Raw genomic sequence first — 72,089 nt, 5'->3', positions numbered from 1 at the left:
AAGAGTTCACTCTCGTTCAAGGATTACACCTTTCGTGCGATTTTATTTCGGAAGTGTAATGTAAAATACTTTAGGAATCTTTGAATCTTGTTATCCTCTTGGAAGGGGACTGCTTAAACATCTACGATACTAGTGTGGTTACTCTACACATTCCTTCCTTCGTTGGTTGCAACTATATGTTGTTCTAGTTAATGTTAACCCTAACTTAAACATGTAACTGAAAGGATAAAGTTACATTATGGAACTGTGCTTTCATTCCATTCAAGGATAAGATCACATGCATCATGGAAAACTGGGTGATATCTTTCATTGTTCGTTCAGACCGCCCTGAAGACACTATAAATAATTAAGGCTTACATTGCATATAAGTCTGACTAGTCACTTTCAGCAAAAAAAATTTAATTCATTTAGTCAAATGAAACGTTCTTAAATATCGGGTTCTTTATACCTATGGTCTCCTTCCGAAATTAAGGGATTAGTAGAATCCATGGCTAACACTATCCAGATATCAAATCACATGGTTGTGATCACCATGCTCTCCATTCTATCTGTCGGCTTTATATTGCGATATAAGTGCCCAATGTTTTAGATAAGTTTGGTAACATTCATGACGCATTTCATGCATCCAGCTTACTGAAGATGCCTGTAAGGCTAAAAACATCATATTTCTTTTTGTGGGTATATATTCGGATGACATATTCATGTTAGCAAGAAATGAAATAAATTTGTTGATCTCTTAGGACAAGAGACATAATTAATGGCATATACCTATTCTTACTTTTATACGTCCAAGTACCTTTCAAGGTAAATAACTCACTTCTGAGCCCATGTATCTCACGGAACTTTGATACGCTCCTTCTTATTCAAAAACGGTAGCATTGTTGGTCACTCCTCAAAATTTCAGGATGAAATTTTCTTTAACAGGTGGGTAATGTAACGACCTGGCTTTTTCAACTTGCTTTTGTGCTTTGTACTTTCACGAAACTGCGTATACGTGCGTACTGAGCTAGTTTATGCTCTGGGATCTTATTTAATAATTAATTACTTTCATTAATACCTTACAACGTGCTATTAAGTGTGTAATCACTTAACTTGATCCCCGAAATCTTTTACGACCGTTGGTGTCACTTGACGTTTGAAACGAGCTATGTATTTCGGTACACGTTTAACTTTGGTCATAATTGGAATATTATGACTACGAAACACTAATTGTTATTTTATAATAACAATTACTTGGGTTTTTGGATGCTTAATTACGCTTAGTAATTTACTAGAGCACACTAGTTAGTCTTGTTGGACTTTAGCCCACCCTACACTAGCTAGTGGAGTATTTAATTAGCCCAATTATAATAAGTTAGTGACCCATAATAATGAAAGACAAATGCCCATTTATTATAGGGAACATACTAGCATTTTTGTTAAGCATTATCCTTAATGTTGCATGAGATCGTAACATAAGCACCAACTTTAGACAACCATTAACTAAAAAGCAAAAAGGTGTCCCCCTTATCCCCCACCAAAATCCACGGCGACCTTACCCTCCCCACACCCTCACCTCCTATAAATACCAAGCTTATTCCATTCATTTCACACTTGATTTCATTTACAAATTACACACACTTACTCTCTAATTCTCTCTCTAGTCTTTCTTACTCTAAAAAGTGTAAGTTTTAAATTTTCTTCTTCTTCTTTTCTTCTTCATAAAGTCGACATCATCGTCATCATTTAATGGATCTAGCTTTTAGCTTTTGATCTTGTTATATCTTGTAGATTCAAACTTGGGTTTGAATCCTTCAAGAACATGAAAGATTCAAGCTTTCTAGCTTTGAATCTTCATTTACTTGTTAGATCTAGCTTGTGATTTCTTTGTTTTGTTATAAAGATCAAAACTTGTGTTTATGATCTTCATGTATCTTAATGATCCAAGCTTTATGCTTCAAGATCTTCAAGAACACTAAAGATCCAAGCTTTCTAGCTTAGGGTTTCATTATTTTGTTAAAGATCTTAGCTTTTTAGCTTATGGTCTCATTACTTTCATTATTTTGTTAAATATCTTAGCTTTTTAGCTTATGGTCTCATTACTTTCATTATTTTGTTAAAGATCTTTGCTTTCTAGCTTATGGTCTCATTAATCTTGTAAAGATCCAAGCTTTCTAGCTTTGGGTTTTCTTAATACTTGAGATCTAAGTTATTATTGTAGATCTCACTTACTTGGAACCTTTTTGTGTTTGTTGTGATGATAAAGATCAAGTCTTCATCATCATATATGATGGAGATGCATAAACTTGTGTAAAATGGACAAAGGTTGAAGCTTTATTGGATCTATGCAATAAAGAGGCAATCTTGATGTTCAAAACTTGTAGAATGATAGATTTTACTCTTAGTTTTGTATTGATGGTTGAACCTTGGTCAAAGTGATGCTAAAACATCAAAGAGTTGTACACTTGAAGCTTACAAGCATCAAGGATGAGAACTGTGATGAGCATCAAGCACCAAGAACCTCACCGGAGCACTTGTTTGCTGTTTTCGGGGTCTGATCAGACTCCTGTTCTTCTGTAAAATCGATTTTCAGATAGTTCGTTTCGAGTAGATGACTTTTCATTTAGGCCTTGACTTAATCCGATATACGGTTTAGGATTTATAGCCTTCCGAAAGTCACTACGCCTTTGTAACGTTGTGCTGAAATTTCTGACCTACTCGCACTTAAACCGTCGTCACGGTCAAACGAAGATGAGTTAGGTTCTGAAAATTGGTCAGCAGTTAGAGGACTCACATACGGAGCCATAGCCATTGACTACGCATCTTTTCGATTTGTATAGAGGTCGTAATAGTTGTCTGAAGTCAACCTTTTTGTTTCGATCTCTATTTTTGTTAAACTTACCTTAGTGTTGATGAATGATGATGATAATGATGATGTTGATGATGACACTTAAACTTAATTTATTCACTTTTAAACTTATTGGGATAACATATTGACCTACTGACCTTTGACTTAGGTTGACGACCTTTCGGACCGACTTACTACCTGCATACGTTTCATAACGACTTTTACTGCTTATTCACTGTGAGTTATAGCTTCCCTTTTTACTTATACTATTTTTGGGACTGAGAATACATGCGCTTTTTATGTTTTACATACTAGACAGGAGTACTTAAACTTTACATATGTGTGGGTTATATAACGGCATAAACTTTCCCCTTAGCACGGTAACGTTTAATCATGGGTTTTTGAACCGGTGAACGTGAATATTAGATATGGATCCATAGGGTTTGACATCCCCACTCGGGCTAGTCGCGCTAGCATTTAACGGGTGTTTGATACTTCGAGGACATACGCACTCGCCAAGTGTACTTTTAGGGGGTATTATTATTACGTTAAGTCTAGTTACCGGGTGCCCACGGATAAGCATATACTTTTCATACTGATTTAAACTGCTTGTTGAAGCACCGAAATCTCGTGGTCTATATTACTTTACTGATTACAAACTATAGCTCACCAACATTCGTGTTGACTTTTAAGCGTGTATTTCTCAGGTGTTTAGACGATGTTGCTGTTAGACTTGCTATCTTGGTGTTATAGACTTGCTGTTATGGACCTGCTATGTTAGATTTCCGCTGCATTACTTAGAGATGTCTCAATCATGGAACTTTTCTTTTGCATTCGTAACTTATGTTATTTTCAAATAATGACTTTGTAACGACATTTGTGTCACGTTATCTTTTGTAAAACGTTATCTTTTATGAATGCAAACTGGTTTTCAAACAGCATGTAGTATTTGACCGTGTAAAGATCCTGTTGTTGACGAATCGTACACGATGATTTTGTACGGGCCATCACAAATGATTTATAACCTAAGAACCCGACCACGACGGGAACAGGGGAATTTGAGGGATTAAGATGCAAGTATGAAAGAAATAAGAGATAACGTTCGCAATCAGTTAGAGACAGATTTAACTGAGCACGTTTGGAACTTATTATCAGTCATTTCGTACCGTTAATGAGTAATTTATGTATTATTTAGGAATTAAATTAACAAACTTTTTATTTTATTTTTTAGGCACTAAAATTACGTATTTTTTTTTATTTTTAGGAAATCTAAGTTATGTACTTTTTTATTTCAATAGTATGACTTTTTAGTAAAAGTAAATAAACTTTTGATCATATAGTAAGCGATGAGGTAATGTACAAATGATTCGTTTAAGCTCCTTTTGAACCTTTTGGATAGGGATTTTGATTAAGTTTTTAGTTATTATTATTGATTAATAATTAACTTATTGTAAGAGCTAGTGAATGATAACAAATCGTTTTCTGATAATATAATAAACTATATTAAAATATAACTTATAATTATTATATTATAAATGCATAAATATTGGGCAAATTTCCTTTAAAGTATCATCATGTTAGTAGTTTATTTGTAATTAATTTGTATGTATTTTCAAAATTTTGTGTTATGATAACCTATGTCTCTATTAACACTACAAGAAATATTAGAAACAACAAATGATTCGTTTAAGCTCCTTTTGAACCTTTTGGATAGGGATTTTGATTAAGTTTTTAATTGTTATTATTGATTAATAATTAACTTATTGTAAGAGTTAGTGGATGGTAACGAATCGTTTTATGATAATATAATAAACTATATTAAAATATAACTTATAATTATGATATTATAAATGCACAAATGTTGGCAATTTTCCTTTAAAGTATCATCATGGTAGTAGTTTATTTGTAATTAATTTGTATGCGACTCTAGTTATTGAGTCGATAGGAAACGTCGATTTATTGACGACTTAACTGACTCTTAGAGCCTAAAGTAAATTTCAGGCAGGATTTAAAACTCATGGAAATTTTGATTTTACCATTTTCATGGCGTCTCAATTTTATTTTTAATTTTAATTTTTTTATTAAATTTTTTTTCCTACTTATTGACCGGAGGTCCACTCGAAAGCAATCTCTCTATCCATCGAATAGAGAGAGAGATAGAGAGATGATTTTCTCCACTTTTAAGAGTGTTTACACTCTGGGTGGAGAAATGACTTGTTTTTATTCTCGAATATAGGGGAAGGATTGTCTACATCTCACCTCCCCCATACACCACTTATGTGGCATTGGGTTTTGTTGTTGTTGTTGTTGTTGTTGTTGTTGTTGTGTGGTGTATTTTCAAAATTTTGTGTTATAATAACCTATGTCTCTATTAACACTATAAGAAATATTAGAAAGCTGGTCAACATAATGTCGCCCGCAAAAGTCTCACTAAAAAATAAAAAGTTACTGTACTTTTTAGTAAGCTTTTCTAAAAAGTTTGACTGGATCTCTTTTCGGACGACATCAATTGACCGTGAATTTTATTTTCATTTTTAATTTTTCTTTTGTGAAAATATTTTTTGATCCAAAAATAGCAATTTTTCCGAACAACTTTTTCCGAAGTCATATCGTCTGGATAGTGCACACCATAGTTTTATTTAAAAATTTCACTCGTGAAAATAATTTTGGCTCCAAAAGGTACAGTTATTTACCAGTTACCTTTCCTGAACGACATGCCGTCCGAAAAGGGATACATTTTAATTTTTAGCTAATTTCTTTTCTTACCATTTCCATTTATTTAACCACCGTCATTAACTTTTTGCAACATCAACCTCATCATTATCAATTTCGCATTGAATTCGAATGACATAATGTGAATGTAGTGAAGTTGTTTGATCGAAATCTAGATCGAAGATTTTATGTTATCCTAATAATCAGGTTTAGTTAAATTTATTTGCTTAAAATTTGTACTTTGTAACGAAATATTATATAATAACCTAATTTATTTTTTGTTTGTTCGTAGTTCATTCGGAAAAACTTTCACTCATGAGTCTTTCGGGACGACATGTCCCGGATAGCATGTTGTTTGAAAAGGCATATGGACAAAAAAAATTTTCCCAAAAGGAGTCATATTGTCACCCAGGAAATGACATGTTTTATGTAGTGTAAAGACTTCGAGAAACGGTGGCGATTTTAGGATTATAACTCAATTGGGTTCTAAATTTTTTTTTCCAGTGCTACTTATTTTCAAAAAACTATTTTAATAGTTATTTACCTTTAAAAACTACAAATTCATAAAATATATGGAGTCCAAATAGTTAAATTTAATGTTTCCTATAGAATTTAAAGGAAAAACTAAAAAATTCTAAAATATATGGGGTGATGTAGTTAAATTTATTGGTGTCCTGTATAATTTAAATGGAATTTTCTATGAAAAAATTTCGAACTAGCGGTTTTCCGTAATCCCACGAAGTAAAGAGTAGTGTGACAACCCGGAAATTTTTGACCAAATTTAAACTTTATCTTTAAATGATTTAACGTTTCCGACACGATAAGCAAAGTCTATGAAGTTGAATCTCAAAATTTTAGAACTGTTTCATTACATTTGACTGCTCTCGACGATTCATGAACAATTATATGTATGTATATATATATATATATATATATATATATATATATATATACAAGTAAAAACGACTTTCCTACAGTAAAACACTATTTGCTACAGTAAAATGACTTTGCTACAGTAAAACACTATTTGCTACAGTAAAACACTATTTGCTACAGTGAAACCGTATTTTGCAGCAGTGCTACAGTGAAAACGACTTGCTACATTGATTTGCTAAACACTATTTGCTACAGTAAAATACTATTTGCTACAGTGAACACTATTGCTATAGTAAAACACTATTTGATGTCGAGGAACTAGCAAACAAAAACGGATAAGGCGGCCATGCGATCGCATGGCAAAAATACTGAAAACTCATGCGATCGCATGAGGTACTGTAGCAGACCACATACTATAAAAGCTCGGTTCATTCCTCCGAATTATTATTATTATTATTATTATTATTATTATTATTATTATTATTATTATTATTATTATTATTATTATTATTATTATTATTATTATTAAGATTAATATTATTATTATTATTATTAATCTTATTATAATATTATTATTATTAGTCGTATATATACCTAAAATACTACGACGAGGCTATGAGCGTGTCACCTTTAAAATGGGTTTTTGAGCGGGATAGAGCTAAGGAAATTATGGGTTATTGCCAAGGAGGTTATGGGTAATGTTCGGGGGTATATTTGTGAATCAAATCTAGTATTTATCATCTCCGTTACGTCTACGTACTTTCCTACAATATTGAATCTCAATATTTATACGTAAGCACTCATATTTTATCTTTTATATATTAATTGTGTATCCATGTCTAGTGCTCGAGTATATATATATTTATATATGCTTGTATGCTAAATTTCGTCGTTAAACAGTTATAATGAATCACGAATTAAATACATATAGTACTGGTAAAAAGTATATGATATACATGTTTTTGGAAAGCTGGCGAAAAATCAATAACTTTTCATTTAGATATCGAATAATTTCGATGAACGGATAAAAAGATATGATCAACTGAATTATGATTGACGTTAATTGAAATTGCTTTTGAATCTACAATTAAGATTTAAACAACTCGTTTACGAGATTGATAATTTGGATTTTTGAATATTACCAACCGAGTAAATAAATCCTTATATAAGGTACGTCTCGTTTTGTTAAACAACTGTCAAAATTGACTTTTTAAAACGACATTGGATAACTTTTGTATGTATATCTCGAGGATTAGGATTGTGATACACTATGACCTGACCTAGCTTGATAGACGTTTATTGACCAACATATGTTGTCTAGGTTGAGATCTAGGATTATTTGGTAATCCGAGTTTCGATCACATTTTGGTGAACGACTTTATATGCTGCTAAGGTGAGTTTCATTGATCCCCTTTTAATTGCTTTTGCAATCTATATTTTTAGGCTGAGAATACATGCACTTTATTTTAAACGCAATGGATACAAGTACATACTAAATTCTACACTGAGTTTGAACCGAAAATCCCTTAGCTTTGGTAACTAGTAACTGTCAGTTATAAGAACTGGTGGGCGCGAGTAGTAGTATATGGATCCATAGGGCTTGATATCCCCGTCCGAGCTAGAGCACTAGCCTTTTAACGGATGTATGCTATTTGAGAAGCGTACACGTTGGTTTGCGTGTATTATTAAGACGATTATACAAAGGGTACAAATTATATATACGTTAAAGTTTAGTTACCAGGGTGCTCAATTTCGTAGAATATTTTGATAAACGTTTCTGGATGAAACAACTGAAATCTTGTGATCCACCTTTATATACAGATTATACGAAACATTAAAACTATGAACTCACTAACCTTTGTGTTGACACTTGTTAGCATGTTTATTCTCAGGTTCCCTATAAGTCTTCCGCTTTTTGATTATATGTTACACAAGCTATGTGCATGGAGTCTTACATGGCATATTTTTTTAAGGAAACGTTGCATTCACCAAATCATCACCATGTATCTTATTTTGACTGCATTGTCAACGGAAGTACTATTGTAAACTATTATTTATAGTGATTGTCTATATGTAGAAATCATCAGATGTCGAAAACCTTTGATTTAAATATTCATTTATGTTGTGCCTTTTCAAAAGAATGCAATGTTTACAAAATGTATCATATAGAGGTCAAATACCTCGCAATGAAATCGATGAATGACGTGTTCGTCCATATGAATTTGGAGCGATCGTCACAAGTAGAGTCGCCACTGTCGAGAAACAATTATATAAACATCGAAGAAGAAAATATGGGATGAATTTGATTTGCTGAGAGTGATCGACATTTACCGAGTATGTTGACAAAACTAGCTTGTAGTTTATAGCTTATAACTGGTAGCTTTTTATATGTAGTTAAGTATGTGGTAAAGTATTTTAAGCTGTTTAAATAAATAGTAAAATGACAAAAGTTATAAGCTTTTTTTTAACGCCAGTTGTAATAGCTTTAATGTCTTCTCTCTGTCTAAAAGTTTTATGTTCTTTTAACCGAACGAAGTTTTTTTTATCCTATACGTGTTATTTTATAAAAACAAGAAGCTACAAGCTTCTTTAACCTCAAAAATACTCGCATCTAAACATACCCTCAGTAGACTTGGAGTATTTAAGTAATTTGCATTTTAATTTTCCTTTTTTAATGAAAAAATGCACTTTTTTTTGGGTTAAAAATAGAATGTGCTATATATATTACAAAGGAAATAATAGAGTAGTAGGTTTTTTTTTTTTTTTTTTTTTTTTTTTAGTAGTAGTCTGTTCCTAATGCAGCAGACCTAGGTTTGAGTTCCGGGGCATTTTTTTTACAGCGATTAACCTTTTATTTTATTTTTAGTTTGCCCCTTCCTATTTGTTTTTGCATTTTCAATCCTTTTAACTCTCCCACCTCATTTGATTTTTCATTTCAAACATTCTCACTTTTTTATATAATTCAGTTTTGATATTTTTCTCTACAACCTTTTTTAACAAAGTTTTTCCCCTTTAAAAACATTTTTTTTGTATTTCTTTTTCTACACTCAACTAACTATAGTTTCTATTAAAATGATATAATGATGATGTCATTATTAGGCTAATTCATTTGTTAAGAAAAAAAAAGGAAAAAAAATTCAAGCCCTTAAAGTGATGTCATTTATCTAATTAATGACTAATTAAATTAAATATACTTATTTATTTATTTCATGTTTTTTGAGGAAAAATTCACTCTCATTAATTATTATTATATTATTATTCAAATTCAAATATGAGTTCTCTTTACGAGATTAATTACGTTATATATGTTGTGAAATACACGTCTCAATAAAAAGGTTCTATTGTAGACTTTTATGACAAAGAAAATAGTAATTGTGATGAAAATTGGAAGATGATGGTGAGAGAATAAATGTAGTTCATTTATTCCGATCAAGTTAAGTACATCAATGTGTTTGTAAAAACAACGAGAAGTTTCTTAGTCGAAATCCGTCGGGTCATTAAACTAAATGACTTTAGCGTTAAAATTCACTTAATACTTAAAATATATCATTAAACTGTTTCATTTAAATAAACCCGTGGTTCCACGGATCATTTCACTAGTTAATTAACAAAGGTGTCAAATAATATTGATCTTATATGGTTTTATTATTTCATATCAAATTAGATGGGTTTGGTCTGTTGAATCTTGAAACAGATTATTATCTTTCTGGTTATATTAAACTCCTTGTGTAAAATATTATACTACTAACTGAAAACACATAGTTGTGTTCAACCAAAACCTTGTCATCCATAGTAAAGCGCGTTTGACCCAGGGGCGGTTTTATTTACGGGCAAGCGGGGGCAGCCGCTCCTAGTGGATTTGCAATTTTCAGTGTAAAAATTTTAGATTTTTCGACTTTGTCCCTGGTGGATTTTTTTTTTCGCCATAAAACCTTCAGATTTTGCCCCAAAACCTTCAGATTTTCTCCAAAAATTTCCAAATTTTACCTCAAAATCTTCAAATTTTGCCCCAAAACCTCCATAATTTGCCTAAAAACCTCCATTTTTTTGCCCCAAAACCTCCATTTTTTGCCCAAAAAATTGCTACGGTTTTAATTTTTTTTTGCCCCCAGTAAAAAAAAATTCTGGTACCGCCACTGATTTGAGCCTACTTGTTTGAATCATTGTTGAAGGATGTTATTGTGCCATGAGCGGGCGAATTTCTGTAGATTGAATATCAAGTGTATTTATTAGTGACAAATTTTGAAGTGATTAATGACAATTTTGAGCAAATCATACTTCCTCCTTCTCACATAAAGTGTCTCATAAATTATTATTAGATTTAAGATAGATATTATTTATATTAGATTTTTCTTTATATTCAATGTAATTTTAATTAAATTATTGTGTTAAATTAGAGAATTTAATGTTATTCATTAGGTACTTTTTGAAAGTGTATTTATTTTAAAATATATATTTATTTATATTTATATAGTAATATGAACAATCATTTTTTAGACGAAGTAAGTAAAAACAGTTATTATTGGGGGTTAATATATTAAAGTTTAATATTCAAATAAATTTAACAATTTACTTGAAATTTATGGGATCAATGAGAATGCGACAATCACTTGTTCTCACATAGTCAAAACTACTCAATCACATATGATTGACTTCCTTAGCCCTTAACCATAAGCCTTAAACTCTAAATCTTGAACCAACCCTAAACTCTAAACCTTAAACCTTATATCCAGGGTTTATGGTTTAGCAATTAGGGTTTATAAATAAGGGTAATTGGGGTTTAGAAATTAGGGTTTAGAAATTGAAGTTTAGGGTTTTGTTTTAGGGTTTAAATTGAGTTTTTAACACGAACAGTTTAAAGTTTAGGGTTTACAGTTTTGAAGACTAAACTCAAAACAAAACCCAAAACTCTAAATCGGGTTAAATTTAAAATAAATAAAAAGGTTTTGGAAAAAAAAGAATTTTTTTTTTTAAAAGTTATTTTTTTGAATTTTTTTCTTTTCACTCACAAGTGATTGTCGCGATCTGATTGGTAATTTAGATTTCGAGCAAATTGTTTGATACAAGAGATTACAACTCTTTTGTTAGAATAGATTTTGAAAACCTCGATATTCCTTTTACTAACTCTTTTGTTAGAATGGTGAATAATGGCGAAGACACACTTTTTTGGAAAGACATTTGGCTAGGTAATCAACCATTATGCACCAGGTTTCCAAGGTTATTCAGAATCGAAACGGATAAAGACGCTCGTGTTGCGGATAAAATTGTTGGGGATGGTGTAACTCGTGGGGTATCTTGGAGCTGGATTAGAAACATTACAGGTAGATTGCAAGCTGATGCGGTACAGAATGAAGAAGAGATCGATGTTTTTTTCGTTAACGTCGATGGGTGGAAATGGTCCGGTCAAAGTAACGGGTTATTTTCTACAAGTGTGCTCATTGATCTCATTAATGAAAAGGTCTCGGCTTTACAGTCTTCAGCAGCCCCTGCGCTTAGAAACAATCTAGTTCTGAAAAAAATTGAAGTGTTCGTTTGGCGGGTTCGAAAAAATAGGTTACCGGTTAGGGTCGAGTTAGACAAAAGAGGTATCGATCTTGGTTCAACTTGGTGCCCGGTGTGCGATAACGACATTGAAACTGTGGTACATTCTCTTTTCCATTGCTCTTTTGCTAACCAAATTTGGGCTCGTTTATTTTGATGGTGGGGTTTTTCGGCTCAACCGCAAATCTCACTTAACGATCTATTGGAAGGGTCTTCAGGTAACAATCCCATAGGTTCGAATCCAAAGATTTGGCAAACTTGTGTTTGGATAAGTGTTTATGCTATTTGGCAAAATAGAAACATTCTTCATTTTAAAAATTCAAAATGGACGGTGCCTATTGCCTTTCAAGATATACAAACACGGAGCTTCGAGTGGATCAATAATCGCCCAAGGAAGAAAAACATCGATTGGCTTAGTTGGATTTCCAAACCGAACTCTGTTGATGATCCGGGATAGCCGTGTTTTTCATTTTTTAGTTTAGTCGCTTTTGTAGCCTCTGTTGTAGTTAAAGCCTTCTCTCATAGGCGTAGCTAGTCCGTTTGTTTTCGTTTTGTTGTACAGTCGTCTAAGTTGTATTGATTTCGTTGATTGAATGAAAATTTTGCTTGCTTAAAAAAAAAAAAAAAAAAAAAAAAAAAAAAAAAGATTACAACTTGTATATTAAAATGCAAGTTGCAAAATTATAGGTAAAAATTATCAGTGGGAACATGAAAATAGTTCAGACGTTGTCTCATACTCTCGTTAGTCGTATGATCATTTTATGACATCGAGGAAAACAGAGATTTTCCTACTTAAAATACATGTTGTCTAACATGACTTTTTGAAAAATGTAATTTGCTACTTGGCAACAATCAAATGTCTTGTTATAATATTTACAACTTTATACTTATAATATATATATTAATGAAATGAAATCTTTATATTTACATATTTTTATATTTATTATTAATTATTAAAAGGAATGTGATATCAGGAAAGTCAAAAGGTGATATGTATATTGTGAATTAAAATGCATATAACATGATGTAGATATATTATTTGCACATGGATTTAAACAAGTGTTTCCAAGTTGCACCTGGTTGACGATCTGATTTCGATTCAACAGGCTTCATCCGATACTGTTGCTAGATCACCTTGATCGTGGTCCTCGTGGCACTAAGAGGCTTATCACGACTAGTTTGCTAGTCATCAAGCCCTTCATGACTTCAAACACGCATTGTTTTATCTTCTTTTATATAATTTTAGTTAAATAAAAAATGCAAGATCAAATATAATTAGCGGTAATCAGTTATCACTGATGGTTGGTAATTGGTATGGTAGTCATTAATCAGTTGCACTGATTTATAAAAAAAAAAAAAAAAAAAAAAAAACACAAAGTAGTATTATTCATTCATAAAACAGAAAAGGAGGAATAAAGTCTACATACTCCAAATGATGAATAGTTTCATACCTATAAATTATTGCATGATTGCTATCGACCTCGATGTTATTATATCCACGCCTGCTTTAGGTAATATGAAAAATATTTCTAGCAAATTATACCTAACATACAAATATTATACTCTATCCGTCTTATAATAAGTGACATATTTTGACTTTTCAAAGTCTTTCATTTTCAACTTTGACTTTAAATATATATGTTTGTGTTATATACTATTTGATGAAAATTATATGAGTGAATTAGATTTTAAATGTACTCTTATTGGTATGAGTTTTATCAACTATTATACAATACAAGTAAAGATATTCGTGGTCAAAGTTGCGCAAAATGACTTTAAAAAGTTAAAACAGGACATTTATTATTGGACGGAGGGAGTATATATATATATATATATATATATATATATATATATATATATATATATATATATATATATATATATATATATATATATATATATATATATATATATATATATATATATACTAGTTTTTAAGAGCCCGTGCGTTGCACTGTGACTCTTAATCAAACAAACTGAAAACGAAATGTATATGCAAATAAACTAAAATCTGTACATACAAAAAGAAATATGACTATAAACCCTAAACCATATTACAAAATAGTATTTAGAGTATATTAATGACACACAACAATAGTAGATTTTGCGTTAGTGAGCACTACAGTTCTCGTTTGAACACCAAGTACCTGTTTATCCATCATATATGTCAACTTTAATTGTCAATTAGTATCAACTCAAAGTGAAATTAATATTACAATCCCAAAGTTCATTCATACCTTGATGAGCCAATTTTTATGATAAACATTGAATACATAAAAATGAATATGATCTTCTTTAACAAAGCTAATAAATGTCCAATGTATACATAAACCAAAAATAAGTAAACACTAAATGGATGATTAGTAATTTCAAGTGCTCAAATCCTTGTTATAAACAACAAAGTTACACCACAATATAGAAAATACCTTCAATAATAGGCGATATCGAATATGAATGTGCCGAAGAGCAATGAGATTGTGCAGTACTGATATGAGCCCGCAAAGAGTCAACTGAAGAAACACCACCTTGTATATACACAAACATAAACAACGTCCAAAACACACAAATAAATCCCTTAAATAGTGAAACACATATAACAAAATACAGTTAACTATAAATAACACAAAAAAACTCACTTGCAAGACTTGGAAGTCCCACACAAAGAAAAATTATTCATAGTAGAAAGACAACTTACGTGTATATTTATTTCAATCAAACAAACTTGAAACGTACAATGGTATGTCAATTGACGAAATGATAAAGATAGTATCACAAGTATTTTGTTGGGTGAACTGCTTACTTAATTTGTTTTGTGTTGCACAAAACACATAGATTATGGATACTAAATCCGACAGTACCAGAACACCAAACACATCACTATTGACTATTCCCATATAGGTAACGTAGATAAACCGGATCGACTTGGTCGAATAATGATTTAGAATCCTAAATATAAATAGTCATGTGGTTAAATTTCTCAGTATTATCATACATCACATTATAATAACATAAAAAAATAATGCATTAGTCTCTTGCTTACATGAATGACAAGAACATGGCACTTCACAAGGTGAATTTTATCAATGTGGTGTACATGGCACTAATAACAAATCATATCATACGTGTAGACCAATAACATGCAGATTAGCATATCAGCAAAATGGATGAGACTAATGAGTTGCAAAACATATCTTAATATAGGTAATCGAGTTGCAAGATTTACGATGGGTCAACGACAAACATATTAAACATATAGAATTACGGTATCCCAAGGCTCATACTCTTTGAATCATAACATCAAAATTAAGTGAACACAGTGTCAGTTGATTTATAAATTAAAACACATAAGGTGCAACTCAAATAAACAGCATCCTAAAAAGATAGGTTACTTAAAATTCAAAGATTACATTAAGTTGGTAGGATACTAATTTTAACTAAACCAAAAACAAAATCCAAATAGAATCCTCACGTAACTTTAATTAAGCCAAATGAAACGAATAATGTTACCTTGCTCATCATTTCAGTAAGTTGTGTGACTGCCACTTCATTGTGAGCGTTACAAACATTAAACATATGGCCATTAGCTCTAGCATGTTTTCCTTGCAAATAGAACCAGCAAATGTTTGTATTAGATTAGTATAGTTAGATTCAAAGGTTGTAAAAGTTGCTAGTCGGGCATTAACTAACGTTGAATTTTAGTAATGAATAATTTAAACATATATATATATATATATATATATATATATATATATATATATATATATATATATATATATATATATATATTGAATATTTTGTATATATATATATATATATATATATATATATATATATATATATATATATATATTGAATATTTTGTATATAAAGTGTTTTCATAAAAATATATAAAACATTTATTTATTTTTTTGCAAAATTAATGATAACATAAAACCAATCATTTTCATCAATAGACGAACAAAGATACAAACGAGACAAAAGCGCTGCAAGGTTCAGAGGCAATAAACTAATCCTATCACTAAACAAAGAGTAAAACTAAACGTGTCTTGAGCAAACCGAATCGCTAAACCCATCCTGACCATAGAGAAATACTTACATTAATACAAAGTCAAATCTAACAAAAGATATACGAAATAAAACCAAGACAAAAACGAATACAATCTACCCGACAACATTTTTACCTTTCCGAATTTTCTATGATCGATTTCATAACCACTTCGTCGACCTTCGGACAGTTAAACATCTACTTAGGACTTATTTACTTTTGGATTAATGGAGTTTAAAGAGATACATCAAGATACAAACACGGTCAACGAAGTCAACTCTATTGCTACACAGTATCTTCAAAGGCACAAGCATCTTCAGCATTGCAATTAGATTTAAATTATATCTCTGTTATGGTAGTTAGTTAGTTAGATCAAGTGGTTAGTTTGTTAATCATAGTCTTTGTCATTTAGCTGGTAGTATATATATTCATTCATCTGTACAGTTACAATTGAGTTTTCACTTCATCAATGAAATCCATTTGAGATTCTTCATCTCTTTCATTTTATGGTATCAGAGCAATTTCATTCGACAATTGATAGATCCTATGTCCATCTAGTTGAGAGTAATGCTCATGCAATTCTCTCCAAAGTTCACAAGCAGTATTAACAAAATTTATTGAATTACTGATTTGATCAGTAATAATGTTCAAGATTTATGAGATTATCATGTCATTTGTTCTTTCCCAAAGTGCCCTAGTTTCTGAGTTTACAGCTGGTTCAATGAACTCACCAGTAACTATTTTGAGTTTGTTCTTCACATTCAATGCAATCATCATCGAGCGTTTCCAGGAGCTGTAATTGTTAGATCCTGTAAGCTTCTTTGAAATTAGAATGAGACCTGGATGATCATTCTGATGTAAAAAAAGAGGATGATTTGGTGAGTTGTAATCTTCTCCAATTGGTGTTCCGCCAGATAAGTTTGTTTGTGAAATGTCCCGTTCATATCGATTATAAACGTTTCATATTAATTGGTTTCGTTGCGAGGTTTTGACCTCTATATGAGACGTTTTTCAAAGAATGCATTCGTTTTTAAAACAAACCATAACCTTTATTGTATCGACAAGGTTTAGAAATCATATCGTAGATTATCAAGTGATGATAATCTAAATATACCGTTTACACACGACCATTACATAATTCGTCAGAAATAAGACTTGGCCACAGGTCGATTCACGAACCTATAACAAATATATATATATATATATATATATATATATATATATATATATATATATATATATATATATATATATATATATATATATATATATATATATATATATATATATATATCAAAGTATGATCGAAATATATTCACAACATTTTTATTACGTGTTGACGATTTAAGTTGTTAAGTTAGCAGTCCAACGTTAGTAGTCCACAATTAGTAGTCCACAGTTAGTAGTACATAAATAAATCGATATAGTATATTGTCTTAATATTTTCAAGATCCGTATTATACATATTATCTCGAATCAATCCACGACCCATTGTATACATGTCTCAGACTCGATCATAACCAATGGTATATATATTATTTTAGAATCAACCTCGACCCATTATATGCTAACTCGAGCATTACCGCATATAGTGTCTTATTGGTTATTCAAAATAATATATATAGATGATGTCAATATGATATGTCAAAATATTGTATACGTGTCTATGGTCTATCAAGACATGTATAATACAAGAAAGTTAGCTAAGATAATGTTAGTATAGATTTGTTAGGAAAATTCACGTAGCTAAAACAAGTAATTTTAACCAATTTTGTTTTACCCATAATTTCTTTATTAAAAATCCATTTTGAGTGAATCAAATTGCTATGGTTTCGTATCGAACCAAAATTTATTAATCTAAACAGAAAAAGTATATGTTTATAGTCAAAAATACAGGTTACAAGTTATTTTTGAAAGAGATAGTCATTTTCGTCGAAAGAACGACATCTTGATGACCATTTTGAAAAACATACTTCCACTTTGAGTTTAACCATGATTTTTGGATATAGTTTCATGTTCATAAGAAATATCATTTTCCAAGAAGAATAACTTTTAAATAAAAGATTATCATAGTTTTTAATTATCCAACCCAAAACAGCCTCCAGTTTTACTACGACGGCGTATGTCCATTTTTACGGTGTTCTTCGTGTTTCCAAGTTTTAAATCATTAAGTTAGCATATCATATAGATATAAAACATGTGTTTAGTTGATTTTAAAAAGTTAAGTTAGAAGGATTAACTTTGTTTGCGAACAAGTTTAGAATTCACTAAACTATGTTCTAGTGATTACGAGTTATATTCTTCGAATAAGATATATATATATATATATATATATATATATATATATATATATATATATATATATATATATATATATATATATATATATATATATATATATATATATATATATATATATATATATATATATATATATATATATATATATATATATATATAAATTGAATGATGTTATGAACATCGTTACTACCTCAAGTATAGTAGGTAAACCTACTGAAATGATGAAAAATAAACTTGAGCTTCAAAGGATCTTTGATGGCTTGGAAGTTCTTGAAGTAGAATCATGACACGAAAACAAGTTCAAGTAAGAATTCTATCTTGATTTAAGATAGTTATGTTTATAAGAATTGAACCAAAGCTTGAATAAGTTTATTACCTTGATTATGAGATGAAAAGTTACTGAGATTAGATGAAAATTCTTGATCTTTGATGAGTTGTTGGATTGGATTAAAAGGATTGAAAGAAATCTTGAAGTCTTCTTGATTTTATGAAACTAGAACTTATAGAATTTATGAAGAACACTTAGAACTTGAAGATACAACTTGAGAGAGATTAATTAGATGAAGAAAATTGAAGAATGAAGGTGTTTGTATGTGTTTTGGGTCGTGGTATATGGATTTGATATAAAAGATGTGTAAGTTTGTTTTCTTGTAAATAATTCATGAATGATTAATAATATTTTTGTATTCTTGCTAAATAATTCATACTAGATTACAAAGAATGGTTCCCACATGTTTGATGGCTGATCTAGGGCTACTAAGGTGATAATTTTATATGTATATACCAATAGTAAATACATCTAGAAGCTGCGTACAATACGAGTACAACTGCTGTATGAATACGAGTAGAATTGTTGATGAAAACGAATGGGAATGTAAATGTAATCATTTTTGTTAAGTATAAGTATTTTGTTATATGTCATTAAGCCTTTCAAAAGTGTATTAATACATCTTAATACAATACATACATATACATTTTAATTAAGTCGTTAACTCATCGTTAGTCGTTAAATGTATGTGTTGTTTCGAAGCTTATAAGTTAACGATCTTGTTTAATGTAATCAACCCATTATTATTATATCCAATGAGATGTTAAATTGTTATATTATCATGATAACATGGTGTATGAATATATCTTAATACGATATATTAAAACGTCATTACAACGATAATCGTTACATATATAACTCGTTTCGAAATCCTTAAGTTAGTAGTCTTGTTTTACATATGTAGTTCATTGTTAATATACTTAATGATATATTCAATTATCATTTTATCATGTTAAACATAGTGTATTAATATCTTAATATGATACATATGTATTTATTTTAATTAAGACGTTGTTATAACGATAATCGTTATATATATCGTTTCGAGTTTCTTAATTCAGTAGTCTCATTTTATGTATATAACTCATTGTTAATATACTTATGAGATACTTACTTATCATAATATCATGTTATATATATATATATATATATATATATATATATATATATATATATATATATATATATATATATATATATATATATATATATATATATATATCCATATATATCATCATGTCGTTTTTACAAGTTTTAACGTTCGTGAATCGCCGATCAATTTGGGTGGTCAATTGTCTACATAAACTCATTTCAATTAATCAAGTCTTAACAAGTTTGATTGCTTAACATGTTGGAAACATTTAATCATGTAAATATGAATCTCATATAATATATAATCATGGAAAAATCCGGGTCATGACAGTTTGATTGACCGCCATTTTTATTGAATTAGGTCAGAAATTGAGTTGATGAATAGAATTTGTTGAATTAGGTCAAAATTGGATCGAATTAAGTCAGAAATTGAGTCGATGAACAAAATTTGTTGAATTAGGTCAAAAATTGGATTGATATGTGGAGTTTGTGAGATGTAGATGATGAGTGATTGATTTGTGAGTTAAATCGAATCACATATTGTGATTCTGCTATGATACCACTCATCAAAATCTTTCGTGCTTATGTTAAAAATCATTTTAATACATTCATTAAAACAATTAGAACAGACAATGGTTCAGAGTTCATCAACAACACTCTAATCAACTTATTTCAAACAAATGGCATCATACATCAAACAAGCTGCCCCTACACACCTCAACAAAATGCTAGGGTTGAAAGAAAACATAAACAACTTTTGGAGATAGCAAAAGCCATTAGGTTTCAATCTCACTTACCTATACACATCTGAGGTTATTGCATCACTGCATCAACTTATCTCATAAATAGACTTCGCACAAAACCTCTCAACAACAAAAGTCCATATGAAATAATATACAAAACCAATCCTGACATATCACACTTGAGGATTATTGGATGTCAAGCCTTTGCTCACAATCACACATCTGATAAACTTCAACCCAGATCCATTCCATCTGTCCTACTAGGCTATCCAACAACACAAAAGGGATACTTACTCTGTAACCTTGAAACACACAAAGTATTCACCAGTAGACATGTTCTCTTCAATGAAACAATCTTTCCTTTCCAGTCACATAACAACACACAACCATCCAACTCAACAACACACACAATCCATGTAGAAACCTATCAAGCTCCTACTCCTACCACATTATCTGATCCTTCAACAAACATAACAAACAACCCTACCTCCAACATACTAATGCACTCACCCACAAATAATAACCATTCCACTGCAGTCAACTCTTTTCAATCAACCACTAGTCCATTAGATACTAATCCTCATCTTACTGAAGTCATCTATAGTCAACCAACCACTAGTCAACCAACTTCTAATCCACCAATCATTAACCCATCACATGCCTCCACCTCAATACCTGTCTTCACATCTCAAAACTCTAGAAGAACATCTTCAAGAACACACTATTTTCCTTCCAAATATAAAGATTTCCAATGTACACTTCCAAAGTCACACATAAATAACATTTCCAAATTCCACCATTCAAGATACATCAACTATTCAAATATTAAATCACCCAAAACCAGACACCTCATATGCACAGTAAACAATCTAGTGGAACCACAATCTTATATCTAAGCATCTAAGCATGTGAAATGGGTTGAAGCAATAGAAAAAGAGTTACAATTGGATGTAAATGGGTTTTTAGAATCAAACTTATGCATGATGGCTCTGTTGAAAGGTTAAGGCCAGATTAGTGGCCAAGGGTTTCACACAAATGGAAGGTACAGATTATAAGGAAACATTTACACCTGTGGCCAAAATGGTCACAGTCAGGACACTTTTTGGAACTGCAGTACACCACAATTGGGAGATAGAACAACTTGATGTGAACAATGCATTTGTACATGGAGATCTTCATGAAAAAGTCTACATGCAAATACCACAAGGCTACAACAAAGCTCTTCCACCCAACTCAGTATGCAGATTGAAGAAATCCTTATATGGATTAAAGCAAGCAAATAGACAATGGTTCACTAAATTGACATTAAGTTTCTACTCAACTATGGATTTAAACAAAGTTATGCGGACACTTCACTGTTAACCTACACTAAAGGTCCAAACTTTGTGGCACTAGTCATTTATGTAGATGACTTGATTCTCACTGGAAACAACATCACACTCATTCAAAATGTCAAGTCACAACTTGACAAAGCATTCAACATCAAGGATTTAGGTCCATTGCACTATTACTTGGGTATTGAGTTCTTAAGAAATTCTGATGGTATCACCATGACATAGAGAAAAGTATGCTCTTGAACTCATCAATCTTGCAGGTATCTTAGATCAAAAGCCATCAAACATTCTATTAGACCCAAATGCCAACCTATCAGCAGATATAGGAGAGCCTCTGCCTGATGCATCTTTATACAGGACCTTGGTTGGCAAGCTTATATATCTAATAATAACCAGGCCTGATCTATCATATGCAGCTCAAGCCTTAAGTCAATACAGCCAGAATCCAAGAACATGTCATTTACAAGCTCTTTACAAGGTATTAAAATATATCAAGCTATGTCCTGGACAAGGCTTACACTTTCTAAAATCAACCTCTTTGCAATTACAAGCTTACTGTGATAGTGACTGGGCAAAATGCATCACCTCTAGAAGATCACTCACTGGCTATTGCATCTACCTTGGTTCATGTCTCATCTCTTGGCAATCTAAAAAGCAAACTGTTGTGTCCAGATCCTCCACAGAAGCAGAGTACGGGGCACTGGCAGACACAACATGTGAGATAACTTGGTTGCAAAGCTTACTGCATGACTTACATATACCCAAAACAACCCCAGTTCCTATCTTTTGTGACAACACCTCCTCAATTGCATTGGATGCAAATCCTGTTCAACATGCCAGAACCAAGCATATTGAAATTGACTGTCACTTTGTTAGGGACAAGATTAAAGGTGGTCAAATTTCAACTCACTTCATTCCCTCTCCAACTCAAGTAGCAGATGTCCTCACCAAATCTCTCAGTAATCACCATTCCATCATTGCATATCCAAGTTTGGCATATGTGATCCATACACACTGCCAACTTGTAGGGGGATATAGAGATACATCAAGATACAAACACGTTAAACGAAGTTAACTCTATTGCTACACAGTATCTACAAAGGCACAAGCATCTTCAGCATTGCAATTACATTTAAATTATATCTCTATTATGGTAGTTAGTTAATTAGATCAAGTGGTTAGTTTGTTAATCATAGTCTTTGTCATTTAGCTGGTAGTATATATATTCATTCATCTGTACAGTTACATTTGAGTTTTCACTTCATCAATGGAATCCATTTGAGATTCTTCATCTCTTTCGTTTTAGAGTTAGTAGTCCATATGACTTATTCGAGCATTTTGTGTTGTTTACACTTGACTTATTCATTTTGATTAACTAACTGAAGAGATTAGTGATTCACCTCCATAACAAGTGTCCTCCCCATCTTGCCATCTTATTCTCCATATTATCCTTTTTTAATTTAACCCACCGGTAAAAAAAAGTACGATGACAAATAAGATATAACAATCAATGAACCGTGAGCTGCCTTCAACATCATCATTATTTCACCTTAACTCTCACCAGCAGACGATTGCGTTATGGCATTGAGAATTAACGTTTTGTTGATTCGGAAGCATATGATCAATATGTCATCTTTAATTGGTGGCTGAGAATCGCTTGATTTTCACTTTCACAACTACAAGTAAAAAATTTCATGAATTCATACAATATCGCATCTTTGCGATATGATGTTACTATGGTTTATAAGTGCGTAATTTTAAGGGATAAATAGGACAAAATTACTGAAATGGTCCCTGTGGTTTGTACTAAAATGCTGGTTTCGTCCCTATGCTTTTCTTTTTGATGGATCTGGTTTGTCAAGGTTGCTGATTTAGTCCCTATTTCCGACTGCCGTCAAAAAATTCTGTTAACTCCAGTCAAGTACCAGACATGTGAGGGTATTTTCGTCAGTTTCTTCTTTTATTAACAAAATTGCTGAAACCGTCCCTCTGATTTGTAATAAATTTGCTAAAATCATCCCTATGGTTTGTAAAAAAAATTCAGTCTTTTTTGTTGTTTCATCATTAGCTTCTCCATATCTTTCATATCTGAATACTCCGTAAAACAGTTGTTATAACACATATCTAACACAACACAGTTGTTATAACATGGCTTCCTCCATTTTTACAAATTTGGAAAATAAAAGGAATATAAACCACAAATTAAAATTGTCTGTGTTGTCTATTTCATCACCTTCATCTTTATTATCTTTATCCCTTTCCTAAATGATAAACACACCCTAGTTTTTATTTTTTTAAAACATATTAATTAACAAACATAAACTACATTTAATCAACTTTCAACCCATTCAGAAAACTGAAACAACTTAAAACCAATTTAAAAAATGGGTTTATTGAAAATGGGTTTGAGGAGCAGGAACTCAAAATCAAATTTACAATATCCAATTACAAAATCCAAATTACAAAATCTAATTCCATCCTACAAAATTAATTCCACATGAAAAGCTAACAAACTCTTTATGTTCTCAAATTTTAGATCTGTTGCACAAGATACACACTTTCAGCTCTGTTCCAAAAGAATTAACATACACACACTTTCATATTACACATGATATCGAAGAAAGAAATAAACAAAAACACACCCTTCAGCAACGGAATCAACCCTCAATCGTGACCTTAGTTCGTCGCCGCAGCCGCCGCCAACCTTTTTCCTTCAACCTCCGGCGATCTCGTCGGAAACGACAATTCAACAGCCGGTTCTCGCAGAAAACGACGTGTTTTACAGGTGCGAATTAGCATCCTATATATGAAAAATAGATCTGGTGTTGAAATTTAGATTGATATGAATTTGTGATTTTGAATGGGTTTTGTGTTTTTGAATAAGATGAATCAATAATCAGGGCTTTAATTGAATTTAGGGTAAAGAAATAGATGAAGTTGTGTTTTTGTGTTTATGGAAGAGATGGGTTTTATGTTTTTGAAATTAGGTTGAAGAAAGTGTTCATGTGGTTGCAAGGACCCTCATACGGTCAACCAGTAGCATGTGAGGGTTTAAAAAGACAGATTAACCCATCACGTGTTTGTCACATGTGTCCACTTAACGGCTAAATTAGACGTCCGTCAGAAATAGGGACTAAATCAACAACATTGACATACCACGAGGATGAAATCAGTAAAAAAAATACAGGGACTAAATCAGCATTTTGATACAAACCACATGGACCATTTCATTGATTTTGTCAGAAAAATAGCCACACACACACACACATATATATATATATATATATATATGTATATGTATATGTATATGTATATATATATATATATGTATATATAAATATATATGTATATATATGTGTATATATATGTATATATGTATATATGTGTATATATATATATATATATATATTAAAATGAAAAAATAAAATCAAATATGTGTTGTGATGTTATTTGTTGATACTTCAGATGTCTTTTACATGGTGTGATGATCTTATACGTGTATATCACGAGGATGAGGCAATTTTATTTATCGATGGTAAATGGTAATTAATTTGAAGCAGATACCGTGATTTAATTTATAAATGTTTTAATGAATATTTTTTTAGGGCTATGAATGTTTTAAATAGAGGTTGCGGAAGACTCTTGGTGAAGATGTCAGCTAGTTGCAAATGAGTGGACACATATTGCGCGTGTAGTTTTTCGGAGAGCACCAATTCCCGAACAAAGTGATAGTCAATGTCGATATGTATAGCTCGCTTGTGTGATACCGAATTTTGACATAAAAAAGAGCACTTTGATTGTCGAGAAAGTAGGTCGTCCGCATGTCAAGACATGGAGTTTTTGAAGCAAATGAGTGAGCTAGATAATTTCAGCAGCAGTATTGGCTAAAGCACGATACTCAGACTCACAAGTATAACGAGAAACGGTAGGTTGCTTATTGGCACACCATGAGACAAGATTACCACTAAAGAAAATAGAGTAACCATACGTTGATCGTTGAGTCTCAATACAATGGGCCCAGTCAGCATCCGAATGCCCCGGAATATTCGGTGATGGAGAATGTAAGAAGGAAAGGCCATATGCGAAAGTACCTTTAACATATCGTAAGATCCGTTTGACATCCGACAAATGTTCTTGAATTGGGCACATGAAGAAACTGACTAACCTGATTTACAGCATATGACAAATTTGGTCGCGTAATAGTAAGGTATTGGATTGCACCAACTAAGGAACGATACTAAGTGGGGTTCGAATATGGTTTACCGTGGCTAGTAAAATAAGCCGAAACTAATAGAGGCATGGCAGCATGTTTGATGTCCATAAGCTGAGCACGCGCTAAAATCTCATGAGCATATTTCGGTTGGCTTAAAAATATATCGGAGTCACGATAAGATACCTCAAGACCAAGAAAATAACTGAGCTTTCCAAGATCAGTAATGTGGAATTTCTTATGTAGTCGAGATATAAAAAAATGAAGAAGAGAATCATTATTACCGGCAAGAATTATGTCGTCAACGTAGACAAGAAGATAAATTACACATGAATCTTTCTTAAAGACAAACAATGATGTATTCGCACGACTGCATGTGTGGCCAAGATAAATTAGGAATGAACTTAACCGTTGAAACCAAGCCCTTTAAGCTTGTTTGAGACCAATATAAAGCTTTCTTTGGACAAAAAACATGATTAGGAAATCGAGTATCGACAAAACTTTGAGATTGCTCCATATAAACATGTGCTTGTCAAGTGACCATTCAAGAAGGCATTCTTTACATCAAACCGATGAAAAGGCCGTTTATTTAGAATGGCTAAGGATAAATAACATGAACAATAGATGCTTTGATGACGAGACTAAGCATAGCAAAATACTCGATGCTTGTAACCAGAGTAAAGCAGCCGAACTAAATGCATATGTCCAATAACTAGCAACAACGTGAGAATTAAACATCATGACTAACCCAATTTTAGTTATATGTCTATATTTACGTTCAACTCGCCCGTTTTGTTGTGGAGTATACGGACAAATGAGACAATGATATGTACCATTAGTCGATAGCAAGGTACGAACAACATTGTTGGTAAACTCAGTACTACCATCTAATTGGAAATTATCGAGTTTTCAAGAAAATTGAGTTTGAACCAAAGCAATAAAAGCCGCAAAAATAGTGTAGAATTCAGACTTAGCTTTCGTAGTATAAAACCACGTAAACCTAGAATGATCATCATCAATAAAAATTGCACAGTATTTAAAACCATTAGCAGAAGTAACTGGTAAATGTCTCCACAAATCACAATGAATAATATCGTGAGATACATGACCTAATTAACTATGCCATAATTCAAAAAAAGCTTTATGGCGTTTTGAAGAAATCTTGGCCAAAATGCTTGTTGATTATTCTTAAGTACATATAAACCATTTCTATGTCTTCCTTGAGCTAGCGGTTCTTTGGTTTGGCGATTTTGGACATATGATAAAGGATTAGAAAACAAAACATCAACATGATTATCTGAGTGAGTTTACTTATAGAAAGTAAGTTAATGTTAATATTAGAAATAACAAGAATATCCATAAGAAAAATATGAGGAGATAGTTTTGGTTTATCAATATGAGTTATAGAAGAATGATCACTAGTAGCAAAAGTGACAGTTTCATTACCATGATAAGGAGCTGCAACATCAAGATGAGGGGTCAAAGGAGTCATGTGAACAGAGGTGCCAGTGTCAACAAACCAATCAGACGCATTACATTTGTGACGACCCGGAAATTTCTGACCAAATTTAAACTTTATTCTTATATAGTTTCGACATGATAAGCAAAGTCTATTTAAATGAATCTCAAAAATTTTGAACTGTTTCATATATTCAATTGACCTTCGACTGCTCTCGACGATTCACGAAATATTATTTATTAATAAATATATATATATAATTGGAAATAATACACATATAAATGTAAATATATATAATAATTGGAAATAATAAAATTTAATCATTAGAACTAAATATGTAAAATAATATACATGGTAATAATAATATTATTAAAATAAAACTATATATAAGTGTATATGACTTCTATAAGTAATTATTTGGATATGTATATTACAATATATAAAAGGTTTAACTATTAAATGTTATAATTATTAAAATATACATGATTAATAATATGTAATATTGATATATCAAATTTAATTGCAAGTTAAAATACTATTAATGTTATTACTTTTATTAAAATAAATATTGTTAGTAAAAATCAATAATAGATATGAAATTTGATAAGTAAAAATTGTTATTTTTAATATTGTCAACATTAATAATATGAGTGCTATTATAATTAGCATTATTATTAGTATCATTAATAGTACTATTATTATCATTTCTATTATGTTTATCATTTTTAAACCTATCTTTTTATTTAAAAGTCTCCAATTATCCTTATTATCATATCGATATTTTCTATTACACTGTATTATTCGATATTATTATTATTAATGATTATAGTATTTTTGTCTATATATTTATAATTACAAACATGATCATTATGATTATTAGAAAATAAAGTATTTATAAAATTAATATTATTATCATTTGATTATTATTAATATCAATATTATTTATTTATTATTATTAATATATGTAATTATTATTATTATTTGTATTAGTGATATTATTATCAGTATTATTATTTCTATTATTAGTACTTGGATTATTATTAATATTATTAATAATATACTTATTATTTTATAAAAATTAATTACGGATCAAACAAGGATGGAATCAAAATCAGTTACACTTGACTATCAAACTGTATCATATTTTGTTTTGTGTCTACCCTCTGGTACAAATCGATTCCATTTAATCAGTAACAAACAAAGTTAGTACAAATTAAATCGTTAGTTTTTATTTTTCTTCTGTTTGAGTGAACATTGGATGTCGATTCAATTAGGCTATAAAGTCAATCAATTCCAGTTGTATATGATACCAATTGACATTATATAATCAACCGTCACTTACAATTTCCTTTTACAGCCTTAATTAAATTGAATTTAACAGAAAATCGAGGAACCAGTCGACTGCCCTGTTTTTACTTTCATTTTTCAAACAGCTAAATTTTGTAACGAATTTCAAAAATTATAAATACAGTTTTGTTAGGAATTTGTTACTAAAGATATCTGCAAAACCCCAAGTTCCAATTTATATTTTCGAGTTCTAATTTAGGAGTCAAAGATTGATTGTCAAAAGTCAACAGGTTTGTTCATCGAAAAATTCAAGTTCAATTTGATGTTTTAAGATAAATTAAGGATACAGAAAGTTTCTAATAACGATTTGAAACATCTTTCATATTATCATCGTAGCCTAAAACAGCTTCAAATTCAAAATTGACGATTGAGTTAGAAAGGTGTTCTTTGTGTCTGTGGTATTTTTTTTTATTTCTTTTTCGTTTCTGTTAATGTATATAAATCATTACGTTTATTGTTAATCAATTACAAGTTCTAAACAATTGAATTAAACTCTGTTAAGATTGATACTTGGTCGATCCAATTTTGAAGTTGAAGGAGAAAATTTAAACAGAAAAATAAGCCGGGTTATTTACAATTAGAATGGGATATATTCAGAAAAATCAGAAATTGATCATTGGTTAGGCTGTTATGTTGGTTAGCGTGAGGTCTCGAGTTCGATCCCTGCTTGGTGCAATTTTTTTTAAAGGCTTCTCTAAGATTCGTGAATTCGAGGCCAACCTTACACTTGTTCAATGTCGTCATATGTATTTTTACTACAAAATACAGAATAGTGAATTCATTTGCTCCCTTTTACTCTTTACATTTTTGGGACTGAGAATACATGCGCTGTTTTTACAACTGCTTTTGAAATATATTTAGAACTGCGAATACATGAAATGTTTTTTATAAATGTTTGACGAGAAAGACACAAGCAAAACATTTCTCGAATGAATTATTATGCAGGAAGAAGTTCCGTGGATTATTATTGAATTATGTGGATATGATAATTGCCACCAATTGATGTGAATATTTTTCCCCTGATTATCATTGCTTGGTAACCTAAGAATTAGAATCGGGTATGGCCCTAATTCACGCGAATCCTAAAGGTAGCTACCGGGTTTAACACCCCCACCTAGAATGTTCACTAGACGGAAGAGCTAGTGGGCGTGGTGTTTAGTACTTCGAAGATTATATATTATAAAGACGAGATGTTCTGTTTTGGGGATATTATTGATGCGCATTATATGTTAAGGTCGGTTACCATGTTAAGCAATGAAATCGAAATGAATGTTATGTATCAAGAGAATGATTTTTATACACAGGTTATGTGTATTAGTTTTGTGCACGAGATATGTGCACGATTATTTAAAAATCGCGAGGCAACCTACGGGGGAGAAAAGGATACGAACCTACTCTACTAAGCATTATGAAAAATGGTTTCGTACACGATATAGGTGTACTGTATTTGAATCTTGTGGTCTATCAAAATGATGAATTTTATTATTTACGATAAACTTATAAACTCACCAACCTTTTGGTTGACACTTTAAAGTATGTTTATTCTCAGGTACGAAAGAAATCTTCCACTGTGCATTTGCTCATTTTAGAGATATTACTTGGAGTCATTCATGACATATTTCAAAAGACGTTGCATTCGAGTCGTTGAGTTCATCAAGATTATTATTAAGTCAATTATAGTGGGATATATTATGAAATGGTATACATGCCGTCAACTTTCGATGTTATGAAAGTTTGTCTTTTAAAAACGAATGCAATGTTTGTAAAATGTATCATATAGAGGTCAAGTACCTCGTAATGAAATCAACTATTGTGAATCGTTTATAATCAGTATGAACGGGGAATTTCAGTTGGTATCAGAGCGGTGGTCTTAGCGAACCAGGTCTTGCATTGGTGTGTCTAACTAGTAGTTGTAGTGACCCAAACTTTTCCATGTTTATATATATTAAATGAAATTGTTATTTACATGATTAAGTGTTTTCAACATGTTAAGCAATCAAACTTGTTAAGACTTGATTAATTGGTCAAAACGTGTATATTGGCATAGACACGCTAACTCTGTGTGCCGTTGCACCCACCAATCCCACCCCGAAAGGGACCTGTGCCGGAAAAGCACCTCCTCCCAGGTACCACAGTGACGGCAAGGCGATCTTTACCCCAACTAGCTAGTCCCCCGAAGCACTTCACATATCCCCCCCCCCCCCCCCCCCCCGGAGGGGAAAATAATTCCATGCGGGGCGCCCAGACTGAGAATCGAACTTGCGCCTTTATTGGTCAAAGCTGCCCCCACTGTGGGCCCAGGGATCAAAGGCATCGGGTACCACTGAGCTAGAAGCTCGTTGGTAAGACTTGATTAATTGAAATATGTTTCATATAGACAATTGACCACCCAAGTTGACCGGTGATTCACGAACGTTAAAACTTGTAAAAACTATATGATGACATATATATGGATATATATATAGTTAACATGATATTATGATAAGTAAACATATCATTAAGTATATTAACAATGAACTACATATGTAAAAGCAAGACTACTAACTTAATGATTTTGAAACGAGACATATATGTAATGATTATCGTTGTAACGACATTTAATGTATATATATCATATTAAGAGATATTCATACATCATATTATCATGATAATATAATAATTTAAAATCTCATTTGATATTATAAACATTGGGTTAACAACATTTAACAAGATCGTTAACCTAAAGGTTTCAAAACAACACTTACATGTAACGACTAACGATGACTTAACGACTCAGTTAAAATGTATATACATGTAGTGTTTTAATATGTATTCATACACTTTTTAAAGACTTCAACACACTTATCAAAATACTTCTACTTAACAAAAATGCTTACAATTACATCCTCGTTCAGTTTCATCAACAATTCTACTCGTATGCACCCGTATTCGTATTCGTACAATACACAGCTTTTAGATGTATGTACTATTGGTATATACACTCCAATGATCAGCTCTTAGCAGCCCATGTGAGTCACCTAACACATGTGGGAACCATCATTTGGCAACTAGCATGAAATATCTCATAAAATTACAAAAAAATGAGTAATCATTCATGACTTATTTACATGAAAACAAAATTACATATCCTTTATATCTAATCCATACACCAACGACCAAAAACGCCTACAAGCACTTTCATTCTTCAATTTTCTTCATCTAATTGATCTCTCTCAAGTTCTATCTTCAAGTTCTAAGTGTTCTTCATAAATTCTACAAGTTCTAGTTTCATAAAATCAAGAATACTTCCAAGTTTGCTAGCTTACTTCCAATCTTGTAGAGTGATCATCCAACCTCAAGAAATCTTTCTTATTTACAGTAGGATATCTTTCTAATACAAGGTAATACTCATATTCAAACTTTGGTTCAATTTCTATAACTATAACAATCTTATTTCGAGTGGAAATCTTACTTGAACTTGTTTTTCGTGTCATGATTCTGCTTCGAGAACTTTCAAGCCATCCAAGGATCCTTTGAAGCTAGATCCATTTTTCTCATTTCCAGTAGCTTTATCCAGAAAACTTGAGGTAGTAATGATGTTCATAACATCATTCGATTCATACATATAAAGCTATCTTATTCGAAGGTTTAAACTTGTAATCACTAGAACATAGTTTAGTTAATTCTAAACTTGTTCTCAAACAAAAGTTAATCCTTCTAACTTGAATTTTAAAATCAACTAAACACATGTTCTATATCTATATGATATGCTAACTTAATGATTTAAAACCTGAAAACACGAAGAACATTGTAAAACCGGACATACGCCGTCGTAGTAACACCGCGGGCTGTTTTGGGTTAGTTAATTAAAAACTATGATAAACTTTGATTTAAAAGTTGTTCTTCTGGAAAAATGATTTTTCTTATGAACATGAAACTATATCCACAAATCATGGTTAAACTCAAAGTGGAAGTATGTTTTCTAAAATGGTTATCTAGACGTCGTTCTTTCGACTGAAATGACTACCTTTACAAAAATGACTTGTAACTTTTATTTCCTACTATAAACCTATACTTTTTCTATTTAGATTCATAAAATATAGTTCAATATGAAACTATAGCAATTTGATTCACTCAAAACGGATTTAAAATGAAGAAGTTATGGGTAAAACAAGATTGGATAATTTTTCTTATTGTAGCAACGTGAAAATTGGTAACAAATCTATATTAATCATATTCTAGCTAACTTATATTGTATTATACATGTATTCTAATATATTATGTAATCTTGGGATATCATAGACACGTATGCAAATGTTTTGACATATCATATCCACCCATGTGTATATATTATTTGGAACAACCATAGACACTCTATATGCAGTAATGAGGGAGTTAGCTATACAGAGTTGAGGTTGATTCCAAAAATATATATACTTTGAGTTGTGATCTAGCCTGAGACATGTATACACTGGGTCGTGGATTGATTCAAGATAATATATATATCAATTTTTTTTTCTGTACATCTAACGTTGGACAACTAGTTGTAGGTTACTAACGAGGACAGCTGACTTAATAAACTTAAAATATCAAAATGTATTAAAAGTGTTGTAAATATATTTTGAATATACTTTGATATATATGTACATATTTGTTATAGGTTCGTGAATCGACCAGTGGCCAAGTCTTACTTCCCAACGAAGTAAAAATCTGTGAAAGTGAGTTATAGTCCCACTTTTAAAATCTAATATTTTTGGGATGAGAATACATGCAGGTTTTATAAATGATTTACAAAATAGACACAAGTACGTGAAACTACATTCTATGGTTGAATTATCGAAATCGAATATGCCCCTTTTTATTAAGTCTGGTAATCTAAGAATTAGGGAACAGACACCCTAATTGACGCGAATCCTAAAGATAGATCTATTGGGCCTAACAAACCCCATCTAAAGTACCGGATGCTTTAGTACTTCGAAATGTATATCATATCCGAAGGGTGTCCCGGAATGATGGGGATATTCTTATATATGCATCTTGTTAATGTCGGTTACCAGGTGTTCACTATATGAATGAATTTTATCTCTATGTATGGGATGTATATTGAAATATTAAATCTTGTGGTCTATTATTATGATTTGATAATATATAGGTTAAACCTATAACTCACCAACATTTTTGTTGACGTTTTAAGCATGTTTATTCTCAGGTGATTATTAAGAGCTTCCGCTGTTGCATACTATAATAAGGACAAGATTTGGAGTCCATGCTTGTATGATATTATGTAAAAACTGCATTCAAAAAACTTATTTTTGATGTAATATATTCTTATTGTAAACCATTATGTAATGGTCGTGTGTAAACGGTATATTTTAGATTATCATTATTTGATAATCTACGTAATGCTTTTTAAACCTTTATAGATAAAATAAAGGTTATGGTTGTTTTAAAAATGAATGTAGTCTTTGAAAAACGTCTCATATAGAGGTCAAAACCTCGCGACGAAATCAATTAATATGGAACGTTTATAATCAATATGAACGGGACATTTCAGTTGGTATCCGAGCGTTGGTCTTAGAGAACCAGAATTTTGCATTAGTGTGTCTTATCGAGTTTGTTAGGATGCATTAGTGAGTCTGGACTTCGACCGTGTTTACTTGAAAAATGATTGCTTAACAAATTTTGTTGGAAACTATATATTTTTAACATGTGAATATTATGTGATATATTAATCTCTTAAAGTGTTTGATATTATGTGACAGATGTCTACCTCTAGAACAAGTCCCATTGACTTACCTAATAATAATGAAGAGTCAAATGTAAATTGGAATGATTCGTGGACTGATTCACAAGTTCCCGAAGAGGAACCAGAAGAAGAGTCGGAACCGAAAGAAGAATCGGAACTGGAAGAAGAATCGGAACCGGAAGAAGAAATAGAACCAGTGGGGGAAATAATAAAACGGTTAAGTAGAAGAAAATACTCAACCAACCGACCAAAGTTAATTATGGTCAATGGTGTTTCCGCCAAGGAAGCAAAGTATTGGGAGGATTACCAATTCTCCGATGAATTGGATCCCGACAAGGATTCCGATGATGTTATAAAAATTACCCCAACACAATTTAATAAGGCAAAAGAGAACAATAAGGGAAAGGGCATAAAAATAGAGAAATTTGATTCCAAACCTGATGAACTTTATATGTATCGTCAACACCCGTATTTCTTAAGTTGTGACAATAACCCGGGAACCTCTAAACCACCAGGTTTTTCTAAACCAATGTGGAAAACGACGGCTCGTATTAGGGGAACATCATATATCCCTAGAAACTTGGCAAAACGAACCAAAACCGAAGAAGAAGAAACGAGCGAGTCGGAATAAGATAGTTGTATTCGTGTGGTGTAATATATGTAATAGTGTGCTTATGCTTTATGATATATGTAAAAATTGCTTGTATTAATAAGTATTTTTTTATGAATCTAACTCTTGTCTATTTTACAATATAAAAACACAAAATGGATAGACAACCCAATATTTTAAGAGACCTACCCGGAGACATGATTGATGAAATCTTGTCTACATTCGGTCAGAATTCCTCGGCACAACTATTTAAGGCGAGATCAGTTTGTAAGACATTTGAAGAACGTTCCAAGAATGCCTTGGTTTATAAAAGGCTTTCGTTCGAAAGATGGGGGATATCACATTGGGAAATCCATAAGTTACGATGTGTTTACTTTGACGCATATATTGCGGGGAACCCAAATGCTATTTTACGCAACGGGTTAAGAAATTATTTTGACTCAATATATCCGAATATAGGGCTTCGTGATTTAGAAAAAGCGGCTAACATGCAACATAAAGAAGCATGTTATGCTTACGGGTTAGTAATGTTCGCTTCTCACCAAAGTGAGAACAAGAACATCGGGCTACAACTATTAAACAAAACGTTCCCACAAGTGACGGACTCAGTAGTTGGGGTGAGAAACAAGGTTTTTAGATTGTTACGGGACTGTTGGACATTACGTAACCCCCGTCCCTTTGACGACGTTACAACACGCTGTCTTATCAACGGCCATAACGGTTATGTTCCATAAGACCAAGGATGGGAAGTAGTCCTAGTAAAACCAGAATGCATGACTTGTTTCTGGACGTATGAATTACGTGTCTTTATTGCCTTTGCTGAACGACTTGTGTACTAGCTAGAATTATCTTCACAACTATCTTGTATCAAAGTTATTGTGTGCTATATTTCATGTTATATGTAAAATAAGCGGTATTGTAAGTTTGTAAAATATTGTGAAAAAGTTTGAACGCGAAATATTATTATAATCAGTTTTTCATATAGAATTGTAGTAGTTGAATTGTATATTAGCTACTAAGTATGAACTTAACGGGTAGGTACTACCCGAAATTTAAACTTATAAAACGCTAATATGAAGAAAAAGCTTTTATAAATGAGTTCATATTATGCTACGAGATACTATTGACTACTCTTAATATTCTGTATGATTAACTTGTTTCATTTAACTATTTGAAGGAAATGGCACCGACTACTCGACAAACCATGAATATGAGCGAAGAGGAATTTCGTACCTTTCTTGCTGCAAACATAGCCGCAGTACAGGCTGCGCTACATACTAACAATAACTCCGAATCTAGCAATGCAGCTAACGGCGCAAGAAATCGTGTAGGATGCACCTATAAAGAATTCACTGCCTGCAAACCTTTAGAATTTGATGGAACCGAAGGAACGATCAGATTGAAATGGTGGACCGAGAAGGTCAAATCGGTGTTTGCCATAAGTAAGTGTACTGAAGAGGACAAAGTGAAGTACGCTACGCATACCTTCACAGGTACTGCGTTAACATGGTGGAATACCTATCTAGAGCAAGTGGGACAAGATGATGCTTACGCACTACCGTGGTCAGCATTCAAGCACTTGATGAACAAGAAGTACCGTCCCAGAACCGAGGTCAATAAGCTCAAGACAGAACTTAGAGGGTTACGAACCCAAGGATTTGATATTACCACGTACGAAAGACGATTCACAGAATTGTGCCTATTGTGTCCGAGAGCGTTCGAAGATGAGGAAGAGAAGATCGACGCGTTTGTGTAAGGATTACCGGAAAGAATCCAAGAAGATATAAGTTCACACGAGCCCGCCTCCATACAACAGGCATGTAGAATGGCTCACAAACTAGTGAACCAGATTGAGGAAAGAATTAAAGAACATGTGGCTGAAGAGGCCAATGTGAAGCAAGTCAAAAGAAAGTGGGAGGAAAACGGTGATAAGAATCACTAATACAACAACAATAGTAATTACAACAATAATCGCAACAACTATCCCAACAATCGCAACATCAATCGCAACTACAACAAACGGCCCAACAACAACAACAACAACAATAACAACAACTACAACAATCATCCCAACAACAATAACAACCGCAACAACAACAACAATCAGAAGCAGCTATGCCAAAGGTGTGAAAAGTATCACTCGGGGTTCTGCACCAAATTTGGCAACAAGTGTAAAAGAAATGGTCATAGTGCGGTGAAGTGTGAGGTCTACGGACCAGGGGTTAACAGAACGAAAGGAACAAATGGTGTCGGAATGAGTAATGGCGGAGCAAGTAGTGTCGGAGCAAGTTATGCCAATGTACTTTGTTATAAATGTGGAAAACCTGGCCACATTATTAGAAATTGCCCGAACCAGGAGAACACGAATGGACAAGGCCGCGGAAGAGTTTTCAATATTAATGCGGCAGAGGCACAGGAAGACCCGGAGCTTGTTACGGGTACGTTTCTTATTGACGATAAATCTACTTATGTTTTATTTGATTCGGGTGCGATAGAAGCTATATGAGTAGAGAATTTTGTGCTAAATTAAGTTGCCCATTGGCGCCTTTGGATAGTAAATTTTTACTCGAATTAGCAAATGGTAAATTAATTTCAGCAGATAATATATGTCAGAATCGAGAAATTAAACTGGTTAGCGAAGCATTTAAGATTGACTTGATACCAGTAGAGTTAGGGAGTTTTGATGTGATAATCGGTATGGACTGGTTGAGAGAAGTGAAAGCAGAGATCTTTTATTACAAAAATGCAATTCGCATTATACGAGAAAAAGGAAAACCCTTAATGGTGTACAGAGAAAAGAGCAACGTGAAGTTAAATCTTATTAGTAACCTGAAGGCATAAAAACTAATAAGAAAAGGTTGCTATGTTGTACTAGCACACGTCGAGAAAGTCAATTCCGAAGAAAAGGACATCAATGATATTCCCGTCGCAAAAGAATTTCCCGATGTATTTCCGAAAGAATTACCGGGACTACCTCCACACCGATCCGTTGAATTTCAAATAGACCTTGTACCGGGAGCTGCACCAATAGCTCGTACTCCATACAGACTCGCACCTGGTGAAATGAAGGAACTTCAGAGCCAATTACAAGAACTTTTAGAGCTTGGTTTCATTCGACCAAGCACATCACCGTGGAGAGCTCCTGTTTTGTTTGTCAAGAAGAAAGATGGTACATTCAGGTTGTGTATCGACTACCGAGAGTTGAACAAACTTACCATCAAGAACCGCTACCCACTACCGAGAATCGACGACTTATTTGATCAACTACAAGGCTCATCTGTTTATTCGAAGATCGATTTACGTTCTGGATATCATCAAATGCGGGTGAAGGAGGATGATATTCCAAAGACTGCTTTTAGGACGCGTTACGGTCATTACAAGTTTATGGTTATGCCGTTTGGATTGACTAACGCACCAGCTGTGTTTATGGACCTCATAAACCGAGTGTGTGGGCCATATCTTGATAAGTTTGTCATTGTTTTCATCGATGACATACTTATTTACTCGAAGAATGATCAAGAGCACGAAGAACATTTGAGAAAAGTGCTAGAGTTGCTGAGAAAAGAAAAACTGTATGCTAAGTTTCCCAAAGTGTGCATTTTGGTTGGAAGAAGTTCAATTCCTCGGTCACATAGTGAACAAAGAAGGTATTCAGGTGGAACCAGCAAAGATCGAAACCATTGAAAAGTGGGAAACCACGAAAACTCCGAAACACATACGCCAGTTTTTAGGACTAGCGGGTTACTACAGAAGGTTCATCCAAGACTTTTCCAGAATAGCAAAACCCTTGACTGCATTAACGTATAAAGGGAAGAAATTGGAATGGAAAGATGAACAAGAGAAAGCATTTCAATTGTTAAAGAAAAAGTTAACTACGACACATATATTGTCATTACCTGAAGGGAATGATGATTTTGTGATATATTGTGACGCCTCAAAGCAAGGTCTCGGTTGTGTATTAATGCAACGAACGAAAGTAATTGCTTATGCGTCCAGACAATTGAAGATTCACGAACAGAATTATACGACGCATGATTTGGAATTAGGCGCGGTTATTTTTGCATTAAAGACTTGGAGGCACTACTTATATGGGGTCAAAAGTATTATATATACCGACCACAAAAGTCTTCAACACATATTTAATCAGAAACAACTGAATATGAGGCAGCGTAGGTGGATTGAATTATTGAATGATTACGACTTTGAGATTCGTTACCACCCGGGGAAGGCAAATGTGGTAGCCGATGCCTTGAGCAGGAAGGACAGAGAACCCATTCGAGTAAAATCTATGAATATAATGATTCACAATAACCATACTACTCAAATAAAGGAGGCACAACAAGGAGTTTTAAAAGAGGGAAATTTAAAGGATGAAATACCCAAAGGATCGGAGAAGCATCTTAATATTCGGGAAGACGGAACCCGGTATAGGGCTGAAAGGATTTGGGTACCAAAATTTGGAAATATGAGAGAAATGGTACTTAGAGAAGCTCATAAAACCAGATACTCAATACATCCTGGAACGGGGAAGATGTACAAGGATCTCAAGAAACATTTTTGGTGGTCGGGTATGAAAGCCGATGTTGCTAAATACGTAGGAGAATGTTTGACGTGTTCTAAGGTCAAAGCTGAGCATCAGAAACCATCAGGTCTACTTCAACAACCCGAAATTCCGGAATGGAAATGGGAAAACATTACCATGGATTTCATCACTAAATTGCCAAGGACTGCAAGTGGTTTTGATACTATTTGGGTAATAGTTGATCGTCTCACCAAATCAGCACAATTCCTACCAATAAGAGAAGATGACAAGATGGAGAAGTTAGCACGACTGTATTTGAAGGAAGTCGTCTCCAGACATGGAATACCAATCTCTATTATCTCTGATAGGGATGGCAGATTTATTTCAAGATTCTGGCAGACATTACAGCAAGTATTAGGAACTCATCTAGACATGAGTACTACCTATCATCCACAAACTAATGGGCAGAGCGAAAGGATGATACAAATGCTTGAAGACATGCTACGAGCATGTGTTATTGATTTCGGAAACAATTGGGATCGACATCTACCGTTAGCAGAATTTTCCTACAACAACAGCTACCATTCAAGCATTGAGATGGCGCCATTTGAAGCACTTTATGGTAGAAAGTGCAGGTCTCCAATTTTTTGGAGTGAAGTGGGGGATAGACAGATTACGGGTCCGGAGATAATACAAGAAACTACCGAGAAGATCATCCAAATTCAACAACGGTTGAAAACCGCCCAAAGTCGACAAAAGAGCTACGCCGACATTAAAAGAAAAGATATAGAATTTGAAATTGGAGAGATGGTCATGCTTAAGGTTGCACCTTGGAAAGGCGTTGTTCAATTTGGTAAACGAGGTAAATTAAATCCAAGGTATATTGGACCATTCAAGATTATTGATCGTGTCGGACCAGTAGCTTACCGACTTGAGTTACCTCAACAACTCGCGGCTGTACATAACACTTTCCACGTCTCGAATTTGAAGAAATGTTTTGGTAAAGAAGATCTCACTATTCCGTTAGACGAAATCCAAATCAATGAAAAACTTCAATTCATCGAAGAACCCGTCGAAATAATGGATTGTGAGGTTAAAAGACTTAAACAAAACAAGATACCAATTGTTAAGGTTCGATGGAATGCTCGTAGAGGACCCGAGTTTACCTGGGAACGAGAAGATCAGATGAAGAAGAAATACCCGCACTTATTTCCAGAAGATACGTCAACACCTCCAACTGCTTAAAATTTCGGGACGAAATTTATTTAACGGGTAGGTTCTGTAGTGACCCGAACTTTTCCATGTTTATATATATTAAATGAAATTGTTATTTACATGATTAAGTGTCTCCAACATGTTAAGCAATCAAACTTGTTAAGACTTGAGTAATTGAAATAGGTTTCATATAGACAATTGACCACCCAAGTTGACCGGTGATTCACGAACGTTAAAACTTGTAAAAACTATATATATATATATATATATATATATATATATATATATATATATATATATATATATATATATATATATATATATATATATATATATATATATATATATATATATATATATATATATATATATATAGTTAACATGATATTATGATAAGTAAACATATCATTAAGTATATTAACAATGAACTACATATGTAAAAGCAAGACTACTAACTTAATGATTTTGAAACGAGACATATATGTAACGATTATCGTTGTAACGACATTTAATGTATATATATCATATTAAGAGATATTCATACATCATATTATCATGATAATATAATAATTTAAAATCTCATTTGATATTATAAACATTGGGTTAACAACATTTAACAAGATCGTTAACCTAAAGGTTTCAAAACAACACTTATATGTAACGACTAACGATGACTTAACGACTCAGTTAAAATGTATATACATGTAGTGTTTTAATATGTATTCATACACTTTTGAAAGACTTCAAGACACTTATCAAAATACTTCTACTTAACAAAAATGCTTACAATTACATCCTCGTTCAGTTTCATCAACAATTCTACTCGTATGCACCTGTATTCGTACTCGTACAATACACAGCTTTTAGATGTATGTACTATTGGTATATACACTCAAATGATCAGCTCTTAGCAGCCCATGTGAGTCACCTAACATATGTGGGAACCATCATTTACCAACTAGCATGAAATATCTCATAAAATTACAAAAATATGAGTAATCATTCATGACTTATTTACATGAAAACAAAATTACATATCCTTTATATCTAATCCATACACCAACGACCAAAAACACCTAAAAACACTTTCATTCTTCAATTTTATTCATCTAATTGATCTCTCTCAAGTTCTATCTTCAAGTTCTAAGTGTTCTTCATAAATTCTACAAGTTCTAGTTTCATAAAATCAAGAATACTTCCAAGTTTGCTAGCTTACTTCCAATCTTGTAGAGAGATCAACCAACCTCAAGAAATCTTTCTTATTTACAGTAAGATATCTTTCTAATACAAGGTAATACTCATATTCAAACTTTGATTCAATTTCTATAACTATAACATTCTTATTTCGAGTGGAAATCTCACTTGAACTTGTTTTTCGTGTCATGATTCTGCTTCAAGAACTTTCAAGCCATCCAAGGATCCTTTGAAGCTAGATCCATTTTTCTCATTTCCAGTAGCTTTATCCAGAAAACTTGAGGTAGTAATGATGTTCATAACTTCATTCGATTCATACATATAAAGCTATCTTATTCGAAGGTTTAAACTTGTAATCACTAGAACATAGTTTAGATAATTCTAAACTTGTTCGCAAACAAAATGTAACAACCCAAACCAACCACCACTAAACCTCGTTAAATTTTAGCTAAAAAAAAAAAAATTTGCTGGCAGACTGTTTGCGCGCCGCGCGCCCCGGCTTGCGCGCCGCGCAAAAGCTGGCTGTTGCCGGTTGCCTTTAATGCGAAAAAGATGAGCGACTTCCCGACACATTTAGCCAAAACGCTTTTAACCGTACATTAATATATGTAAAACTAGCACATAACTAAGGTTTGAGCGAGTTTTACAAAGTGGGGCCCACACGTGCCCAAATTGCCACTAAGTGTAAGAATACAAGTTTAATACAAATTAGAGTTTCGATCACAAAAGTTTAATTGCCAAACGACACAACGAGCATGGTGTTTGGGGTTAAACTACCCAAGTCTCGGTCAAACTCCAAGCCAAAACCAAAAGCGCTTCTTAATCATCGAAGCGGGAAACTCAATCCAAGGTAATACCCTTACCCTTATCCACACACAAACCTATAAAAAGGTAAACAACGAGAGGGTAAGCAAAGCTTAGTGAGCACAATAATTATACATACACATATATAATCTACTTACTTGCATCACTTACACAACATCATACTCGGTTTAACAATTCGACAATCATGCAACAATATTATGCATATACCATAAACCGCAAATCCACAAGTAGCTAATAATACAAAAGCATACGATTCATAAATAAATACTTTCAATACATAACTCACGCAACCTTGGTTAACCAATTCGAGCAAGGGAAACGGTACATACAAGACCGTTGGAGTTCATAACATCCGTTAGTGCTACTTAATCAACGCGTAGTCACTAATCCCCCGGGTGATGTCTTAAACAATGCGACTCACTCACCCTTTACAATGTGGCGTCTTAAACAACGCGACGATTCCACATGCCATTCAATACGATGGATGGTGTCTTAAACAACGCGACATCCACTCCATTACATTGTGGTGTCTTAAACAACGCGACATCCACTTCTTTACCATGTGGTGTCTTAAACAACGCGACATCCACTTCTTTACAATGTGGTGTCTTAAGCAACGCGACAATGCCACATTCATACGACACAAATAAATACATTATATACACATACGCATAATTATTCCACTCACCTTAGCGCCAAGATGATGATTATGCACTTCCGATCTTCAAAGCAATCGTACCTAATACATAAGTACACATTCAATTACGCAACTAGTGGAATTAACCACAATACTTACACTTGAGCATTTAATGACCCAATATGCATTAAATAGCTCGACTATACCAAAACCGCCCATAAATGGCCAAGACTCAACTAACATCAATAAAGCTAGTGAATTAAAGTCTATTAACTTCAACTAGCATAAACTTAGGGTATTTCATACCCGTTTCATCCCTTTCGGTCAACCTTGACTCATTTGACCCATTATCAAGTCTTTCATCATTCATAAGAGTGCTAATGACTAGCAACTCAATTCAACACTTACAAAACCTCAAACACATGAATGAACTCTAGGTTAACACCCTTTGGGTCATCTTTCACCAATTTAACCCAACTAGGTCAACATTACTCATCTTGACCCATTTTAACACTTAACCCTAAAATCGGGTCATCTTTCGCCAAAAAAAACCCTAACATTAACCAAGTTAGGTCCTAAAACAACTTTTAACGCTAGGTTTGTGCATTAATCACAAGCATTACTATCCTAGGTTCATTTTGACCCATTTGACCAATTTAAAGTCAATACACCCATTTGGGTCATCCACACCCAATTAACACCCATTTACTTATATAAATGTGTGCTAGTAATTAACTAACCTATTAGGGTTCATAAACATCAATTAGTACTATGAAACCCTAGGTTAGTTACCATTTAGTCTTCATGACACAATTTACCCAAGAACACCCCAAAATCACTAATATATGGGTTTGATGTTCATCCTTTACTCCAAACCCTAACCCTTAAACAATTTACAACAAGGAATTAGGTTTAGAACTTACCGCCACAATCACCACGTAGCTAGTGACTAGATGAACAACTTTAGAACTCGCAATTCGACCCGAAATCGCCTCCTTCTTCCTTGATTCAAGCTCTCTCTCACTAAGTATCTCTCTCTCTCTAAAGTTTAGGTGGAAGGAGATAAGGTTGGTGGTAATGAAGCTATAACACTCCACAAACTGATCTTATGGCCTTTAGTTCGGATTCCATGTGATTTTTACCAAAATGCCCATGCCATAAATTAAATAAAAAGAGGTGAGCTGTCAGCTCGATTTCGCGCGGCGCGTGAGTGGGTCGCGCGGCGCGCACCCGCCCAGATCAGCTTCTTTCCTCGTTTTAAATTATGTAACGAAACCCCACCATCCGAATCACTTATAATTACATGTTCACAATAAAATACACGGGTCTTACACAAAAGTTAATCCTTCTAACTTGACTTTTAAAATCAACTAAACACATGTTCTATATCTATATTATATGCTAACTTAATGATTTAAAACCTGGAAACACGAAGAACATTGTAAAACCGGACATACGCCGTCGTAGTAACACCGCGGGCTGTTTTGGGTTAGTTAATTAAAAACTATGATAAACTTTGATTTAAAAGTTGTTCTTCTAGAAAAATGATTTTTCTTATGAACATGAAACTATATCCAAAAATCATGGTTAAACTCAAAGTGGAAGTATGTTTTCTAAAATGGTCATCTAGACGTCGTTCTTTCGACTGAAATGACTACCTTTACAAAAATGACTTGTAACTTATATTTACGAATATAAACCTATACTTTTTCTGTTTAGATTCATAAAATAGAGTTCAATATGAAACCATATCAATTTGATTCACTCAAAACGGATTTAAAATGAAGAAGTTATGGGTAAAACAAGATTGGATAATTTTTCTTGTTGTAGCAACGTGAAAATTGGTAACAAATCTATATTAATCATATCCGAGCTAATTTATATTGTATTATACATGTATTCTAATATATTATGTAATCTTGGGATACCATAGACACGTATGCAAATGTTTTGACATATCATATCGACCCATTTGTATATATTATTTGGAACAACCATAGACACTCTATATGCAGTAATGAGGGAGTTAGCTATACAGGGTTGAGGTTGATTCCAAAAATATATATACTTTGAGTTGTGATCTAGCCTGAGACATGTATACACTGGGTCGTGGATTGATTCAAGATAATATATATCAATTTTTTTCTGTACATCTAACGTTGGACAACTATTGTAGGTTACTAACGAGGACAGCTAACTTAATAAACTTAAAACATCAAAATGTATTAAAAGTGTTGTAAATATATTTTGAATATACTTTGATATATATGTACATATTTGTTATAGGTTCGTGAATTGACCAGTGGCCAAGTCTTACTTCCCAACGAAGTAAAAATATGTGAAAGTGAGTTATAGCCCCACTTTTAAGATCTAATATTTTTGGAATGAGAATACATGCAGGTTTTATAAATGATTTACAAAATAGACACAAGTACGTGAAACTACATTCTATGGTTGAATTATCGAAATCGAATATGCCCCTTTTTATTAAGTCTGGTAATCTAAGAATTAGGGAACAGACACCCTAATTGACGCGAATCCTAAAGATAGATCTATTGGGCCTAACAAACCCCATCCAAAGTACCGGATGCTTTAGTACTTCGAAATTTATATCATATCCGAAGGGTGTCCCAGAATGATGGGGATATTCTTATATATGCATCTTGTTAATGTCGGTTACCAGGTGTTCACCATATGAATGAATTTTATCTCTATGTATGGGATGTATATTGAAATATGAAATCTTGTGGTCTATTATTATGATTTGATAATATATATGTTAAACCTATAACTCACCAACATTTTTGTTGACGTTTTAAGCATGTTTATTCTCAGGTGATTATTAAGAGCTTCCGCTATTGCATACTAAAATAAGGACAAGATTTGGAGTCAATGCTTGTATGATATTATGTAAAAACTGCATTCAAGAAACTTATTTTTGATGTAATATATTCTTATTGTAAACCATTATGTAATGGTCGTGTGTAAACGGTATATTTTAGATTATCATTATTTGATAATCTACGTAATGCTTTTTAAACCTTTATAGATAAAATAAAGGTTATGGTTGTTTTAAAAATGAATGCAGTCTTTGAAAAATGTCTCATATAGAGGTCAAAACCTCGCGACGAAATCAATTAATATGGAACGTTTATAATCAATATGAACGGGATATTTCAGTAGTTGTTAGGATGCATTAATGAGTCTGGACTTCGACTGTGTCTGCATGTCAAAAGTTTTGCTTATCATTTCTAGTCGGAAATCATCTGCTTATCATCCTTAGGAAATTACCTGCTTATCATTCTTAGTCTAGACACATGTTACTGCATTGATTGCATGAATAGTGTATAGACAAATTCATATCTTAACGTATCTGTTACTGTAAACTTTGCCTGACATATCCCGTAAATTCGCCCGTAATCTACGAAATCTTTTGTTCTATATATATAGATATTCTATGTAATTAGAATACCACCGGATAGCCGAAAAATCCTTTATTCAATCGTACAAAATGGAATTCGTCATTAGTTCAAGTCACTCGGATTCCGAAATGGAATCCCACTCAAGCTCCGAAAGCAGTGTGACCGGAATGGATTAACCAATCAGTCATCATCTATTCTGGATGAATTGGGGATGGGTTCGTAGCCTCCTCAATAATTGGAGACAAGAAGAATGTGATCCCTTCCATCCACCACATTGCCCTCTTGGTGAAGAACCTGAAACACTTACCGGCGAACCTATCCGAAACACCATATCCACCTTCATTCCCAGGATATCTCGCAATGATTATATGATATCCCAAATTCTGAACCTTATTTATCCACTCGTTCTGACCGACAATTATTTCGGAGTAATAAGTCAACGAGCTTCGTGCCCGAGTTGTAGCCTTGGAAAATATGGTGCAAAACGTACCAGCTTCAACAACATCACCGGCACCAACAGTATCACCAACATCAATACCAGTACCACCAACAACCCAAGTTTCAACATCACACGCCTCAACATCTCATTATGTACCTCGAGCATAATCATCGTTCTATGAATCATTCTACATCATTTATCTTCGTTCTACATGACGATTATATAATTTCTAATGTTTTAGAGATTATTTATTCTAGTTCCAACCGAAAAATCAAATGAGATTAATATCATATTAACTCATAAATCCATGATTACATCTGAAGAAAATAAATATGCATATATGCTTTCATAAAGATTGTATTCTTTTGTACAAACTGTTAATGGTGAAAATATTTTAACGGGTAGGTAATACCCGAGGAATATTTGAATTTCATATTAATAAGTTACACTGTACATTCTTCGAATCTGATTCAACAGTCATTTACTATCCTACTTACATCCACAAATATACGAATCTGTTCACCACAGAATAACCATTTTTATTCAATTTCATATTTGGATTTTGACCTATCAGAATCCAACAAGTGGCATAATGAAGAAAACATTGGAAAAAAAAATTTGTTAGAAACAAACAAATTAACTATGAGAAATTTTGTTAAGAATCCACGCTAACAAAATCCTAGCTAACTGTTCCTAGCTAACTGATTACATTTTATTTATAGCAATTTATCTATTGCAATTTTAATTCTCACAATTTTATTTATCGTCATTTAATTTCTGTTATTTATTTTACGCACTTTAAATATCGGGACATGTATACAAGGTTTTGACATATCATATCGACGCATCTATATATATTATTTAGAATAACCATAGACACTCTGTATGCGTTAATGATCGAGTTAGCTATACATGGTTGAGGTCAATTCCAAAATAATATATATACGTTGAGTTGTGATCGAGTCAGAGACATGTATATAATGGGTCACGACACGTATTAATTAATTCGAATATAATACATTAAACTATATATGAATTATTGAACTGCTAACTGTGGACTACCAACATTGGACAATTAAAATGAATTAAAATATTGATTATAACATATGAAACTAAACAATTCTTCAAGTTTGCCACTTGATTTCATCTTAAACCTCATTTGTATCTTGACGATTACAATATGTGTTCAAACCTTTCATGATTCTTGAAAACACCTCAATCAAGAGGATGATTCAACCATACGTTATCTACGAGAAGAAAGATTTATGCATATAGTTATGCACCTGAAAAACTCTCGGAACCTGAGTAAATATTTAACACGTATCTGTGCTAGCTCCTTTGAAATTGTTATTACCGAAAATAACTTTGCAATCTCTTTCCAAAGTAGTAAATTTTGTCACAGCTTCAGTAAATCGATTTTGACTTTTCATTCGAGTAAACTCTATTATAACCTTGATAAATAAGTTGCCTTTCGTTATCATTACCGGAGAACCGTTTATATTCCACCACATTAGCAGTAAACTTACCAGCAACTTCATTGATCCCTGACCTTCCGAAGAGTCATTATATTCATTGAAACCTTATCATATACTCATTCACATCTTGTAACAGTAATTGTCATACCAATTACCGAGAATCAGTAATCAGTATTTTGAATCTCACAGCGTTTCTACCTCAACAGATATATGTATACATATAACCTTTATCTCTTAGAACTATGACCTTCTATTCTGAAATTTTGAAAAGCACCCAGTCTATGAATCAGTTCTCGAAAATTTTGAAAAAGCTGATGAAGCAGTGAAAACTGAAGACTACTTTAATAGTCAAAAGTTTGATGATAAAGAATGGAGTGTTGAAAAAGCTCAAAGATTTTAATACTGAAAAATGAATTGAGCAAACCATGAAGGAGACTCTGAACAAATCACAAGGACTAAACTTGTACATAAGGAATCCTGATGATTCTGTTCTGATGAAATCTTCAGCGAATACCTTGCTCCTTAATTAATCTAAATCATTGTGAATTAATTTCTTCATCACAATTTGATTCTAAAATCATAAGATATCATCGTATCTTTCATTGTAAATATCCTCAATATTTCTGAAGATATCTTCATAAATATTCTTGTTCGATATTATATATCTTCTCGCGTTATCAGTATTACATCATAAAAGAAACTGTATAGTTTCTATATTCTGTAAACCTTCGAGTTTAATATATGAATGTTTTTGAAGTAGTGTTGGGAACTGAAGCATGAGTTAGTATAATATAATGACACTTGATCAACGTGATTATATTACAGTAAGTCATGCTGAGTTTCTAATGAAACGTGATGATTCACAGACCATAACGTCATCATGTGCCATATTACACGACTCTTACATTCTATCTAATCTCTAAACACAACAAGAACATATTTTCTTGATAGTCCTATCTTTTCTCTTGATTTCTGGTAATTTAACCAATTAAGATCGTGCTATTACAATCTCTCTCTTAGAACATTAGTCATGTTCATTCGAAACTTCATACCTATGAATTCTGGACCATTATTCGCTTGACTTAAAGTCGAAAAGAGAAAACAAAAAGGATGGAACTCCAAAATATAAAGGAAACGAAGGGAGTAGATTTATAGTGAAATATCTGATAAAGAAATCAAGGCAGATTTCCGTAGTTAATTAGAGAGATCTTAATTTCCTTAAATCTCGAAGAATCAGATATTATAGATTCCAAGATTTTTTTTGAATCCCTTGAACTCCGGAAATCAATCACGTCTACGTCAAAATATATGACAAGACTTTATTTTCTCATTTCGTTCTTTTGTGATAGCTTCACTCGTACGCTTCAAATAATCGAATTATTTTATCCGTATTACTCAATAATGATAAAACTTTATTTATCAACTCATATTCGTCATGAAAACATTCTTATTGTTAGCCATGACGACCTCGATCAAATTTCGGGACGAAATTTCTTTAGAGAAAATTGCGCGGATAGTCCCTGTGGTTTGTAGCACCCAGCGTGGATAGACAAAGTTGGTGATTTAAGTGTGGATAATCCTTGTGACTTAAAAGTGGAGCAAGGATAGCCCAGTTCATTAACAATGTTAACTTTTTTCGTTAAAATTAGTCATGTGACAAGCATGTGAGGGTATTTCAGTCATGTTCTCTCACATGGAGTGAACAAGAGGACATTTTCGTCAATTTCGATCCCTTTTGGTCCATTGATTGACCAACCCACCCTCTCTTTATTCATGTCTTCTTCATCTTCTCTGAATCAAATGAAATTAAATCCTAATTTAAATCAATACTCATCTCCTATATGGAATTCAATATTAACTACTCACACCATTTGAATCGGTTACAGCCGTAAACAAATTTAAATCGTTACCATCACACCATTTGAGATTTGGTTGCATCCGAATCAATAACCAACAACCATTAAATCTAATCTATAACATTTTCAATATCTGGTACCAATTTTCAACCGATTCTGTTCTTGTTGATAAAAAAAAACACGTAACAACAAATTAAAGCTGGAAATCGATTGCTATGTGTTCCTAGTACTTTTAACGGTAAATGTGAAGACTCGGGAGCCAAATAACATCACAAATTCAGAATCTATGAAGAACAGGCACAAAAGCTTGATATGAACTTTCAAATAAAATATGATTTCTGGATGTTTTCAGAGGATTAATTCAACAAAAAAATTGTTGGAAATCATGTCACGAACACTCGACAACAGTTTTAATCATCTAACAATCACTAAATCTTTTCAATTTATTAGTTGACTTTTGTTGACCGGACGGAAAGCTCCAGATCTGGGACGATTTTGTTGATGTTTTGATTATGATACACGAATCTGATGTAGAATTTGATTGATTAAAATGAATCATGAAGTTATTAAAATGATGATGAACTTGAAGGTCACGAACATGGGTGTTTATGAGCTTGATTTTGATATATATATTTTATTATTTTCATAATATGATTTTGTTATATTTATTTTATTATTTCATAGATTGGGTTTTGAAGTGGATCTTCAAATTTTGTTTACCAGTGTCGGAGGTAGATCTTAAAAGTTGAATTGGGTTTACAAAATTTAAAAGTGAATGGTTAATAATTAATATTGAATTGGATTTAAGATATAGGATATGAGTATTTATTTTAATTGGAATTTAATTTGATATGATTTAGGTAAGATGAAGGTAAAAATAAAGGGTGGGTGGGTTAATAGATCAGAGGTGTTTGTATAAATTAGGATGATAAAGATTAAAGGGGATGAAGGAGATGAAAATTTGTAGATTTATTAATTTAAATTTATTCTATATCTATATTTAAATTTATATTTATTTATTTATTAAATATAAATATAATAAATTGAGTTGATGAAATCCCTGTAAATGACATAAATATCCTCACATGACTAATTTTAACAGAAAAAGTTAACAGTGTTAATGAACTGGGCTATCCTTACTCCACTTTTAAGTCACAGGGACTATCCACACTCAAATCACCAACTTTGTCTATCCACGCTGGGTGCTACAAACCACAGGGGCTATCCGCGCAATTTTCTCATATCTTTAACGGGTAGGTACTGTGACGTCCCGAAAATTTTTGACCAAATTTAAAATTTATTCCTATATGGTTTCGACATGATAAGCAAAGTGTATTTAAATGAATCTCAAAAATTTTGAACTGTTTCATATACTCAATTGACCTTCGACTGCTCTCGACGATTCACGAAACATTATTTATTAATAAATAAATATATATGTATATATGTATAAATATATATATATATATATATATATATATATATATATATATATATATATATATATATATATATATATATATACACACACACATATCAATATATATATACATATATAAATGTAAATATATATAATAATTGGAAATAATAAAATTTAATCATTAGAACTAAATATGTAAAATAATATACAAGGTAATAATAATATTATTAAAATAAAACTATATATAAGTGTATATGACTTCTATAAGTAATTATTTGGATATGTATATTACAATATATAAAAGGTTTAACTATTAAATGTTATAATTATTAAAAAATACATGATTAATAATATGTAATATTGATATATCAAATTTAATTGCAAGTTAAAATACTATTAATGTTATTACTTTTATTAAAATAAATATTGTTAGTAAAAATCAATAATAGATATGAAATTTGATAAGTAAAAATTGTTATTTTTAATATTGTTAACATTAATAATATGAATGCTATTATAATTAGCATTATTATTAGTATCATTAATAGTACTATTATTATCATTTCAATTATGTTTATCATTTTTAAACCTATCCTTTTATTTAAAAGTCTCCAATTATCCTTATTATCATATCGATATTTTCTATTACACTATATTATTCGATATTATTATTATTAATGATTATTAGTATTTTTGTCTATATATTTATAATTACAAACACGATCATTATGAATATTAGAAAATAAAGTATTTATAAAATTAATATTATTATCATTTGATTATTATTAATATCAATATTATTTATTATTATTATTAATATATATAATTATTATTATTATTTGTATTAGTGATATTATTATCAGTATTATTATTTCTATTATTAGTACTTGGATTATTATTAATATTATTAATAATATACTTATTATTTTATAAAAATTAATTACGGATCAAACAAGAATGGAATCAAAATCAGTTACACTTAACTATCAAACTGTATCATATTTTGTTTTGTGTCTATCCTCTGGTACAAATCGATTCCATTTAATCAGTAATAAACAAAGTTAGTACAAATCAAATCGTTTTTTTTTTATTTTTCTTCTGTTTGAGTGAACATTGGATGTCGATTCAATTAGGCTATAAAGTCAATCAATTCCAGTTGTATATAATACGAATTGACATTATATAATCAACCATCACTTACAATTTCCTTTTACAACCTTAATTAAATTGAATTTAACAGAAAAATCGAGGAACCAGTCGACTGCCCTGTTTTTACTTTCATTTTTCAAACAGCTAAATTTTTTAACAAATTTCAAAAATTATAAATACATTTTTGTTAGGAATTTGTTAATAAAGATATCTGCAAAACCCTAAGTTCCAATTCATATTTTCGAGTTCTAATTTAGGAGTCAAAGATTGATTGTCAAAAGTCAACAGGTTTGTTCATCGAAAAATTCAAGTTCTATTTGATGTTTTAAGATAAATTAAGGATACAGAAAGTTTCTAATAACGATTTGAAACATCTTTCATATTATGATCGTAGCCTAAAACAGCTTCAAATTCAAAATTGACGATTGAGTTAGAAAGGTGTTCTTCGTGTCTGTGGTATTTTTTTTTATTTCTTTTTCGTTTCTGTTAATGTATATAAATCATTACGTTTATTGTTAATCAATTACAAGTCCTAAACAATTGAATTAAACTCTGTTAAGATTGATACTTGGTCGATCTAATTTTGAAGTTGAAGGAGAAAATTTAAACAGAAAAATAAGCCGGGTTATTTACAATTAGAATGGGATATATTCAGAAAAATCAGAAATTGATCAATGGTTAGGCTGTTATGTTGGTTAGCGTGAGGTCTAGGGTTCGATCCCTGCTTGGTGCAATTTTTTTTAAAGGCTTCTCTAAGGTTCGTGAATCCGAGGCCAACCTTACACTTGTTCAATGTCGTCATATGTATTTTTACTATAAAATACAGAATAGTGAGTTCATTTGCTCCCTTTTACTCTTTACATTTTTGGGACTGAGAATAAATGCGCTGTTTTTACAACTGCTTTATTAAATGCTTTTGAAATATATTTTGAACTGCGAATACATGAAATGTTTTTTATAAATTTTTGACGAGAAAGACACAAGCAAAACATTCCTCGAATGAATTATTATGCAGGCAGAAGTTCTGTGGATTATTATTGAATTATGTGGACATGATAATTGCCACCAATTGATGTGAATAATTTTCCCCTGATTATCATTGCTTGGTAACCTAAGAATTAGAATCGAGTATGGCCCTAATTCATGCGAATCCTAAAGGTAGCTACTGGGTTTAACACCCCCACCCAGAATGTTCACTAGACGGAAGAGCTAGTGGGCGTGGTGTTTAGTACTTCGAAGATTATATATTATACATACGAGATGTTCTGTTTTGGGGATATTATTGATGTGCATTATATGTTAAGGTCGGTTACCATGTTGAGAAATGAAATCGAAATGAATGTTATGTATCGAGAGAATAATTTTTATACACAGGTTATGTGTATTAGTTTTGTGCACGAGATATGTGCACGATTATTTAAAAATCACGAGGCAACCTACGGGGGAGAAAAGGATACAAACCTACTCTGCTAAGCATTATGAAAAATGGTTTCGTACACGAGATAGGTGTACTGTATTTGAATCTTGTGGTCTATCAAAATGATGAATTTTATTGTTTACGATAAACTTATGAACTCACCAACCTTTTGGTTGACACTTTAAAGCATGTTTATTCTCAGGTATAAAAGAAATCTTCCGCTGTGCATTTGCTCATTTTAGAGATATTACTTGGAGTCATTCATGACATATTTCAAAAGACGTTGCATTAGAGTCGTTGAGTTCATCAAGATTATTATTAAGTCAATTATAGTGGGATATATTATGAAATGGTATGCATGCCGTCAACTTTCGATGTTATGAAAGTTTGTCTTTTAAAAACGAATGCAATGTTTGTAAAATGTATCATATAGAGGTCAAGTACCTCGCAATGAAATCAACTATTGTGAATCGTTTATAATCGGTATGAACGGGGCATTTCAACATTGAGCTTGAAACACATCGGCTAAATTAGCATCAATGGTTGGGGTACTGTTCCGTGCATAAGTGTGAAACTTTGGACATTGGTTCACATGGTGACCATCAATTCTACATAAATGACAATGAGGGGTACGAGGATTTCCACGTCTCAGTCCACGATAAGAGTAAGATCCTCGAGTACTTGAGTTTCCACGACCTCGAGAGGCATTTGAAGAAGTATTATTAAGCGCCACAGGAGTTACAACCGAATCATTGACAGACTGCAAGAACATCTCGTGTCTTTAAAACTGAGACATTAAATCATGGAAGTTTGATCGAGGGAGTTTTAACCTCTAAGTAGTAGAAAACGTGTCAAACGACGAACCAAGTTCACATAAAAACAGTGAATTATGTCATCTTCTTCAAGAGGATGACCAATTGCTTATAGCTGATTATAGATCACTTTAAACTTACATGAAAATTCAGGAACAGTGGAGGATCCTTTCTTGAGATAAGAGAGTTCAAGTGCCGACCAAACAACAGAATCGAGATAAGAGAATCATGAAGAGTATCAATGTGTTCAACAGAATCGTGGCAATAAGAGAGTTCAAGTGCCGACCAAACAACACGAGAAGTCGAATGCACAAGTGTTTCTACCATTGATTCTTCTCGATAATGAAGATTGAATTATGATAAGTTCATGTTGGTCACCTGCAATCCAAGAAGCATAGGCAGGGTTCGCAGAAGATTAATCACCAAAAGTGAGGATCAGTTCAGGTTGAGGAATGGAGCCGTCAATATAACCAGTGAGTTTTTGATATTTTTACCAGAGGCGTCATTTTCTTGTGCCATAGAAGATAGTTGGTGAATTTTAGTTTGATTGTATGCATATGTTGGATGGTTGCAAGAGGGAGAGTGGAATCGATGTTATCGACTAAAGAAGAAGAATCACCACCCATGTTTAGTCGATTAATTATTGAAGAAAAAAATCAATCGATACTTAGGAAATAAAACGACGGCTAGGGTTAAGTGGGAGGCTGATTCCATATGGGATTTAAAAAAGCACACCCTTTTGTGTGTCTTTGTATGAAATCGATTTCTATATATACTAAAAGAGACCAAGAATTTGGCCGTTTTCTTTGCGTATTGGTGTCGTATTACACTACTTAAAAAGGGTTATATAATTTAAACTTGAAGGGTAGTATTGATAAATGTTTAGGGATACAAATTGTGCATGAAAGATAATTTGGGGAGGTAATATGTAACTATCTAATCTAATATATAAAAAAAGAAGTAAAAGGCAGAAGGTGTTCCCTATTCGAGCTACCCGGGAGGTCAAGTAATCCGACCACATACTCTAATGTACGCAGTCCAGCAGTATTACTCTGTGGTTGTTTCCAACCCATCCCTAGTCACCACTAAATATTCGTCCTAGACTGGATTCGAACCTCAGACCTTTTGCAAAGAACTCGGGGCGCCAACCACTTGAGCTATCTAGTGATGGTTTAATTTAATATAAGTCATTAAATAAAACTCACTCAATTTTTTAACGGAATTTATATTTTTTTCGCCGCGTGTTAAATTTCTCCTTCATCATCGTTCAACTAGAAACAATTTTACGAACAAAACACAACTAATTATCTTCGAAATGGAACTTTTTTTTTAAAAAAAATAAAGCATTTTAAATCAATTATATATATATATACACACACACACACACACACACACACACACACACACACACACACATACACATTAACTAATTATATCAAGTAGATAGCTAGAGCAAGTGGTAAGTTCATGAGTTTGTAAATGAAAAAAAAAATTGAAGTTCGAGTACTTCAACCCCCTTTTTTACGTAGTTTTATTCTGTTTTTGCTCAACATTAGTTTCATAAAAGACATTATAATGTTCCACCGCAACGCGCAGACCATTAGATATATAAGGTACCAAATGAAATATATTCAAATACAATCGCATCAACGCGTGGTAGAATTTTTTCTAGTTATATATATGATACTACAATGTTTGATCAACAAGCTAATCATTAAGGATATACAAAATATCTACAACTAAATAATAGATAGATACAATATATTCCTAACTTGGAGGATATGATATATACGAGATATATAATATACTAGTGAAATGACCTACGAAATCACGAGTTTGTTAAAATGAAACAATTTAATCACATGTTTTAGGTATTAAATTAATGTAAATGCTAAAGTCATTTATTTTAATAACGCGTTTGACTACGAAACTTGTCGTTATTTTTATAAATATATAAAGACATGTATTTTCGCATACATATGTAATGTAATAAATTTCGTAAAGAGAATCCATATTTGAATATTAATAATATAATAATTATATGTAACAAACCAACCCCTTATCCAACCGTAAACAGCACTTTTTTTTTATACAGGGTAGTGCGCGGCGCGCAGATGGCCTGGCAGCCCGCTGTCCGGATTTTCCAATTTTCGATTAATGATCTCCCACTTCCCGCTACTTTTAGACGAAACACTTTTTACAACACATTATAATATAAAAAACTCACATGATTCAATAATAAAATAAGTTTTACGAAACGGGGCCCACATCGACCTGAAATACGAGTTTCATACAAAATGTAAATTTCGACCACACTAGTTTAAATTCCAAACGACACTAGAGCATGATGTTTGGGGGTTAAACTACCCAAATCTCGGTCAAACTTCAAAAGCTAACGCATCCAAAAAGCGTCCCCTATCAAAACAAAGCGGGATCACTATTCCAAACGAACGCCCTTACCCTTCTCCACGCCGGAGCCTATAAAAAGGTAAACAACGAGAGGGTAAGTAAAACGCTTAGTGAATGCAATAATTATACATATACATATATAACTTACTTACTTGCAATCACTTATACCAAATCCGCATACATACTAGCAATATAATTAGCATACCCTCATAATGTATAACGCTAAACCCTTGATAACATAAGCTAGTATAACAATAGCATATAACACAACAATACAATATGCTACAACACTAAACACAATCATTGATGTTCACAACATCCATTAGTATTCAAATTCCAAGGCTAGCCCTATGAATGGTATCGTCAACATCGAACTTAATCCCCATTCATCCTAATAAATGTGGTATCGTCAACATCGAACTTAAACCCACATATAAGGTATCGTCAACATCGAACTTAAACCCTCATCAAACAAACGTCACTACAATAGTGGTATGGCTTCGTCAACATTGAACTTTAAATCCATACATGAGGTATCGTCAACATCGAACTTAAACCCTCATCAAAATGAACAAACAATATACTCTAGGATATGGTATCGTCAACATCGAACTTCAACCCATACTCCACAAGCAAATAAATCATATACATACATATATAATTATTCTACTCACCTCAATGCTTTTGGTGAATTAGAAATCAAGCTCACAACCTTCAATGCAACGTACCTAGTACATTATGTATATAATTAATATACAATTCGTTGGACTAAACACCAACAACGCACTCTTGTGCTTTTAATGACTTAAATGCATTAGTTGACCAATTATACCAAAACCGTTCATTTAAGGTCAAGACCCATCATAAATCACTAAAAGCTAGTGATTAAGGTCTAACAACACCGACTAACACAAACTTAGGACATCTCATACTCATCTTGCCCAACTAGGTCAACAATTACCCATTTAATCATTTTAAAGTTAACACACCCAATTCAGGTCATCCACTAACCCAATTAACGCACTTTCACATAATATCTAAGTGTGCTTGTAATTTACTAACCAATTAAGGCTCATAAATACCAATTAATACTTTGAAATCCTAGGTTAGTTACTATTGAGTCTTCATGACTCAATCTTACCCAAGAACACCCAAAATCACCAAATATGGGTTTTATGTTCACCATTTACCCAAACTCTAACCCTTATATAAATTAAAGTAAGTAGATCAAAGTTAGGACATACCACTACAACCAAAACGTAGCTAAAGGCTAGATGAACAACTTTAATACTCGAGCTAAGACCCGAAACTGGCTTCTTATTCCTTTGCTTGAGCTTTCTCTCTCTTAAATAGTTTCTCACTCTAAAATTGAATGGGAGAGATGATAAGGTTGGTGGATGTGAACTAACTACTCCAACCAGCCTTTTAGTGGCTTTAAATCCGGCTTCAAGTGAAAAGACCAAAATGCCCCACGTTCAATTTAAATTAAAAAGAGAAATCTGTCCACAGCATTAGTGCGCGGTGCGCACACTTACCCTTGCGCGGCGCGCATAAGGGCCTGGGCAGCCTCTGACCACAGTTTAATTATATACAGCTCCCCACACTATATGCACCCTATTTACAGTTCTGTACAATAATTGTTCGGGTCTTACAACTCTCCTCCACTTGAATCAGAGCGCGTCCTCGCGATCCAAGTCGCATGACAAGAGGGAAGATAAACTATCACAAACTCTTCGGGCTCCCAAGTAAACTCAGAACCTTTACTACGACGCCATCTAACTTTATAAGTTCTCACTTATTTTTTCCTCAACCTTTCACCTTTTCGTCGAGTATCGCAATCGGCTCCTCAACATACTCTAATTTGTTGTTTAGTTTAATTTCGTCTAATGGCATCCATGAAGAATCATCCGCAAGGCACTTACGGAGATGGAAAATATGAAATGTGTTGTGGATCCCCGCAAGCTCTTCGGGTAATTCGAAACGATACGCAACTTCACCAACACGAGCCAAAATCTTAAATGGCCCAATGAACCGAGGAGCTAACTTTCCTCGTTTTCGAAACCGAATAATACCCTTCCATGGCGAAACCTTAAGCATCACCATGTCACCTTCTTGGAACTCAATCAATCGCCTATGTTTGTCGGCATACGACTTTTGTCTATCTTGTGCCGCTTTCAAATGAGTCCGAATCATCTCAATCTTGCTATTCGTCTCTAAAACCAAATCGGTACTCTCGATTTCTCTTTGACCCACTTCACCCCAACAAATTGGAGTTCGACACCTACGCCCATAAAGCATCTCATAAGGTGGTATCCCGATACTAGTATGATAACTATTATTGTACGAGAATTCCACCAATGGTAAGTGCTCATCCCAACTACCACCGAAATCAATTATACACGCCCGTAACATATCCTCCAATGTTTAATTCGTACGTTCGGTTTGTCCGTCCGTTTAAGGATGATACGCCGTGCTCATTCTCAATTGTGTACCCATATCTTCATGAAACTTATTCAAAAACCGAGATGTGAAACGAGTATCCTGATCCGAAATAATAGATATAGGAACCCCATGTCTCGATATCACCTCCTTGATAAATAACTTTGAAAAAGCCTCCGACGATATCGTTTCCCGAATGGGAAGAAACAAAGCACTTTTCGTCAACCGATCAACTATCACCCAAATCGTATCAAATTGGGTTCTCGCCGTCTTTGGTAACTTTGTAATGAAATCCATGGTAATGTGCTCCCATTTCCATTTCGGGACTTCCAACGGTTGTAACTTACCATACAGCTTTTGGTGTTCGGCCTTAACTTGCAAACACGTGACACATTGTTCAACATACTTTACAACATCACGTTTCATGCCCGGCCACCAATACTCTTTCTTTAAATCAAGATACATTTTTTTCGGGTCCGGATGAATGGAATACTTTGACTTATGTACTTCATCAAGTAGCACTCGTCGGAAATCTCCCATTCTAGGCACCCACACCCTTCCTTGAAAAGATAACAAACCATGTGGACCTAAGGTAATAAACTCCGTTTGGCCCACGATTCGTTCCTCGTGTTTGTTGTTAACAAAAGCTTCAATTTGTATCTCACCAACCTTTACAAGAAAATCGTTAGTAATAATCATGCGTAACGATCCTACTCATATCGCCGAATGTTGACTCTTCCGACTTAACGCATCCGCAACCACGTTCGCCTTACCCGGATGATAAATTATTTCACAATCTTAATCTTTTACCACATCCATCCACCTATGTTGATGATAATTCAAATCTCGTTGATCAAAAAGGTGTTTTAAGCTCTTGTGATCCGAATATATCGTACACTTGACACCATACAAATAATGGCGCCAAATTTTCAATGTATGAACAACCACCGCCAACTCAAGATCATGAGTCGGATATCTCGTTTCGTGTTCCTTTAATTGTCGAGAGGCGTACGCGATGACTTTACCTCTTTGCATTAGAACACACACGAGCCCATTTAAAGACGCATCACAATAAACCGTCATGTCTTCTACCCCTTCCGGCAATACTAACACCGGAGCTTGACACAACTTCTCTTTTAACAATTGGAAAGCAATTTCTTGCTCATTAAATCTCGCGTTCTTTCTCGTCAACATCGTCAATGGAGAGGCGATCTTAGAAAAGTCTTGGATAAACCGACAATAATAATCGGCCAATTCGAGAAAACTTCGAATTTTCGTAGGCATAGTCGGTCGTCCCCAACTTTTGACCGTCTCAATCTTCCCCGGATCTACTTGAATACCATCTTTGTTCACAATATGGCCAAGGAATTGAACTTCCCTTAGCCAAAATTCACATTTGGAGAATTTTGTATACAATTTCTCCTTCCGCAACGTCTTCAACACGCTACGCAAATGATGTTCATGTTCCTTCATAATCTTCGAATAGACAAGTATGTCATCAATGAACACAATCACTGACTTGTCCAACATAGGTTGGCACACTCGGTTCATAAGATCCATGAATGCCGCCGGTGCATTTGTAAGACCAAAAGGCATAACTACAAACTCAAAATGTCCATGACGCGTTCGAAAGGCCATTTTCTCAATATCTTCCTCACGGACCCGCATTTGGGGATAGCTGGACCGTAAATCAATTTTAGAAAAATAAGTCGCGCCTTGGAGTTGATCAAACAAATTGTCAATCCGAGGCAATGGATAGCTATTCTTGATCGTCACTTTATTCAACTCCCAATAATATGCACATCCGCATACTACCATCTTTCTTCTTCACGAATAAAACCGGAGCGCCCCATGGTGAAGCACTCGGTCAAATAAAACCCTTTTCAAGCAACTATTGGGTTTGATTTAACAACTCTTGCATCTCCGTTGGTGCTAAACGATAGGGAGTTTTAGCAATGGGAGTAGCACCCGGAACCAACTCGATGCGAAATTCAACTTGTCTTTCCGCCGGAACACCCGGTAATTCATCCGGAAAAACATCTTCGAATTCACTAACCACCGAAATTTCACGAATGGATGGTGGCTCTTCACGAGTATCAACTACATGAGCAAGAAAAAGCCATGCCACCACTACTAAGAAAATGACGTGCCCGTGCAATAGTGCATAATGGCACAAGTCTTCTCCATTTCTCGCCGTGAATAATTAACTCTCTCCCACTTGGGGTCTTCACACGAATAGATTTTTCATGACATGCAATATCGGCTCTATGACGATCGAGCTAATCCATACCAACGACAATATCAAATTCACCCAAGGTCATCGGGATAAGATCAATTTTAAACATTTCGGAACCAAACACAATATCACAATCGTTACAAACATCAACCCCTAGCACCGTCTTACCATCTGCTATTTCAACTTCTACCAGATGACTTAACTTAGCTAAAGGTTTATCAAGCTTAGACACAAAACGCGGAGATACAAAAGATAAATTAGCACTGCTATCAAATAGTATCCTTGCCGGATTAGAGTTAACCATGAAAGTACCTGATATAACTTTGTTGGATTGCTTAGCCTCTTCATTCGTCATCAAATAATTTTGTCCTCTAGCCGTACCCGCCGCCTTTTCTAACCGTTTGACATGGTCGGTGTTTAAATCGGGACACTCCGACTTTCGGTGTCCTTCTTTGTTGCAATTAAAACAAGTGAGTTTATTTGTCGAAGAAGGCTTCGTACAATCTCGAGCCAAATGACCTCGTACCCCACAATTGTAGCAAGTAGGGATAAAGTTCCCAAAACCTCCCTTCTTTACACTATTTACACTTTCGAAACCCTTCTTGCTTTTCTTGTTGGAAAAGTTCGAATGGCTCGAACCTTCAAATTTTCTCTTTGAGAAAGAGATGTCGCTTCTTTTTGAAACCTCCTGCTCGAAACCCCGAGCCAATTCAAATAACTCGTCAAAAGACTTAGCTATTCCGAGGCTAATCTTACCCTTCAACTCATCGTTCATAGTACGGTAGAAATCTTGCATCAACTTGTGATCATCACCAACATACTCTGGACAAAAACGAGTGTTTGCCAAGAAGGTAGAGTTGAGAGTAACCAAGTCCATTGAACCTTGTCGCAAATTGTGAAACTCGTCCCGGATTCTATCAAGGTCGGAAGGAGTTCGGTATTCTTTCAAAAATTCCTTTTTAAACTCTTCCCACGTCAAGCTCATGCATTGCTCTTCCCCATATAATTGGATTTTATCGTCCCACCACAACTTGGCCTCTTCACGCAACATACTAGAACCGTACCTCGTTTTCTTCTCGAGAGGACATTTCGCGATACGGAAAGCCCCCTCGATGTCGGAGATCCAACATGTAATCTTCACCGGATCCCTCACTCCATTAAACATAGGAGGTTGGGCATCCTTGAAATGTTTATAATGGAAGTCCCACCTTCCATGTCCCCCATTACCATTACCTCCTTCGCCACGAGGATGGATGTTTCTAGCATCGAGTGCCTCTTTGATTGCGGCACTCATTCGTTCATTTATTAAATCGGTTACTTGCCCAACAACCGAATCTTGGAAAACTTTTCGGACGTCCTCAAGAAATTCCGCTTTTTGCTTCTTAAATATGGCCTCAACTTTGGCCGTAAACTCGGCATCCTCGCTCGTACCTCCGTCATTGTTTTCGGGTCCGTTTCTCGTCTTCATACTATAAAACGGAAATAGGATAAACAATGAAACGAAAGGACACAACATAATATTCATATACATCTCACCGCCCCATCTTGCTCAACAATCGTCGTACATAGCTTGTTTAACACGATTTGAACCCGTAACAATGGTAGCTAATCATTGTTACGCGAGCACGTCGCATTAACTCGCTAGTACAACGTCTATCTCGCTTGATGATTGCAAAACACAACACAAAACAATTAGCGCATAGTTAGTTCACCTAAACGTAGGCACTATCCAATCCCCGGTACGATCCGTCTCCTACAAGTCCTGCATAACGCGCATATACAATAAAGTCTAAGTCGAGGCACCTATCTCAAGTCGCCTAAATCCCTTAGACCATGCTCTGATACCACTTGTAACAACCCAACCCCTTATCCAACCGTAAACAACAATTTTTTTTATACAGGGTAGTGCGCGGCGCGCAGCTCCCTGGGGTGCGCGGCGCGCAGCTCCCTGGGGTGCGCGGCGTGCAGATGGCCTGGCAGCCCGCTGTCCGGATTTTCCAATTTTCGATTAATAATCTCCCACTTCCCGCCACTTTTAGACGAAACGCTTTTTACAACACATTATAATATGAAAAACTCACATGATTCAATAATAAAATAAGTTTTACGAAACGGGGCCCACATCGACACGAAATACGAGTTTCATACAAAATGTAAGTTTCGACCACACTAGTTTAAATTCCAAACGACACTAGAGCATGATGTTTGGGGGTTAAACTACCCAAATCTCGGTCAAACTTCAAAAGCTAACGCATTCAAAAAGCGTCCCCTATCAAAACAAAGCGGGATCACTAATCCAAACGAACGCCCTTACCCTTGTCCACGCCGGAGCCTATAAAAAGGTAAACAATGAGAGGGTAAGCAAAACGCTTAGTGAATGCAATAATTATACATATACATATATAACTTACTTACTTGCAATCACTTATACCAAATCCGCATACATACTAGCAATATAATTAGCATACCCTCATAATGTATAACGCTAAACCCTTGATAACATAAGCTAGTATAACAATAGCATATAACACAACAATACAATATGCTACAACACTAAACACAATCATTGATGTTCACAATATCCATTAGTATTCAAATTCCAAGGCTAGCCCTACGAATGGTATCGTCAAAATCGAACTTAATCCCCATTCATCCTAATAAATGTGGTATCATCAACATCGAACTTAAACCCACATATGAGGTATCGTCAACATCGAACTTAAACCCTCATCAAACAAACGTCACTACAATAGTGGTATGGCTTCGTTAAATTGAACTTTAAATCCATACATGAGGTATCGTCAACATCGAACTTAAACCCTCATCAAAACGAACAAACAATATACTCTAGGATATGGTATCGTCAACATCGAACTTCAACCCATACCCCACAAGCAAATAAATCATATACATAGATATATAATTATTCCACTCACCTCAATGCTTTTGGTGAATTAGAAATCAAGCTCCTTCAATGCAACGTACCTAGTACATTATGTATATAATTAATATACGATTCGTTGGACTAAACACCAACAACGCACTCTTGTGCTTTTAATGACTTAAATGCATTAGTTGACCAATTATACTAAAACCGTCCATTTAAGGTCAAGACCCATCATAAATCACTAAAAGCTAGTGATTAAGGTCTAACAACACCGACTAACATAAAATTAGGACATCTCATACTCATCTTGCCCAACTAGGTCAACAATTACCCATTTAATCATTTTAAAGTTAACACACTCATTTCGGGTCATCCACTAACCCAATTAACACACTTTCACATAATATCTAAGTGTGCTAGTAATTTACTAACCAATTAAGGCTCATAAACACCAATTAATACTTTGAAACCCTAGGTTAGTTACTATTGAGTCTTCATGACTCAATCTTACCCAAGAACACCCAAAATCACCAAATATGGGTTTTATGTTCACCATTTACCCAAACCCTAACCCTTATATAAATTAAAGTAAGAAGATCAAAGTTAGGACATACCACTACAACCAAAATGTAGCTAAAGGCTAGATGAACAACTTTAATACTTGAGCTAAGACCCGAAACTAGCTTCTTCTTCCTTTGCTTGAGCTTTCTCTCTCTTAAATAGTTTCTCACTCTAAAATTGAATGGGAGAGATGATAAGGTTGGTGGATGTGAACTAACTGCTCCAACCAGCTTTTTAGTGGCTTTAAATCCGGCCTCAAGTGAAAAGATCAAAATGCCCCACGTTCAATTTAAATTAAAAAGAGAAATTTGTCCACAGTTATAGTGTGCGGCGCGCACACTTACCCTTGTGCGGCACGCACAAGGGCCTGTGCAGCATCTGACCACAGTTTAATTATATACAGCTCCCCACACTATATGCACCCTATTTACACTTCTGTACAATAATTGTTCGGGTCTTACATTATAATTATAATTACTATATTAAAAGTAAATAATAATAAAGTTCGCGTAAAGTTGAGTATTTATATTTTAAATAATAATAATAATTATTAGTAATAATAAATGCCTTTTAATTTTTTTAGAAAATTAAAATTATAATTTAAGAGAGATTAGTATTTCCTTTTATAAAAGATTTCGTATTATTTTTTTAATTAAATTAATATATAATTATGACATCATCATTATTATCAAAATTAAAGAGTAATTAGCTTAATGATGACATCATAATTTTAGAGCTTTATATGACTATATATATAGATATCATCCGTTAACCAATAATACACCAACAACTCTAAAAACACCAAAATTAGCAATACTAAATTACAATGAAGCCGCCATCAGTCGTGGTTTATGAAAAAACATTATGAGAATAAATGTTACTAATATATTTGTCATAAATAATAAATTAATTAGGTAATGTTAATTATGTAACTAGGTATAGATTGGCATATATAATATAATATAATATAATATATATAGATATAGATATAGATATAGATAGCATATATAATAACATAGACTTACTCACATAAGAGCACACGTCATCGCACCCTTTTTTCAGCGTTAAAGGGATTTAACAGTAGGGACACTGGCGCCGACGACTCCCCTCCGGTGTTAAATCAGTGTTAAAGGCCGGTGTAAATTGCAAGCGTCGGATAGGTAACGTCGTGATATTTGTTCTTTTCTTTCTTCTCTTTCTTGAAAATAATATTATTAAAGTATTAATAAAACAATTAAATAATGAATTGGACACTGAAATTTAACATTGAACGATTTATCCTATTTTGACATCAGTGTTCAATGTTAAACTTAACACGATTTAACACTGAGCTCAGTGTAACGACTTCTGTTGCTCTTTAAGGTTAAAATTGTTATTTGTTGTTATTTAGATCACTCATTCATACATAAAAGTACATAAACTAAAAACTTTACTTTTTGTACTTTTTATTGTACTTTTTTTTTCTTTCTAAAAACCGTAACTTTTATATAACACGATACTTTCATCAAAAAAATAAAGACTCGGAACAAGAATACAAACATAGGCACCGAGGCCAAACAACACAAAAACCTCTACAAACACGCACACACAAAACAACGAGAGCTCAAAGAAACTAACAAATTAACTTTTTGTACTTTTTTTTATATATATATCCAGTGTTGTAAAAGTCGGCCGACTTGACCGATGCGTCGGCCGATGCGTCGTTTTTTTGGGTTCTCCGTCCCGTTTTTTCTGAAAACGACTCAAAAGATGGTCAAAGTTAAAAGTTCGGTCAAAGTCTGTCAAAGACGGTCAAAGTTGGTAAAAAAGGTCAAAATCAGTCAAATTTTCGTCAAGATGTGATATGTTTTAAAATTATGGTTTGTTTTTATTTTTTGGGCCTCTTTTTTCTCTGTGTCCTTACTGATTATGTGCTCGGTAACATTAATTGAGTTTGAAGTTTGATTGTATTTAAATTCAAGTTCTTATTTAAGAAATTTATGGTGCAGAATCAACTATTTTATACATATATAAATATATATTTAAGAAATTATTAATAAAGTCAACGTTGGTCAACGACCGATGCATCCCCGACGCGTCCCCGACTCGTCCGACGCGTCCTTTTTAGGTCTCGACCGATGCGTCCCCGACTCGCGACTTTTACAACCTTATATATCTATATAAGGATTACTGGATTAGAAGTAAAATCATATTACATACAGATGGATCTTTATCCTTTTGTTGGATACTAATAGTATAATAGTAGTACTACACTCAAATATTTATTGGAATTTTAATTTAACGCATGTATAAGATATTAATAAAAGGGCAACTAAAATATTGACTGATTTCTAGATACCAACTATTCCCATAGAGAATGAGGTTAAAGTGTTTGAACTTGGTTTTTTGAATCTAATATAAAAAGTTCTATGACTGGATATTCATTCAATTCATTCGATTAATAACAAAATATGTGTGGAATATCAAATGACATTTGACCTATATGAAATGGAGTCTTTTAAACAAGATTTTAGGGTTCGATTCTCACTAGCTAGTGCTAGTGAAGTGTATACACTCATGATTATCATGTGTCTTGCATTGTGAGTGTCACTGAGTTATAATCATGTAAATATTCATATGTGAATGTGTCATGTTAGATAGTTTTCATAATAATAAAAAAAAATGTTAGATAGTTTTCATAATAAAAAGTGCATGGAATGGATAAAGTAATTTATTCTAATGGAAACCCTTGTTTTACGGATAAATAAAAGACTCTTCTTTAATTTCTTTAATAATAATTAAGATATATTTATTTATATCTTAATGCTATGAGTTGTGATATGATACACACTAGTCAAATATATACTCCTATGTGCTTTTGAGAAATAAATAATTTTCAGAATTCAATATAATATATCATTTTTTTCATCTATTTAATTAATTTTCTCAAATAAGAAAAATATTCATATCTAAATAAAATACAATTACTCTAAATATCAAATTAAATAAATAGATAAAACAATATAAATATAAAAAATGGAATTAACAGGAGCAATAGAACTTCACATTTGACGTTAACAAAATATAAAATAAATAATAATTTAAATTAAATAAATAATATAATATAATATAATATAAATATAAAAGTTAATATTATTTAATCATATTCTAAATACAATACAATTACTTAAATATTAAACTTGACAATATTATTATCAACTATTAGCAGGTATACACATAAAAAAAGTAGTAAACAAGATCTGCACCCTAATACATATGATTATATTTGAGCATAAACTACACAATACAAATGTGTATGTAAAATGTACGAAAAATAAATGAATAAACTTTAAATAAAATTAGGTATATAACTTAATTTAAAAAAAAAAACAATCAAATATCTATACGAACTAAATACAAAATATAATATTTAAATAAATTTAAAGTATAACAACTTTTGACATTTGTGATACTTATTGTAACGGACGGGCTCATAAACGTATCATTCTATTTCAAGAAACTTTGCGATAATATTGAATAAGAACAACTGATTGTTGTATTGTAATTGTATTCAATCCTGACGTTTACAATAATAATGTTTTCAATACCTCATACTCATTATCATACATTATATAAAGTGTGTGCAATACTAACGTTATCGTATACAATGCTTTGGATACTAATACTTTCGATACAAAATACAAATTAATGTTATCGGTGATTAAATGGTTTTTTATTATAATTGTATTATACATTGGTGAGTATCAATACTAACGTAATCGTATACTAATTTATAAAAGTGTCGTGCAATGCACGGGCTAATAAAATTAACATTAACACTTATATACTAAAAGTGGTAGCGAATGTCGTCGTTTCAGTTATATCGGATTGTCGTTTTGAGTTTGCGTTCACATTACAAACGGTCCCTCAACTTCGACTATATTTACACAACGGCCCCTCAAGTTTACACTTTTCTAGGAGTAAAAGGTGTAAATACATAATTTTGTTAAAATAAAAGAAACTAATTTCACCCGAATTTATAACGGGCCCTATCTTCTCGCTCGGTGAGAATAAAATTTTTCAAAGACCACCGTTCAACTCGAAAAAACCTTACGAACCCAACGGGACTAACTACACGCGAAACGACTTCTCAAAAAAACGCTAAACACAACGACAACCCGTATCTTCCCGCTCGCCACGAGTTAAATTTTTCCGACGGCAGCGTCAGACTCGAAATAATTTTATGAACAAAACGAAACTAACCACGCGAAACGGACACTTATATACTAAAAGTGGTAGCGAATGTCGTCGTTTCAGTTATATCGGATTGTCGTTTTGAGTTTGCGTTCACATTACAAACGGTCCCTCAACTTCGACTATATTTACACAACGGCCCCTCAAGTTTACATTTTTCCAGGGGTAAAAGGTGTAAACATATAATTTTGTTAAAATAAAAGAAACTAATTTCACCCGAATTTATAACGAGCCCTATCTTCTCGCTCGGTGAGAATAAAATTTTTCAAAGACCACCGTTCAACTCGAAAAAACCTTACGAACCCAACGGGACTAACTACACGCGAAACGACTTCTCAAAAAAAGGCTAAACACAACGACAACCCGTATCTTCCCGCTCGCCACGAGTTAAATTTTTCCGACGGCAGAGTCAGACTCGAAATAATTTTATGAACAAAACGAAACTAACCACGTTCGAAACGGACACTTTTTAAAAAATGCTAAACACAACGACAACCCGTATCTTTCTGTTCGCCGGGAGTTAAATTTTTCCGACAGCCCCGTTACAATCGAATAAAGTTATTGAACAAAACAAAACTAACTAAGTTCGAAACGGATACTTTTTAAAAAACGTTTAAACCAACGACATCTAAAACGGCGCTTAACATATGGGCCGTATTCCCTTCTGTAAATACACAACGCTACGTTAAATATGAATACGCATGCCGAAAGTCCCCGCCGTAACACGCGAGACGGTCCGGACTAGTTAGTAATACAATAAAACGTTAATCACTTCACTTCAGCATGAATGATAAAAATAATTGAAAAGTGATTTGAAGTTTCGCCAAACACGGAAAGTCGCAACTCATGTCCAAAGATGGTCGTAAAGTGATATGAATAGCTATTAATTTTTTTTCCTTTTTTTAGTATTTTTTTCCCAACATTAAGATTACATGAAAATATGAACATTTAAAAAAGATACTTTGTGATGAATGTTATTATTTTGACGGAAAAACACTCGAAGAAATAAACGATAACATGTATCATGAGTAATGTTTTAATTAGAGATTTTTTTCAAGGTTTTTTTTCATCTTGTGTGAAGGTATTTTTTTTAATCAAAATTTAGTCCGATTTAGAGTTTAGGGTTTAGGGTTTAGGCCCTAAATCCAAAAAATAAAACCCTAAACTCTAAACTGTTTGTATTAAAAATTCAATTTAAACCCTAATTTCTAAATCATAAACCCTAATTTCTAAATTGTAATTCTAAACTCTAATTTCTAAACCCTAAGCCCTAATTTCTAATTTCTAAACCCTAATTTCTAAACCCTTAATAAAAACCTTTAATTAAAATATTACATATGATGCATGTTATCATTTATTTATTCGAGCGTTTTTCCGCTAAAATCATAACATTTATCACAAATTGTCTTTTTTAAATGTTCATATTTTCATGTGATCTTAGTGTTGAAATTTCAAAAAAAAAAAACAAAAAAAAAATTACTTAACCCTCAAAAAAGTGCTTCTCTCTTGATTAAAACAATATATATATATATATATATATATATATATGGGACAGATTCACAACTAAGCTTAAAAGAGTAAAAACTAAATAAGCAAATATGACCACAAATGATCATTAATCATATAGTAATGAATGATTAATTAATTATTCATCCACTTTTATTCCATTGTATAGTATATACTCCAAAAAAATATCAACTTTAAAATTATGTATCTATGTAAACAGAACTTACGAGATACCGGATAATCCGATTAAAATACTTATGTGACATTTTTTATTTTTTCCTTTAA

General features: G+C 33.0%; 2 protein-coding genes across 2 annotated transcripts; one reads left to right on the top strand and one right to left on the bottom strand.

Annotated features, from left to right (window-relative positions):
- Positions 1-11,552: 11,552 nt before the first annotated feature.
- Positions 11,553-12,113, top strand: LOC139869205 (uncharacterized). The gene has a single exon (XM_071857525.1). It carries the CDS (start codon positions 11,553-11,555, stop codon positions 12,111-12,113), a length of 561 nt encoding a protein of 186 aa, XP_071713626.1.
- Positions 12,114-25,657: 13,544 nt separating this feature from the next.
- Positions 25,658-63,911, bottom strand: LOC139869204 (uncharacterized mitochondrial protein AtMg00810-like). The gene is made up of 3 exons (XM_071857524.1): positions 63,682-63,911; positions 26,063-26,379; positions 25,658-25,959 (listed from the first exon to the last, which is right to left on the bottom strand). The coding sequence occupies exons 1-3, from the start codon at positions 63,909-63,911 to the stop codon at positions 25,658-25,660; spliced, it is 849 nt and encodes a 282-aa protein (XP_071713625.1).
- Positions 63,912-72,089: the final 8,178 nt, after the last annotated feature.

The sequence above is a fragment of the Rutidosis leptorrhynchoides genome, chromosome 9 (assembly GCF_046630445.1).
Source record: "Rutidosis leptorrhynchoides isolate AG116_Rl617_1_P2 chromosome 9, CSIRO_AGI_Rlap_v1, whole genome shotgun sequence".
NCBI lineage: Eukaryota > Viridiplantae > Streptophyta > Magnoliopsida > Asterales > Asteraceae > Rutidosis > Rutidosis leptorrhynchoides.
Note: the sequence above shows the minus strand (reverse complement) of the source record. Positions and strands in the feature narration are given on the sequence as shown.

Bases quoted from the DNA above. Each gene is read 5' to 3' on its own strand.
- LOC139869205 (XM_071857525.1), top strand. From the start codon at position 11,553: ATGGTGAATAATGGCGAAGACACACTTTTTTGGAAAGACATTTGGCTA.
- LOC139869204 (XM_071857524.1), bottom strand. From the start codon at position 63,911: ATGAGTGCCGCAATCAAAGAGGCACTCGATGCTAGAAACATCCATCCT. The intron at 26,380-63,681 runs GTACGGTTCTAG...CCACACATGCAG, and splicing joins CCTCTCGAGAAGAAAACGAG to TCGTGCGAATACATCATTGT. The intron at 25,960-26,062 runs GTAAACCATATT...AAATCAGGTTAG, and splicing joins GGCTTATTTTACTAGCCACG to TCAGTTTCTTCATGTGCCCA.